Source organism: Nomascus leucogenys, chromosome 3 (assembly GCF_006542625.1).
Source record: "Nomascus leucogenys isolate Asia chromosome 3, Asia_NLE_v1, whole genome shotgun sequence".
In the NCBI taxonomy this organism is placed as follows: domain Eukaryota; kingdom Metazoa; phylum Chordata; class Mammalia; order Primates; family Hylobatidae; genus Nomascus; species Nomascus leucogenys.
The window spans coordinates 86,498,760-86,570,848 of NC_044383.1; the positions used below are offsets into that span (position 1 = coordinate 86,498,760).

The 72,089-nt window shown below is 36.6% G+C and overlaps 1 pseudogene; it reads right to left on the minus strand.

The window, feature by feature from the left end:
* Nucleotides 1–17,990: 17,990 nt before the first annotated feature.
* Nucleotides 17,991–18,877, minus strand: LOC100607547 (annotated as a pseudogene).
* Nucleotides 18,878–72,089: the final 53,212 nt, after the last annotated feature.

The following is a 72,089-nucleotide window of genomic DNA, read 5'->3' on the forward strand; positions in this document are numbered from 1 at the left end:
CATCATTTTAATTTATTTAGGTGGTGTTTTAGTTCACCTTAAAGGCCTATTCCTTAACTCAGCTTTGACAGGCATTCTTTCTCTAGTTAAAAAACCATTTGGGCTTAAGGTGGAAATAAGGCAAAGTCTGGCCAATTTTGAGACTTGGACTTTGGAAAGAGTTTGGGAAAAGAATAGAAAATAAATAATGATAGCAAGAGGGGGAATGTCTTAATAAATATAGTCATTAGGATTAAATTGGGAATTCTCTCTCATGTCACAGAAAGGAAACATTAGGATTTCACTGGCTTCATTTTACCCCGAGTATATTTTGCCTATTGAATTAAATTAACAAAGCAAGAATTCTGGCACTGATGCCTCAGTAACCTTCTCTCTGACAGCCATAAGTAATTTTTTTGTCTGCTTAGTCTTCAGAAATATCGTTGGTAGATCTGGAATAGCAGTGTACTGGAGTAAATGTGGTTCAGTGTTGAGTAAATTTCAATTAAAGTTAATAATACAATTCCATAAATTAAAAAAAGTCATCGGCTATCTTGTAAGAAATTTTAATTACATGTAAACTTGAATAGATATATTAATGACTATTAATGGCATTTAAGATATAAGACTAACCACTTCATACCCATTAGGATGGCTGTTAAGGAAAATAACTAGAAAATGGCAAATATTGGCAGGAATACAGAAAAAGTGAAACCCTTGTGAATTGCTAGTGGGAATGTAAACTGGTGCAGCTGCATGGAAAACAGTATGATGATTCCTCAGAAAAGTTAAACGGAATTATTACACAATTAAGCAATTCCATTTCTGGGTATATGCTCAAAGGAACTGAAAGCAAGGGCTCAAACAGATATCTGCATACCTATGTACATAGTATTATTACTCACAACAGCTAAATGGCAGAACCAACCCATGTGTCCATCAGTGGATGAATGGATAAATGTAATGTGATATACATATACAATGAAATGTTATTCAGCCTTAAAAAAGAAGGAAATTCTGACATATGCTACAACATGGATGAATCTTGAAGTCATAATGCTGAGTTAATAAACCAGTCACAAAAAGACAAATACTGTGTGATATCACTTTTATGAGATAGAGTAGTCAGATTCACAGACAGGATGGAATGGTGGTTGCCAGGCACTGGAGGAGAGGAGAATGAGAAGCTAGTGTTTAATTGGCACAGAGCTTCAGTTGGGGAAGATGAGAAGTTCTGGAGATGAATGGCAGTGATGACTATAGAACAATGCGAATTTACTTGGTGCCAGTGAACTGTACACTTAAAAATGGTTAAAATGGTATATTTTATGTAATGTGTATTTTACCACAATAAAAAAGACTAAGCATAGTTTACTGGGGAGAGTTACATATTTTAAGTAAATATTTGGAGTTGGCAATGCTAGGAAAAGAACCTAATAAATGCAGCAACAAACCCAAAGCACTTAAAAAATGCAGAAAAATCCAGTATTTCTCTTAAAGGTATCAACTATCTCACTAGATTTTTTTTAAAAGCCACCACAAATTAGATATTATACCCAAGAATTTCTTTGAACTTGAAAAAATGTTTAAAAATTATGTGTGATAAACTTTATTAAATAAGACATTAGAGGATTTTCTATCTTGGTCTTTATTATGGTTTTTACTTTTTCAAATACATATGATTTTTCTAAATTTTGTATTAAAAAATAAGATGTGATAAACCCAATTATGCTAAGTAGGCAGAACTTTGTGGTTTTGGAAAGAAAATGTTAAGTCTGAATAAAAAACTAGCATTTTTTTCCTCTCTTCTAATGACAGGAACTTCCATTTTCTCAATAATTGCTCTTCCAAGATGCTGCCTCATTTCAGAGCCATGTTTCACTCATGGGCTGGTCCTGTCCAGAAAACAGCCAATGCTCATTCCCGACACTTTCTTGTCACTGCTCTTTTCTGTGAGTGCATTTTGTGACATTCTCCTTAAAGATCTGAAGTTACAAATTGTTTCTTTGTTTCTGTTTTATGAAAGAGAAAAGTGGCCAGGCACAGTGGCTCACACCAGTAATACCAGCACTTTGGGAGGCTAAGGTGGGTGAGTCACTTGAGTCCAGAAGTTCAAGGCCAACCTGGGCAATACAGCAAAACCCCATCTCTACAAAAAATACAAAACTTAGCTGGGCTTGGTGGCACGTGCCTGTGTTCCTAGCTACTCGGTAGGCTGAGGTGGGAGGACCGCTTGAGCCCGAGAGGTCAAGGCTGCAGTAAGCCAAGATCGCACCACTGCACTCCAGCCTGGGTGACAGAGTGAGACCCTTTCTCAAAAAAAACAAAACAAAACGAAACAAAAAAAAACAAAACAAGGCCCAGTATCAGGGAAAATTGACCTGCCGTGATCAGCACTGAGACGTATCCTAATATAATTATTAGATTTTAAAAATGACATGAGCTTCTCCAGGCCAAAAAAAAAAATAGTAAGTAATTTATAAGGGCAAAATAGCAGACTGCATTTGACCTCTCAAAATCAAAGTAAGAAAACAAACAACGAAGCAGCCTTTTCAAAACACTCGAGAAAAATGAGTATGAACGAGATTATATATTCAGCCAAGCTCAAGTATCAAGCTTCAAGTATCAAGACTACAGAAAACATTTCCAAGAGCCTAAGGGCCAGGATAAACTGCAGCCAGCTAACCTATACAGTCATCATTGAGAATTGATTCTACATAAAGTATATTTTGAATATTCTAACTTATCTAATTTAAATAGTCAGCTTTTCCACAAAATAATCAATATAATCTGATAGTATCATTGTTATGTAGACTATAATTAAGAGAAAGTTTACCTACATCAATGTGTGATGCAGACTACATTACAGTTAGCAGTTCTCGCCTCCTGCTAATCCTTCCTACCACATGTAGGTTGAAAATTTGGGGTAGCATAGAAGGAGTATTGATTCATAGCACACTTCGAGCCTACCGTGTGCGATATCTTGTGATGGGCACTGGGGATACAAGTATGAATAGGCTAGAAATGGTGCTTTTGACACTATCTTGAAAATAGATTCAGAATATATTCACTTCTTACTCTTACTCTTCTATCACTCTTGATCCAAGCTAATCTCATCCGCCTCTACCCTTAGCTTCCTAGTTTGTCAGAGAGTCTTTTTAAAACTAAGTGAGAGCATGCTATTCCTTTGCCCAAAGCCCTCCAATGGTTTCTTAACTCATTCAACATGAAAAATGAAATTCTTACAATAATCTACAATGACCACACAGATGATATTTATGTAATGTTAAAATATAAAAATCAGTCCTGTGTATAATTTATGAATTCATATATGTATAGGACATTATAAAACATGAATACATATCAACTTTAGGATAGTTGTTATTTCTGAGGAGGAAGGAAATAAGTTTGGGAAGCTTTAATAGTACATATAAAGCTTTACTTCTTAAAGAAAAGTATTTGTGCAAGTGCAGCAAAATGTTTGCTTTTGCCAAATCTGCATAGTGGGTACTAAGGTATTCAATATAATAATTTTATGTTTTGTATATTTAAAATATTATATTTAAAACATTTAAGTAATACATGTATCTCAATATGGGTCTATTCTCAATAATTTTTCAAGAAATAAGATAAATGATTTAAATTGACACATTTAGACAATGTTTTACAGTTTTAGGGATTCCCTCTTCATGAATATCTTGATTTCTTCCTTGAGAATACCTATCACTTGAGGACTAAATCTCTATTGTCTCTTCTTTTTAGCATCATCTTCTTTCTCATTTTGCATTTTTAATTCCTTTTAATCCTTTATTTCACTCAGATCAGAAAATATTTCTCAGAATACTGTATTTATAACTTATTGTGTTGTCTTCAATCGACATGTTCTTTCTTCATGATTTTCTTTCATAAATGAAATCATAAAATCTTACAACCTCTTTTGATAATACTATTCTTTTAAAAAATGTTCTCTGGTTATGGTAGCAAATTATTTTGAAAAATATCTTTTACTCTAAATTTTCAGGATGATCTTCCCTTTCTTCTGCTGCTCCATATTTTCAGAATTCCATGTTATTTTCATTTACTCATGCTGAAATGGCATGACTTGTATCCTGACATTTACCAATAAGCAGGATAAGTGGTTTCTTCCCCATCTGGCTTCCTGGCTACTTGGACCTTGATAAAATCACCTTCTCAGATCTTCAACTGGAAGACAGGTTGGTATTTTATAGTTTCTCTTCAAATTCCATCTTCCAACAGGCATCACTTTAGAATAGCTCTGAATTTAGTGGTATTTTCTCCTGAGAGGGGCCTTGTACATATCAATATATATTGTTTCCAGAGTCTGTTTCTACCGTGTGTTGTTATGACTCAAAGAAGTAAAATGCTAGATCTCTAATGTGGCGTAAATCATTGTTAGCTCTCTTTACTTCATATTTCCTGTTGTGTTGGTTTCCAGGTTTGTCTCTGAAGAGAAGTAGAAAAAGAGGCATTAGGGAAGTGGGTTGCTTCGAAAAGTATCCTGTTCTGAAGAATAGCTGTTGAATTTCCCGTTGTGATATCCTCTGAGTCTCTGTGAAGGATTTTGGGAGTTATGAGGGTACAACATTTCCCTTTGTTTGTCTTTAACCTGGTAGATATGTTCCACTTATGGCAGCAAAATATGCATAAGCAGCCATGTGGGATTCTGAATCAGCTCCATTGATCATGCAGTTAGTAGAAAATCCTCTCATTTCCTGGCAATAAGATGGCTTTGAGTCATGATTTTCTGTTATGACTTGTAATCCATTTTTGTGTTTTTATGAATCTATTAGTGAGAAATTGGAAGAGACCAAATCTGAAATGGAAAGCTATGTCCTATACTTTTGAGTCATGAAATTGCCATGAATATTTTAGTTGACTGATCTGAATAGATGAAAAATCTGTGATTTGAAAGTACTCAATGACTTATTCGGTCACAGAGTCAGAAACAGGAAGAGTACAATATTCAACCCCAACTTATGGGATAATTTGTAAAGGAAATATCTAAAATAAACTTAATTATGAAAGAGAGCCGACAGTCATATAGGTCAGCCAGGACTTTGCTTTCCTCTTCCTAATGTCCTGTTAAACCCTTGTCAGATTCATTTTTATTAACACTTGTATCAGAGGGCAGAAAGAGGTGATATTTCAATCTGTCAACTTCACTGCTCATTAGCAACTCATGTAAAGGGCAGTAAGGGGGAGGATCAAAGGCTAAACTGAGGTTACAAGTTTTCTGTGGCTGTCACTTACCCTGCTATGTCATTAGCACAGATAATAGAGAGAGAGCTGTATTAAGGGATTAAGAGTTCAATGGAAGCGATGCATGGTGAAAAGCTGAAGAAGTGTTGAGACCCTAGATGTGGTAATTCTATCTGAGAGCCATCGGAGCTACAGGCATGCATAGGAGTTAATATGACACTGTGCAATGTTGCACACAGATGAGCATAATTAATGGTCTTTGTGTGGTTGAGGAAAAAAAGGATATACTTGTAAATTACATTTAAAACCCGCACCAAGTGGTAAGGTCCTGAAGAAGGACAGATAGATCATCTTTAAGGATGTGCTTAATTCACCTATGAGAACCAATGTGTGCAGATCTGTGCATGGAACATATCTGAAAAAAGTAAAAATATTTACAGTAGAACTAACACTACTTTCAGGTCAGCGGAATGCACTCTTGCTTAATTATCTTTTCTGCTTTTCACTAGTCAATATAAAATATAAATCCTAAAGCTACACTGCATGAAATTTAAATACATAGATCGATTTTTCCCTCAATACATTAGGCATCTTTCATCAGATAATTTTGATCTTGTCAAAAAAAATATCAATATGAGAATAAAATCATGGGGAGCTACAGTGATAAAATTAAATAATTTGAATAAAAGGACTAAGTAAACAATAATGTGCTATATAAATATGAAGAATTTTACTTTTACAATAAATTCTTTTTTAAGTATCACATATTGTTATTTCCTCTTCCTATTGTTCTGCATGTATTTACACATACAGCACAAACATTTTATTTTCTTCTTTTCTTTCTATATCAGAATTTAAAAATAAGTTTACATCTGCATTATTTGTAGGCCACTTTCAAGGTGAGATTCCAGTGAAAATCAATCAATCAGACAATCTTTAAAAATTTCAATGCATCTATTTTATTTTAGGACATCTATGTTATTTCAGGCAATGTTGGGAATAAATGCAATCTTGTCTTCCTCCCTAAAGGGTTCATAATACAGTTGAGGAATCATAAAAACCTACATAAAGATGTGAAAGAGACCATGCAGTATTAAATATAATGCAACAGGATTTCAAGTTAGAGCCAGAATAACTCTTAAAACTTGATAAAGGCTTTGATGGGTGGAAAGGACTTGAAATTTGGCTATGAAAATAGTTTTCCCTTGAATGGTCTGAAGCTTCACTTCATGAAATGATCAGCCATTATAAAGGCAGTTTATACCTAATTCCTTAGATATTTTTTGAGCTGAAAGTGGTCTCAGTGGGAGGCAGCAGACAGTGGTTAAGAGCTCAGCTTCTAAATTAAGCCTGGAAGACAAGTCATTTCTGCTTTCTTCATCCTGTAAAACCTCCCTACTGCAACTTTGTGCTACACCATCATATTTTCCTCGAGTTTTCCAATAGATTCCTCACTGACTGATATGGTTTGGCTGTGTCCCCACCAAAATCTCATCTTGAATTACAGCTCCCATAATCTCCATGTGTCTTGGGAGGGACCTGATGGAGATAACTGAATCATGGGGGCAGTTTCCCCCATCCTGGCATCATGACAGTAAGTGAGTTCTCATGAGATCTGATGATTTTATAAGGGGCTTCCCCACCCTTCACTCAGCACTTCTACTTGCTGCCGCCATGTGAAGAAGAACGTGTTTGCTTTCCCTTCGGCCACGATTATAAGTTTCCTGAGCCCCCCCACAAGCCATGTGGAACTGTTAATCAATTAAATCTCTTTTCTTTATAAATTACCCAGTCTCAGGTATGTCTTCATTAGCAGCATAACATGGAACCAACACAGTAAATTGGTACCAGGAGTGGGGTACTGCTATAAGGATACCCAAAAATGTGGAAGCAACTTTGGAACTGTGTAACAGGCAGAGGATGGAACAGTTTGGAGGGCTCAGAAGAAGATGGAAAACATATGGGAAACTTTGGAACTTCCTAGAGACTTGGAGGGCTCAGAAGACAGAAAGATGTGGGAAAGTTTGGAACTCCTTATATACTTGTTGGAAAGCCTTGACCAAAATTCTGATAGTGATATGGACAATAAAGTCCAGGCTGAGGTGGTCTCAGATGGAGATGAGGAACTTTTTGGGAACTGGACTAAATGTCACTCTTGCTATGCAAATAGACTGGTGGCATTTTGCCCCTGCTCTAGAGATCTGTGGAACTTTGAACTTGAGAAAGATTATTTATTGTATCAGGCTGAAGAAGTTTCTAAGCAGCAAAGCATTCAAGAGAAAGCAGAACATAAAAGTTTGAAAAATTTGCAGCCTGAGAATGCAATAGAAAAGAAAAACCCATTTTCTGAGGAGAAGTTCAAGCCTGCCACAGAAATTTGCATAAGTAACAAGAAGCTGAACGTTAATCACCAAAAGAGTAGGAAAAATGTCTCCAGGGCATGTCAGAGACCTTCACAGCAGCCTCTCTCAACATGGGCCCAAAGGCCTAGGAGGAAAATGGTTTCATGGGCCCCCCTGCTATGTGCAGCCTCATGACTTGGTGCCCTGCATCCCAGCTGCTCCAGCTGTGGTTAATAGGGGCCAAAGTACAGCTTAGGCCATTGCTTCAGAGGATGCAAGCTCCAAGCATAGGCAGTTTCCATGTGGTGTTGAGCCTGCAGATGCACAGAAGTCAAGAATTGAGGTTTGGGAACCTCTACCTAGATTTAAAAGAGTGTATGAAAAAGTACAGATGTCCAGGCAGAAATTTGCTGCAGAGGTGGGGCCTTCATGGAGGAGTTCTGCTAGGGCAGTAGAGAAGGGAAATATGAAGCATACACAAGTATCAATAGCCTAATTAATTAAGTGGAAGAAAGGATATCAGAGATTGAAGATCAAGTTAATGAAATAAACCATGAAGACAAGATCAGAGAAAAAAGAATGAAAAGGAATGAACAGAGCCTGAAAGAAATAAGGGACTATGTGAAAAGACCAAATCTACATTTGATTGGTGTACCTGAAAGTGACAGGGAGAATGGAACCAAGTTGGAAAACACACTTCAGGATATTATCCAGGAGAACTTCTCCAACCTAACAAGGAAGGCCAACATTCAAATTCAGGAGATACAGAGAACACCACAAAGATACTCCTTGAGAAGAGCAACCCAAAGACACATAATTGTCAGATTCACCAAAGTTGAAATTAAGGAAAAAATGTTAAGGGCAGCCAAAGAGAAAGGTCGGGTTTCCACAAAGGGAAGCCCATCAGACTAACAGCAGATCTCCCTGCAGAAACCCGACAAGCTAGAAGACAGTGGGCAGCCAGTATGCAACATTCTTAAAAAAAAAGAATTTTCAAGCCAGAATTTCATATCTGGTCAAACTAAGCTTTATAAGTGAAGTAGAAATAAAATCCTTTACAGACAAGCAAATGCTGACGGATTTTGTCACCACCAGGCCTGCCTTACATGAGCTTCTGAAGGAAGCACTTAACAGGGAAAGGAGAAACTGACAGCAGCCACTGCAAAAGCATACCAAAACGTAAAGGCCATCAACACTATGAGGAAACTGCATCGACTAATGGGAAAAATAACAAGCTAGTATCATAATGACAGGATCAAATTCACACATAACAATATTAACCTTAAATGTAAATGGGCTAAATTCCTCAATTAAATTCCTCAACTAAATTAAATTCCTCAAACTAAATTAAATTAAATTCCTCAATTAAAAGACACAGATTGGCAAATTGGATAAAGAGTCAACACCCATCGGTGTGCTGTATTCAGGAGACCCATCTCATGTGCACACATAGGCTCAAAATAAAAGGATGGAGGAAGATTTACCAAGCAAATGGAAAGCAAAAAAAAAAAAAAAAAAAAAAAAAAAAAAAAAAAAAAAAAGCAGGGGTTGCAATCCTAGTCTCTGATAAAACAGACTTTAAACCAACAAAAATGAAAGAAGACAAATAAGGGCATTATATAATGGTAGGGGGATCAATGGATCAATGCAACAAGAAGAGCAAACTATCCTAAATATATATGCACCAATACAGGAACATCCAGATTCATAAAGCAAGTTCTTAGAGACCGACAAAGAGACTTACATTCCCATACAGTAATAGTGGGAGACTTTAACACCCCACTGTCAATATTAGACAGATCAATGAGACAGAAAATTAACAAGGATATTCAGGACTTGAACTCAGCTCTGGACCAAGCAGACCTAATAGACATCTACAGAACTCTCACTACTCCAAATCAACAGAATGTACATTCTTCTCAGCATCACATCACACTTATTCTAAATTGACCACATAATTGGAAGTAAAATACTCCTCAGCAAATGCAAAAGAACAGAAATCATAACAGTCTCTCAGACCACAGTGCAATCAAATTAGAACTCAGGATTAAGAAACTCACTCAAAACCACACAATTATATGGAAACTGAACAACCTGCTCCTGAATGACTACTGGGTAAATAATGAAATTAAGGCAGAAATAAATAAGTTCACTGAAACCAATGAGAACAAAGACACAACATGTCAGAATCTCCGGGACACAGCTAAAGCAGTGTTTAGAGGGAAATTTATAGCACTAAAGGCCCACATGAGAAAGTGGGAAAGATCCAAAATCGACACCCTAACATCACAATTAAAAGAACTAGAGAAATGGCCAGGTGTGGTGGCTCATGCCTGTAATCCCAGCACTTTGGGAGGCCGAGGCAGGTGGATCACAAGGTCAAGAGATTGAGACCATCCTGGCCAACATGGTGAAACTCTATCTCTACTAAAAATACAAAAAATTAGCTGGGTGTGGTGGCAGTCACCTGTGGTCCCAGCTACTCAGGAGGCTGAGGTAGGAGAATCACTTGAACCTGGGAGGCAGAGGTTGCAGTGAGCTGGGACTGCACCACTACACTCCAGCCTGGCGACAGAGTGAGACTCTGTCTCAAAAAAAAGAACTAGAGAAGCAAGAGCAAACAAATTCAAAAGCTAGCAGAAGACAAGAAATAACTAAGATCAGAGCAGACCTGAAGGAGATAGAAACACAAAAAAACCCTTAAAAAATCAATGAATCCAGGAACTGGTTTTTTGAAAACAATAACAAAATAGATTGACTACTAGCCAGACTACTAAAGAAGAAAAGAGAGAAGAATCAACTAGATTCAATAAAAAATGATAAAGGGAATATCACCACTGATCCCACAGAAATACAAACTACCATCAGAGAATACTATAAACACCTCTATGCAACTAAACTAGAAAATCTAGAAGAAATAGATAAATTCCTGGACACATACACCCTCCCAAGACTAAACAAGGAAGAGTTGAATCCCTGAATAGACCAATAAAAAGTTCTAAAATTGAGGCAGTAATTAATAGCCTACCAACCAAAAAAGGCCCAGGACCAGACGGATTCACAGACGAATTCTATCAGAGGTACAAAGAGTAACTGGTGCCATTCCTTCTGAAACTATTCCAAACAATAGAAAAAGAGGGACTCCTCCATGACTCATTTTATGAGGCCAGCATCATCCTGATACCAAAACCTGGCAGAGACACAACAAAAAAGAAAATTTCAGGCCAATATCCCTGATGAACATTGATGTGAAAATCCTCAGTAAAATACTGGCAAACTGATACAGCAGCACATTAAAAAGCTTATCCACCACGATCAAGTTGGCTTTATCCCTGGGATGCAAGGCTGGTTCAACATATGCAAATCAACAAATGTAATCCATCACATAAACAGAACCAATGTCAAAAACCACATGATTATCTTAATAGATCCAGAAAAGGCCTTTGATAAAATTCAACACCCCTTCATGCTAAAAAACACTCAATAAACTAGGTATTGATGAAATATATCTCAAAATAATAAGAGCTATTTATGACAGACCCACAGCCAGTATCACAATGAATGGGCAAAAACTGGAAGCATTCCCTTTGAAAACTGGCACAAGACAAGGATGCCCTCTCTCACCACTCCTATTCAACATAGTGTTGGAAGTTCTGGCCAGGACAATCAGGCAAGAGAAATAAATAAAGGATGTTCAAACAGGAAGCGAGGAAGTCAAATTGTCTCTGTTTGCAGATGACATGATTGTATATTTAGAAAACCCCATTGTCTCAGCCCAAAACCTCCTTCAGCTGATAAGCAACTTCAGGAAAGTCTCAGGATACTAATCAATGTGCAAAAATCACAAGCATTCCTATACATGAATAATAGACAAACAGAGAGCCAAATCATGAGTGAACTCCCATTGACAATTGCTATAAAGAGAATAAAATACCTAGGAATACAACTTACAAAGGATGTGAAGGACCTCTTCAAGGAGAACTATAAACCACTGCTGAAGGAAATGAGAGGACACAAACAAATGGACATTCCATGCTCATGGATAGGAAGAATCAATATTGTGAAAATGGCCATACTGTCCAAAGTAATTTATAGATTCAAGGCTATCCCCATCAAGCTACCATTGACTTTCTTCACAGAATTAGAAAAAACTACTTTAAAGTTCATATGGAACCAAAAAAGAGCCCCCATTGCCAAGACAATCCTAAGCAAAAAGAACAAAGCTGGAGGCATCATGCTACCTGACTTCAAACTATACTACAAGGCTACAGTAACCAAAACAGCATCGTACTGGTACCAAAACAGAGATATAGACCAATAGAACAGAACAGAGGCCTCAGAAATAACATCACACACTTATAACCATCTGATCTTTGACAAACCGTATAAAAACAAGCAATGGGGAAAGGATTCCCTATTTAATAAATGGCATTGGGAAAACTGGCTAGCCATATGCAAAAAACTGAAACTGCATCCCTTTCTTATACCTTATACAAAAATTAACTCAAGATGGATTAAAGACTTAAAAGTAAGACCTAAAACCATAAAAATCCTAGAAGAAAACCTAGGCAGTACCATTCGGGACATAGGCATGGGCAAAGACTTCATGACCAAAACACCAAAAGCAATGGTAACAAAAGCCAAAATTGACAAATGGAATCTAATTAAACTAAAGAACTTCTGTATAGCAAAAGAAACTATCATCAGAGTGAACAGGCAACCTACAGAATGGAAGAAAAATTTTGCCGTCCATTTATCTGACAAAGGGCTAATATCCAGAATCTACAAGGAACTTAAACAAATTTACGAGAAGAAAACAAACAACCCCATCAAAAATTGGGCAAAGAATATGAACAGACACTTCTCAAGAGAAGACATTTATGAGGCCTACAAACATATGAAAAAATGCTCATCATCACTGATCTGTAGAGAAATGTAAATCAAAACCACAATGAGACACCATCTCACATCAGTTAGAATGGTGATTAATAAAAAGTCAGGAAACAACAGATGCTGGAGAGAATGTGGAGAAATAGGAATGCTTTCACACTGTTGGTGGGAGTGTAAATTAGTTCGACCATTGTGGAAGATAGTGTGGTGATTCCTCAAGGATCTAGAACCAGAAATACTATTTAACCTAGCAATCCCATTACTGGGCTATACCGAAAGGATTATAAATCATTCTACTATAAAGACACGTGCACATGAATGTTTGTTGCAGCACCATTCACAATAGCAAAGACTTGGAACCAACCCAAATGCCTGTCAATGGTAGACTGGATAAAGAAAATGTGGCACATATATACCATGGAATATTATGCAGCCATAATAAAGAATGAGTTCATGTCTTTTGCAGGGACAAGGATGAAGCTGGAAACCATCATTCTCAGCAAACTAACACTGTAACAGAAAACCACACAACGCATGTTCTCACTCAGAAGTGGGAGTTGAACAGTGAGAACATATCGGCACAGGAAGGGGAACATCACACACCAGGGCCTGTAGGGGGGTTGGGGGCAAGAGAAGGGATAGCATTAGGAGAAATATCTAATGTAGATGACGGGCTGATGGGTGCAGCAAACCACCATGGTACATGTATACCTATGTAACAAACCTGAACATGCTGCACACATATCCCAGAACTACGAGTATAATGAATGAATGAATAAATAAAAATAAAGCTTGAAAAAAATACAAATAAACTCGAGTTTGACAGACACTTTGTGAGCTTATGCTGTGGCAGGTTACACTTAACACCTCTAAGAAGACCCAGAGCTCAGACTTTGACAGGACCACACCCAGTTAGCCTCTGAGCTAACCTCTAAAGCATCGCCCTCTAGTACTGGCACTGCCCTCTAGCATACAGGAATCTTATGTGTCCGCGGAGAACTGCCCATATAAAGGTACACCTCAAACTTTAATTTCCACAGACTTTTCTTTCCACAGAAGCCTGCATCCATCCTAATAAAGCAACTGTAATATTTTGGAACTCATTCACAATGTTGTTAATGTATTTGGTCTATCAAGTATGTTCTCTGTGAAATTTGTTTACATAATTCACCCCCTCTTTAAGCATTGTGAACCAAAAGAAAAGAAATCTTTTTATATGGCAATAAATCATGTGATCTGTGAAATCATGCTTTAATTATCTCTTTATTTTAACCATACAAAACAGGAGGGGAAGTGTTTTTTATGCATTTAGTAACAAGAGAATAAAAGTTAGGTGGAACTAAATCAAAGATGAAAAGAATCAGAGATTATTTTCTTAGAGGGAAGATTTGAAGCCATAGGATAGACTGAGGAATGAAATGAAGTAAGTAAATTAATGACTTAAAAATTTCCTGGGGTGTGATGATGGCTCATCAATGATTCAACAATAGGATTTGTTCCTACATACGGGACAGGACATAAAATAAAACTTAATTATTCTTTGTCTGTAGAACAATGTCTTGTACACAGTAAGCTCAATAAATATATGTTGATTAAACATGAATGCGTGGAGGAGATAAGATTCTATCTAAAGACACGAAAAGTATGACTATAAACTAAAGCAGTGTGATTTCAAGTAATAAAGGTACATGTTAAAGCTAAGATAAAATTCAATGAAAACAAGTAACTTACGAGAACATTATGAAAAAGATATATAAAAATATAAATTCAAATTGAGACATTCTTCCAAAAATTTTATTATATTGTATTTGATTTCCTTAAAACATGAATGAATTAGATCTAAGTTAATTAAGTGCTTATGGTTTGTATGTTTGCATTTCCTTCATGTTTATGATTCTCTATTAGCATATTGCAGATTTCTGGAGGACAAGGATCATTATTTTTGTTTAATTTGTATTTATTTATTTGTTATAACATGATATTCATACATTAATATTTCACAAACTGATATACGTAGCACAAAATATGTGAATTTAATTGTGCATATTTTAATTTATTGCTGCTAATAAAAATGCTGATAATTGCCTACTATATAAAAGATAAAGACAGTTTTGTAGCCGCCACACTTCTTTCCTGATTTAATTCTATTTCAGTAGGTACCTTCCAAACCTATTTTGAGCTTTATGCATAATTAATTCAAAAAGATGATATTAAAGCTCTGTTCACAGGTGGCTTAGACCTTTGAGATATCAATCATTATCAGACTAAGATTGGAGAAAGAAGTGGTTCATGGAGAACTAAAACCAGGCTTGAAATAAAATTATTTAAAGTCTTTAAACCAGGGCAACTCTATGCTCATTTCACGTGAAATGTGTTAAGCATATAGATTTATACTGAGATTTTAGAATATGACAGTGACAACAGAGCTCTTGCACATTTTGATAGATCTCCGAAGAGCCTAGGTTTTAAAATAATATTTATTAGCTTTAGTAAATGCCTTTATGTATGATTTTGAAAATTGATTATCCAATATTATATTGTAAAGGACTTGTTTTTAAAAACATGTCAATCATTCACTTGGAATCTACATATAACATGACAAAGCTAAGAACTTTGTTGAATCATGTCCCTGCCCCAATTAGCCCCACACTCTCCTCTCAATTCTCTTCAGCATAATGAATGTCTGGGCTATGTTTAACCATCTCTCAAGAATCACCTCTTAGAGAGTCTCTGAGAAATTCCATTTGAATGTTTAGCTATTGCCATTGTCAAGTAATGCTTCAGTAAGATAACTTTCCATTGTGTATACAAACACATGCACAAATTCCCAAAACAAAATCTAAAGGGATGTGTTTTTGTTAAATGACCAGCTTGCATCATTCTTTAATAGCTGGAGATCTTAGTAAAGCTCAGGGGCTATCTGGGTTTGAGAGGGCCCATAAAATACCCAGTTGATCTTAGACTTTAGATTGTCACAGGAAGTTCATCTTTACTGGTCCCACTCTGCATGCATTCATTCCTTCTAATGTACATTTCCCCAATTTTTCTTTATAGCATAACCTTGAAAAATGTGGCCAGCTAAAAGACTGTATGGTTGACTCTTGAACAACACAGGTTTCAATTGCACTTACACATAAATGGAAAATAAAGAATTGGCAGAATGCAAAACCTGAGTACAGGGAGGGCTGACTTTCTGTGTTCATGGATTCTGCAGGGCAAATGTGGGTCTAGAGTATGTGTGGATATTGGTATTGGGGGTGGGGGAGTCTTGGAGCCAATCCCACGTATACCATATACCTAGGACAACTGTATTTCCCAAACTCTCTTTCAGGATTATGTGACCATATGATTAAATTCCAGGCAATGAGATGTAAGTAGAAGCATGTGAGACTTCTAGGAAAGATCTTTGAAAGCATAGGTACTGGCCTGGAATGTAGACATAAAAGCTGAAGCTCTAGCAACTATCTTGTTTTTGAAGGGACCTTGAATATGGAAACCATGCACAGGAGACGATGGAGCCTGGGCTCCTAATATTTATGCTTCACCATCTCCTGTGCATCTCCTGTGCTGCCAAACCAGGCCTGGACTTTCTATCTCTGGATTTCATTTAGATTAGAATAAAATGAACTTCTCTCTTATTTAAGCTACTGTTATTTTTTTCTTTCTGTTACATGCAGCTAAATATAATTTTAACTGATATGTCACATAAAAGCTATGAATGCTAATCCAAAAAGTGGACTAATCCAAAACTTTCTCCCCTAACAACTTGCCCCTATGCCTAAAATTCTCAACATTAAAATTAAGTTATTTTGGCATTAAGGCATTATTTCTGAATGCTTCTATTAAGATATATATGCTCCATAAGGGTGAACTAAGTAAGTTTGCTTAATAAGAGTCTAAGAGTAGAGCTTTGAGAGTGGTAGAGATGGTGCAGGCATAATAATGGTACCATGGGCAACTGGAGCTGTATCTAGGGCAAAAAAGGAAAAGGACTGGGCATTGCAGATATGTTCACTTACTTCACACTATTGCCAATAAGGAAACATGACCTCATGGAAAATATTTTCCTTAAAGTTAAGTTTTGCCTTAGAAATGATGTGATGCTAAATCATCTTCAAAATCTACTACATTAAAGAACTTTAAAAATAGCTCAATGTCTTAATATTTAACTAATTCAATAAATACATTTAAACTCTTAATATTTCTTGGTCTTTGAAAAATCTAAGTTCAGGCCGGGCGCAGTGGCTCATGCCTGTAATCCCAGCACTTTGGGAGGCCGAGGGGGGTGGATCACGAGGTCAGGAGATTGAGACTATCCTGGCTAACATGGTGAAACCCTCTCTCTACTGAAAATACAAAAAATTAGCCGGGCATGGTGGTGGGTGCCTGTAGTCCCAGCTACTGGGGAGACTGAGGCAGGAGAATGACATGAACCCGGGAGGCGGAGCTTGCAGTGAGCCAAGATCGCTCCACTGCACTCCAGCCTGGGCTACAGAGCGAGACTCCATCTCAAAAAAAAAAATCTAAATTCAAATTACTTTTATTCTACTCATGTCATTGATGTCTTATATGACCTGAAACATCATTATGTTCTTGTAACTAGGTTTCTCCAGTGTATTCCAAAACCGTGTTCTAAGGCTTGGTTGTGTCCATTTTTTTATTCAAAAGTTAAAAATGAGACTTTATTAGGGTGACACTACCTATGGAGGGATGGAGAGAAGAGGGTATACTCTGAAGCTAAACTGCCTGGATTTGAAACTTGACTCTATCACTTACTAGCTATGTGAGCCTAAGAAAGTTGTTTAACCTCACCATGCCTCATTTTTCTCATGTGTAGAAAGGAAATAATAATAATGCCTACCTCATAGGTTTGTAGTGAGAATTAACTAAGTCAATTTTTATAAGGCATGTAGAACTTGGCCTACATGTTTGCTAAATACATTAGATAAATTCAGTTAGTATATGAACAGAATGTAGGATTGAAACATGGGTTTTAGATTTTTTTTAAAAATAGAAACCATGCTACTTTTTTAAAATACTGAGTTTTATTTCATATGTATATTTTTGTCTCCCCACCATTTCCATGTCCGACCACCACTACTACTGTGTCCTATCATAACATTCCGTACATGCTTAAAACCAACTAAATGGTGGAGTTCCATCTTTAAAAACTAGACAGGCATTTTTTTAATTTTACTTTAAGTTCTGGGATACATGTGCCGAACATGCAGATTTGTTACACAGGTATACACGTGCCATGGTGGTTTGCTACACCTATCAACCCGTCATCTAGGTTTTAAGCTTCGCATGCATTAGGTATTTGTCCTAATGCTCTCCCTTCCTTTCCCCCTCACCTCCCGACAGACCCCGGTGTGTGATGTTCCCCTCCCTAAAACAGGCATTTTGGACAACACATTCTTGGCAATGGTACCTGAACAACATTTGTCAAACACGGTAGGAGAATTTCTCATCTGCATTATAAAAAGGACAGCCAGATATCAATGGTTACAGAAATGAAATAAGATGGAAAATTTTAAACAAATTGTTTAAACTATTTTCTTAAAGAGACTTCCTCCAGTGCCAGAGATCTTGAATAGCCTCCTGGTCAGTCATCCACAAGCAATTCTTCACATAATTGATGAACTTTGCTTCCACTTTGAGAAGAGAACCACCTTTTTCTATACTTGCATTTTTGCTTTGTTTTCTACAGAACTATGTCCTTTATGTGTTTTAGGAGTTTTTTCCTGTTTTTGGAAGGATTCTTGTCCTTTTGATCTTGATGTTGATTTTTGTCCTTTTGATCTTGGTGTTGACTCAAAAGGCTTTGAGTCTTTTCCATTCTAGTATGACTTTTGTGCATTTTTGGCTGGAGTATCTCCTATAGATTTCTTCACTGGAGCTTTTTCTTCAGTTTCCTCATCATCAAAATCACCACCGTCATCATCTTCATCATTCTCCTCATCATCTTATTCATTAGCAGCAAGTTTTACTTTTCTCTGTGGAACCTTGCTACCACCTCCAGGGGCAGATTGCCTTCCAAGTATATTTAAGAGTTTCATATCCTCCTCCTCTTCATCTTCTGACTCTGCATCTTCCTCCACAACTGCTCAGTGCTATCCACTAATATGCACTGATCCTGAACAACACTTCAATTATAAGACCACTGGTAGTGTGATTTCAAAGCCCCCAAGGGAAACTGTTGGCTGTACAGACATTTTCAAAGTTGCCAGTGTTACCTTAGTTGGACTGCCTTCATAATTCATTGTCTCTGCTTCAACGATGTGCAACTTATCCTTTGCGCCAGCCCCTAAACTGACCATTCTTAAAGATAACTGGTGCTCATTTTCATCATTATCCACCTTAAAGTGATAATCTTTGTTGGCCTTTAGTTCACAATTGAAAAGATAGTTCTGGGGCCTCATGTCTATGTCCCTCAAATCTTCCATGGGATGGTGGCATGCACTCAGGTGGGAGAGAAGGCAGACAGAGATAAATGACTACTGCTCCAGAGAATGGCCATGCAGGACGGAATCACACCAAGGGATTTAGATTCTAATATGTGTCCTGCTACCTCCTAGTTGTATGATCTTGATCTATTCAAATTGTCTGAGACTCAATTTCCTTACTTGTAAATGAGGATGATAAAACCAACCTTATGGGGTTATTATAACGAGTAAATAGGATGGCCAGGTAAAATACAGAATATGTGTTCAAATATGATTGTTCAGATAAAGAATGAATAATTTTTCAGTATGAGTATGTCCTTTGTAATATTTGGGATATACTAATACTAAAATATTTCACTGTAATCAAAATTTAACTGTCCATCTTGTCTTTATCCTCCCTAAATCTGGCAACCCTATTAGAAAATGAGTTAGTTGCCAGTCTCTTCATTTTTCATAAGAGGACATCAATCTTATATATATATAATATATATAGAATTCATGTTGAAATAACTCTTCTGTGATTTTCTGTATGCAAAGAAAGCATTTACTATAGTTGCCTATATTACTTCCCAAATTCCCCAATATTTTCTTTTTAAATAGAGGTGAGTACTATACCATCACCTGGATTAAGCTTAGCAATATCCTTTGTGGTTTTCATTGTCTTATTTTTCTATTACAAAATAATTGTGACCCTGTGAATTACGTAGTAACCAGGGAAACTCATTTGAATTGAGTTATCTTAATGGACAATTATGCCTCTAGCAATAACTTGGTGCTAAAAACAAAAATATTTTAAGCATGGCTATATTTGTATTTTGAAGGGGCAATTTGCCCTGTACCCTACAACTCGAGAAGGTAGAAGAAAAAATATGAGAAGACTTTGACAAGTGAATCTGAGCAGTCTTTACCTTCCAGCAACCTCAACTAATGACAGGCAATGAGCTATTCTTAAATTTAACTTCTTCTATTGCTGAATAAAGACAATTTGTTCTTCCTAAAACAACCATCTTTTTTTTCCTTCTAAGCTGCTATTCTGAAATGAAAATGTACAAGTGAGGATGAGAAAAGCATATGGTAAAAATATTTTTTCTTGATTTCTTTCTCAAAAGTTTTAGAAGTTAAAGAGTATGTGAGAAGAAAAAATATATAGGCTGAATTTTTAAGCATTAATAAATATGTTTTTCTTATAGAAATTTTTGAGGCATTTATCGATAAATAAAAACAGAAATATTAAGATTTAATCACGTGTATTTATCTGCCAACTTGAAATTGGACAAATGTACTAAAATAATATGTCAACATTTTGTCTTTTGCTTAATCATCTGAAAACATTGCTTAGTGATTAGTGGCTTAGGAAATCTCCTGGTGAAAACAGTAGAGCACTTTTAAAGAAATGTTCATCATCATTGCTTTTGGTGCACAGAGGATGGTACTTGGGGGATAATAAGCATGTCTCTGACTCTGGGGAGAAAGGTGATTCAGAAGCAGGACTGCCCTTCGACCCAGGCTAGAGGGGCCCTACCGTGGGTCCTGCTCTTGAGAGGATTGCATATTTTGCACACACTGAGACGCAAATGTGTCTTATTTTATTTTTTTATACTTTGTAGGTGAGTCTTTGGAAAGTTTGGCAACTGAACTTTTCGGAATTATGGCTGGTGCCCACACACTTTATCTAGAGGAAGTGGGGCTGAGGGTGGAGGGAAAGCGTTCTAGATTCTACTGGAACCCAGAGAAAGAGTAGCGCTTTGGTTTAAGTTGGTGCCTCCACACCACACAGTGTGGGTGTCTAGGCAGGGCAGGGTCCCAGGAAAACAGGGTGTCTTTCTCTCCTCTAGCTGGGTGCTGTGGTTTTGGGAGGTGCTGAGAACATCTTGGAAATCCTGAAGAAAAGTGAGGTTGGGGAAGGGGAACGTGTTTTTCCTGTCTCCTGGGGAGCTTGACAAGGTTGGGACAGGTCTACTCACTACCCAGGAGTCTGGCCCCAGCTTCCACTCTGCCCTGGCCTAGCTAGTCTCTGATTTATAGGAGGCAAACCTGGTGTGGGATAAGGGAGCTCTTTTAGCCTCTGGGTAGGGTAATTCCTGGAGAACATAGGTGGGAACAAGGTCTGGGCTGTGGTATAGTTTTAAATTATAACTTCCAACTATTTAGAAATATAGCATGTTGGCCTTTTTTTCCCAGGCTCTCCCAATGTTAGTGGTGGGTCTGTACAGAAGAATTGAACTCTGAATATGAAAAAATTTTAGGAGCACCTTAATGGAATGTTTTTGCTTGTTTTTGTATGTATGCCCTAGAGTAATAACTTGTTGTAAAAGCCTATGTTTAAAGAAGTAACCAATGGGTCTTATTGTCAGTCTTAATCTAAGTTTCAAAAAAAGTATGTGTCAGTTTATTTTAAAAATTATTTTACTTATTAATATTATTTTTGATTGACAAATCATAATTATATACATTTATGGTAAACAATGTAATGTTTCCATATATGTATACAATGTGGAATGACTAAATCAAGCTAACATATCTATCACCTCTCTTAGCTATCTTTTATTTATTTATTTTTTTTGAGACAAGGTCTGCCTCTGTCACTCAGGCTGGAGTGCAGTGGCGCTATCTTGGCTCACTACAACCTTCACCTCCTGGGCTTAAGTGATTCTCCCACCTCAGCCTCCCCAGTAGCTGGGATTACAGACGCATGACACCATGTCTGGCTAATTTTTGTATTTTTTGTAGAGACAGGGTTTTACCATGTTGCCCATGATGGTCTCCAACTCCTGATCTCAAGTGATCCACCTGCCTTGGCCTCCCAAAGTACTGAGATTACAGGTGTGAGCCACCATGCCCAGCTTTACCTATAATTTTTTATGTGAGACATTTTAAGTTTACTCTCTTATTTTGAAATATACATTATTATTAACCATAGTCATTCTGCTATGCAATAGGTCTCAAAATCTATTACTATTGTCTACTATTGTCTATCTAAATCTTCATACCCTTTGACCAGCAATTCTTCTTTCCCTCCCTCCTGAACTCTCTAGTAGCCTATGGTAAGCTTCTTTCTACTCTCCACTTTTGTAAGTTCAATTTTTTTCGTTTCCACATACAACAGATTAGCTGTTCCACATATAACAAGCGATCTGAGGCAGGTGGATCGCTCAAGCTCAGGAGCTGGAGACCATCCTGGGCAACATAGTGAAACCCTGTCTCGACAACAAATACAAAAATTAGCCAGGCATGGTGGCATGCACCTGTAATCCCAGCTACTGGGGAGGCTGAGCTGTTATATGTGGAAACTAAAAAATAAAAAAATGAACTTACAGAAGTAGGGAGTAGAATGTGGCATCGGTCTTTTTGTGCTTAGCTTATTCACTTAGCATAATGTTCATCAATTCCACATGTTGTCACCAATGACAGGATTTTCCCCCTTTCTAAGGCCGAATAGTATTCCATTGTGCATATACCCTACCACATTTTCTTTATCCATTCATCCATTAAAGGAACTCTTAGGCTGATTAGTCATAGCTTGACTATTGTGAATGATGCTACAGTGAACATGAAAGTGCAGATATCTCTTTGACATACTGATTTCAGTTCCTTTGGATATATATACCCAGAAGTGGGATTAGTGGATTATATGGGAGTCCTATTTTTAGTTTTTTTGAGAAACCTCCATATGATTTTCCATAACAATTACACCATTATATAACTGTACACAATTTCCACCAACAATGTAAAGAGTTCCCTTATCTCTGCATCTTTGTTATCTTTCATCTTTTTGATAAAAGTGTTTCTAGCAGATGTCAAGTGATATCTCATAGTAGTATTAATTTTCCTTTCCCTGATGATTAGTGATGCTGAGCATTTTTTGATATACCTGTTGGCCATTTATGTGTCTACTTTTGAGAAGTATCTATTCAGATCCTTTACCCCCCACCTTTTTTTGAGACAGGGTCTCACTCTGGAGTGCAGTGACAAACATAGCTCACTGCAGCCCTGACCTCTGATATGTTTGGCTCTGTGTCCTCACCCAAATCTCATCTCAAATTGTAATCCCCGCATGTCAAGAGAGGGACCTGATGGGAAGGTGATTGGATCATGGGGGCAGTTTCTCCCATGCTGTTCTTGAGATAGTGAGGGCGTTCTCACAAGAGCTGATGGTTGTTTTAAAAGTGTTTGGAAGTTCCTTCTTTGCAGCACTTCTCTCTCTCTCTCCTGCTGCCATGTAAGGCATGCCTTGCTTCCCCTTCACCTTTTGCCATGATTATAAGTTTCCTGAGGCCTCCCCAGCCATGTGGAACTGTGAGTCAACTAAACCCCCTTTCTTTATAAATTACCCAGTGTCAGTTAGTATCTTTATGGCAGTGTGAAAATGTACTAATACAACCACCCAGATTCAACTGATCCTCCCACCTCAGCCTACTGAGTAGCTGGGACTACAGGTGCACACCACCACACCACCATACCCAGCTAATTGTTGTATTTTTTGAAGAAACGGGGTTTTGCCATTTTGCTTACACTGGTCTTGAACTCCTAGACTCAAGTGCTGTACCTGCCTTGTCCTCCCAAATTGCTGAGATTATAGACATAAGCCACTGTGCCCAGCCCTTTGCCCGTTTTTAAATTGAGTTATTTGTTTTCCTGCTATTGAGTTGTTTGAGTTTCTTAAATATTTTAGATATTAACCCCTTATTGTATTATGGCTTGTAAATATTTTCTCCCATTCTATGGATTTATTTTGTTGTTTCCTTTGTTGTGCAAGCACTTTCTTAGTTTGATGTAGTCCGATTTGTCTATTTTTGCTTTTGTTGCCTATGCTTTCAGGGTCATGTCCAAAAAAATTGTTGCTCAGACCAATGTCCTTGGAGCATTCTCTCTGTTTTCTTCTAGTGGTTTTACAGTTTTAGGTCTTTAATATTTAAGTCATTAATCCATTTTGGGTTGATTTTTGTATACAGCTGATTTTGTAAATTGGATAAGTGTTGACTTTCATTCTTTTACATGTGGATATTTAGTTTTCCCAACACTATTTTTTCAAGAAACTGTTCTTTCCTCATTGTGTGTTCTTGAAATCTATGTCAAAAATAAATTGATTATAAATGTTTGGATCTATTTCTGGGCTCTCTGTTCTAATCCATTGGCCTATATGTCTGTTTTTATGCTGGTACCATGCTGTTTTAATAACTATAGCTTTGTAGTAAATTTTGAAATCAGAAATTGTCATGCTTCCATCTTTGCTCTTTTTGCTCAAGATTGTTTTGGATATTAAGGGTCTTTTGTGGTTGAATATAAACTTAGGGACTGTTTTTTCTATTTCTGTGAAAAATGATACTGAATTTTCATAGGGATTGCACTGAATTGATAGATTGCTTTGGGTAGTATGGACGTTTTTACAATGTTAATCCTTTCAATCCATAAATATGGGATATCTTTCGATTTATTTGTGTTTTCTTCAATTTCTTTCATTCGTGTTTTATAGTTTTCAGAATACAGGTCTTTTATCTCCTTAGTTAAATTTTCACCTAAGTATTTGATTTTTTTGTTGCTATTGTAAATGGAGTTGTTTTCTCAATTTCCTTTCCAGGTAGTTCATTATCAGAATATATAATGCTACTTATTTTTGTATGTTGATTTTGAATCCTGTAACTTTACTAAATTTTTAATAAGTTTTAATTTTTTTGGTAGAATGTGCCATAGTTTAATGGGAGCATTTTATTTTTTAGTGGAATATAAAGTATTTATGTGCCTTACAATTAATGGCATTTTGAGTTTAATGATATGTGATGGATCACCAGTCTCATGTTTTCTGAGCTAGTGCAATGCCATGGGTGGAAGCCATTAGGACCTTGTGGCTGCAAAGTTTCCATAACTGACATTAGGATGTGGACACTGCTGAGGCATCTTTTGGAGGAGAATAGCAAAATAGCCCTTCCTCAGTGTTGTGAGTCAAGAATAAAGTGAGAAAATGACTTGCCAACATACCAGCAGGGAGTGGTTAGTGGGTGGGCCATTCAAGCGTGCCTGGGAGAGTCTGAGCCTTGTGGAAGCCTTAATATATCAGGAAAAAGTCCCACGCTGAACAGTGTCCGCCCTGAAAGAGACTGCCAATTAATTATAAAGTTACCAAATAATAAAGGAGAGCATATATTGCCAAATATAAATATGTTATTAACAAAATAATTCAAATACTTCTCAATTCGTTTATAATCTATATCAATAAGTCCTGATACTTGGAAAAGGCAATAAGCAGTCCAACAGGTTTGCATAAAGAGACCTGGGGGCTGGGTTTGGTGGCCTTTGTCCTCTCCACTCTGAGAGAGGTTGAGTGAGGTGACAGACCATTTGTCTCTCATGCCAGACAAGGAGTGCAGTAGTACTTCTGAGCACAGGTTCATCTTGGGCATGAGAAAGTGGCTCCTTACCTGGAAAGCAATTTCCCTCCCTCCCTCCCTCCCTCCCTTCCTCCCTTCCTTCTTTCCTTCTTTTTTTTTTGAGACAGAGTCTCACTCTGTTGCCCAGGCTGGAGAGCAGTGGTGCCTCTCAGCTCACTGCAACTTCCGCCTCTCAGGTTCAAGCAATTCTTGTGCCTCAGCCTTCTGAGTAGTTGGGATTACAGGCTCACGCCACCACGCCTGGCTAATTTTTGTGTTTTTAGTAGAGACGGGGTTTTGCCATGTTGGCCAGGCTGAGATCAAACTCCTGACCTCAAGTGATCCACCTGCCTCAGCCTTCCAAAGCGGTGGGATTACAGGCGTGAGTCACCGTGTGCAGTCCCTGTGGCATCTTTTTAATTCCAAGTTTTCAGGTCTCAGTACATTATAGCAGTCTACATAAGTTGCAAAAATAAACTTCCTGATTCCAAAGCACACCATGTTTAATGAGTCATCCTGGACACTGAATTTCAAAAGGATTAGAAATTTATTTCTGGGTCTCTTTATGAGAAGAATGAGCAAGAGTCAATGCAACTATTTCAAGAGGAGATTCAGTCTTTAGAGATCTTTTGGTAATAAAATGATCACACACTAACTCTTAGGCAATGATATTGAGACTTATAATGCTGTGATTGAGGAAAGTAAACATGTTGCTAAATGGTTGAACCTTTCTAGACCTTAAAAAGCATAAAGTTCAAAACAGATTTACTTCAGTTTTATTTCCATTCCTATTTTTAGAAATAAGTGAAATATTTGAGTAAAGCCAGATTTGAGGGGTCTTTTTCCCTTCTCTGCCACAGAATTTGCTGGATAAATGGCCTCCTTAGTAGATTTATATTTGGGTTGCCAGATAAAATACAGGACATACAAATATTGCATAGGACATACTTATACTAAAAATTATTTGTTGATTATATGTAATTGAAGTTAAACTAGGTACTTTTTTTTGGTAAATAGGGCCATCTTAATTTATACATACTTTGCATGGCTGTTCTTATTTGCTACACATAAGTTTTTAAAGAGAAATAGCATTGCTGGATTAGTTGACTGTTACTGTCAATAACTCATAATACTAAAATTTAATAATCTTGTCAGTTTATTAATTTATAAGATGGATTCTTGGTGCGTTGGGCCCAAATATTTTGTAACTATAGCAGGTTAAAAGCAGACCATCCTTTTTTCTGAAGAATAAGAGTTGTTTATTTAATTATTGAAATGTTATCCTCAACAGTTACCAAATGCCTGGCAAGGTAAGGTTCAGCTGGCTTTTCTTTTTTTTTTGTAAGTCAGAAGACCTCTCCAAATTTTTTGTATTATACTTTTGTATTATAAAACTAGCTTTTCTTCCATTTTGGAAGTCAAATCCAGAATGATGGAGATCTGAAATTTTGAATCCTTTATGATTGCTATTTTTTATTGACCCCAAATCAGATGATTGCTCTACTGTTTGCATAGATGACCTTAGTAATTGAATATACTTTAACATCTTCTGAGAATTACCAGAGACAGTGCTTGAATAAACATCAGATTTTTTTAAAAATTGTATAAGCTGATTGCTGTTGGTTTTATTTGGCTCATTTCACATTCATTTTTACCTGATGAGTGCCTACGGAGCTGAATATGGATATTAAAATGTGATAGGGAACGTGTGAGTGAATGTGTGTGTGTGTGTGTGCGCGTGCACTGAGGAATGCTGTATATTAAGTGAGAAAGAAAGATAAAAAAAATCCTGCAGACATTCAATCCTGATTCTTAGAAACAAGAATTGATAGAACATATGGATCAGTCATGAGTAGCCCTAACCATTGTCAAAGTGGGTGCTTAAGTGACGTCTGGTAGAAGGCAGAACAAATGAAGAGACAGGTGGTTTATCTGACATTCTGTTCGCCAGAGATTTGCATTAACTGGCATGTGTGGACATATTCCACAGAGCAGCAATTGACATTTATAATGATGACCCTGAGACATAGTAAGTGCTGTGTGAATTATCAAAGAAAAATGAAAACCTGTTAGTGCAAATCAGGTGTTAAGTGCATTTTCTTGTGTATTTTTTTTAAATTAACATTGACTCTTTATGTAGAGCACATATATTTTTGCTTTAATCAGGATAATTATACTTTCTGACCAAATCAGATGACACAAAGGGGATTGTAGAAATTTAACACACACTTGCTCATTACCTGCTGTGTAATAAGCTGTGGGCAAACATTGATAGACACAATTTTACGTCCTCAAGAAATTCATAATTATGGGAGATAGAGAACCGTATGGTTTTTATAAAATGTAGCAGGACCCTAATGTACATACAAATACAATGGAAACCATAGTGTAGAAGTGACTGATAAAAGAGAAGTCGAAGATTTATTACTGAGGAGTTAACATTTGAATTGCACGTTGAAGAACGAGTAAGCTTTCTCTAGCTAAACAGAAATTTTACTGTCATTTCTCAGAATAGGGATTTTATGTACTTTGTCCTTTGTTTTCTCCATCATCTCCTCATTTTTGGGATTGATGGTGGATACATTAGATAGTGGAGGATGAAGTTTGATATGAGTTAAGAAATACTACTCTGAATACCCTAGGTCCTGCTTTCAATTGTTATTTGCGTGTCAGAGTGGGCACTGGAGTAATGTGAAAATCTATCACCTCAAGTTGAGGAGGAAGACCTAGAAATTAAATAAGGGATTCAGGAAAAATCATGATGGCCTATAGGATTATTTGCCTTGTTAAATAATCTGTTTTTATTGTTTTAAAGTAAAATTACTTTGGATTTCTCTTGGTATTTCCAAATTATCTATCTTATGGACAGAACATCTTACAGAACAGAGCCACCCTCAGCAATAATAAGGGTCACAATGGCTCAGGCTTTATTTCTCCTTAAGTAATCTTCTGTACAGCCTGCTTGTTAATAAATAGTTAATTATTTGGGCAACTGCTAATTCTGCTTGAGCCCAACAATGGATACAAGACATTGGCATTTTGCAGCTGCATTTTGCCCTGGGTGGGAGTGTCGATGTGGAGTGCAGGACAGGTAGGGTAGCCTCTTCAGTCAGTCACAAATCAGGACCATCCAGGCCCAATACTAGACTCAGAGTTTGTCATCACTGATTACATAAACCAAAGATCGATCAACTCCCCTTCATGTCTGGCTCTGAGTGCAAAGAAACTAACAATGGTCAATTTGTTTATTTTTATCAATTATTCTTTTCATGCAAATGGAAAGATGAAAAAGACACTACACTGGGTTCATGTGTCTGGATTCTGGTGCAACCTGTGCTATACACTGACTGTACAACCTGAGGCAACTATCTTAGCCTTTTGGGACTTCATTTTCTCCATAGTATATGGACTAAATGATCCCCACAATTTTTTTCCAGTTCTAGAATGCTAGGAATCTTTCTTGTTAATTTTTAATTTTTGTGGGTACATAGCAGGTGTATACATTTATGGAATAAACAAAATGTTTTCATACAGGTATGCAATGTATAATAATCACATCATGGAGAATGGGGCATCCATCCCTTCAAGCATTTATCCTTTATGCCACGAATAATCTAATTATACTTTTTTTGTCACTTTAAAATGTACTACTAAGTTATTATTGACTGTAGTCACCCTGTTGTGCTATCAAATAGTAGATCTTACTCATTCATTCTGTTTTTTGTACCCATTAAACATCCCTACCTCCTTCCAACTCCTCCATGTACACTTCCAGCCTCTGTTCATCATCCTTCTACTCTCTCTGTTCCATGAGTTCCATAAGTTTAATTATTTTGATTTTTAGAGCCCACAAATAAAGAAGAACATGCAATGTTTGTCTTTCTGTGTCTGGTTTATTCTGCTTAACATAATGACCTCCAGTTCCATTCATGCTGCTGCAAATCTCATTTTTTTATGTTTGAATAGTACTCTATTGTGTACATGTGCAACAATTTCTGTATCTATTCATCTGTTAATGAACAGTTAAGTTGTTTCCAAATATTGACTATTGTGAGCAGTGCTACACCAAACATGGGAGTGCAGCTATCTCTTTAATATACTGATTTAATTTCATTTGGGTACATACCCAGCAGTGGGATTGATGGGTCATATGGGAGCTCTATTTTTCCTTTTTTGAGAAAGCTCCATTTGGAGCTGTTTTTCATGGTGCTTGTACTAACTTACATTCCCACGAACAGTGCATGAGGGTTCCTTTTCTTCACATCCTCTCCAGCATTTGTTATTATCTCTTTTGGATGAAAGCCATTTGAACTGGGGTAAGATGATATCTCATTGTAGCTTTGACTTAACATCTCTGTAATGATCAATGACATTGAGCACCTTTTCATATGCCTGTTTGCCATTTGTATGTCTTCTTTTGAGAAATGTCTATTCAAATCTTTAGCTCATTTTTTAATCAGGTTATTAGATTTTTTCCAGTAGGGTTGTTTGAGCTCCTTATATATTCTGGCTATTAATCTCTTGTCAGAACGGTAGTTTGCAAATATTTTCTCCCATTCTGTGGGTTGTCTCTTCACCTTGTTGGTTTTGTCCTTTACTGTGCAGAAGCTTTTTAACTCGATGTGATCCCATGTGTCCATTTTTGCTTTGGTTGACTGTGCTTGTAGAGTATTCCTCAGGAAATTTTTGTCGAGACCGATGTCCTGGAGATTGACCTCAATGTTTTCTTGTAGTGTACTAGGATTCTTAAAAGCCACTTTTACAGGTATCTATGTACATAAACAAATATATTTATGCCTTTTCATTTAAAAATAGATTTTAAATTTATTTTACTAAAATACTGAGTTATCAGTGTGTAAGTCTAAAACATTATTCAATGGAATAATGTGCTTTTTCAAGCACTACATAATTCCAAACAAAATAAATTTGAGGGCATAAGGAGAGAGGCACCAAAATCTACCTCTATGCTCCCCTTTCATCCAAGACATAAAAGAAAACAGCAGCAATCATTTCTTCTGCTAACCCCAGTAAGTAACTAATGCAGAACGCTTTGATGTGTTTGACAGACAATTCCCAAATGTGGTTTTTAATCCATAGTCACAGAGCTACCTGGTTGATTCTCCAAAATTTCTCATGTGGAAATTTATTACGTATTCACATGCACTTACACTGAAAGCCTCCCTTGCTTGCTACTTAATCACATTTCCTAAATGACTGTTCTACAGCCATTAAGTTTACTAATGGAACGCCAAACAAAGGAATTTAACTTTCATAATAGCATCAAAGAAAAATTTTCAAAATTCCACGCATATACAAGATTGTTTGCCATAGCGAACAATCTTTAGATTGGAGACAATCTAAATGCTCATTAAGAGGTTAAAAATATTTGATACATAATTGGTATGTAAATATTACAATCCACTTATGGTAGATGTTATGGAGTGTCACATAGCTGTTAAGAAGATTGAGAACTTGTCTGTACTCACATGGAAAGAAAAATACTAAGTAGAAAATAAAGCTAGTTGCATAACAGATGTTTGTCAAAGAGTTAGCAGTGTTAACTTCTTGAAGCTATGCATGAGGGGCCTGGGAAGCAGTACAGAGGTTAATTTCACTTTTTACATTATTTCATATTGCTTAAATTTCTTACAATAACCATACATATTTCAAAAATTAAAGCAAAAATCCCTTCCAGCAACACTTGTAATTACCTCTTAAATATACAAAATTATTTAGACACATAACTATTAAGAATTCGTATAATACTTGTGAAATTGCATCCTCTTTTCAGGAACTGAATAGAAAACGGATAGAAATTTTTTTTTTCCAGAGCCAGACTAGCTTATGTTAAAAGGTTTCAACCCAAATGTGCTCTCTCTTTATCTCACCATTCTTTTTAAAAATCAAGGTCTCTAAAGCAGAATCTTCATGTTGCTTTCTCTTAGTAAATGTTATGATATTATATCACTATATTCTGGCTTCAAAAAATGAATTATTAAGCCCTTTATTTAATTTTTGCCTTGTTCCTCAAATAACTGAGGGCATCTTTAACATGAGTTAGTCATCCTTACCTATGGTCATGATATTTCCATTTGTCATGCCGTATCCCTTGCCAACTTCATCTTTCCCATTCTCTATTATCCTAAATGTATACTTTCAACCCCCACCTTTCCCACTTCCACCCTGGGAAATCTTTTAGTTAACCACAACCCAGGTTAGAGGACCTGTTTACTATTTTATGCACCCCCCACAATGTTATGATCAGAGTTATTTATGCAAAAATTCCTGTTAAAACTATAAAATGTGTAGGTTAGAATCAAACACTTGCACCTATTAAATACTCTATGAAGAGTGACCTCTTCCTGAAAGTCTTGTCTGTGCTTTCTATTGTTCACACTTCACTGAATATTAACTCTACCAGTGAAATCTCATGCAACAAAACTATTCTTTTTCTTAAAAAAAACTTCTGAATTGTGGATCTTGTGTATAGCAGAATATTTGCATAAAGTTGTTTTGATACTGTAAGTCAATGTTGTTTTTCTTTGAGTATATGTACTAATGTAGAAGGTGTGCAATGCCAGAAAGTACAAGGGGGATTGAACAGGTGTTTTGGAGGTATTAATGTTGCAATGAGTATTAGCTACATCTGGAATTTCATATTCCAAGAGTTGGATTTCACTAGTGTTATGAACTCATGATATTATGAGCCTGAAATTCAGCCCCTGCTTTTTAATAGCTGTGCAATATTCAACAACTTCCATAACTCTAATTCTTTGTTTTCTCACTTACAAAATGAAGAAAATAATAACCATTTCAGTCATTTGTTGGGACAATTAAGCAGGAGGAATTGTGAAAACATCCAGCACAATGCCTAACATACAAGCACTCAATATGTTCATTCCTTCCTTCTTTTTTCCCTTCCTCAAAAAGAATTGAAAGAAATAGGACTCTTAATCTCTATATGAGGCATAACGATGGAAAATTCAACACCACTGGGCCTTCAATGCAAGTTATAAATCACTTACAAAAGTGAAAACACATATTTGGGGTTATTATTCAAATGAACTGTAGATCATGATAAGATTACACCAGCTGTACTCTAGTGAAACTTAGGTGTCATGAGAAAAAAAAATGATCAATTAAATGATGATTTATGCCTTTGTGAAATACTTAAGGAGATTTTTATCAGAAGCAAACTGAGTTTTTCTGTTTATTTACAAGAAATCAAAGAGAATGAAATGGGATTTATATAGGAAAGATTTTGATGGAAATAACAAAATGAAATTAGTGGGAGAGTTATTTCATGTCTGGCCTTAGATGTTAAAGAGGGCAGAGAGCTCCAGATACTTCAGGGTATCAAAGTCTTCTGGTAAACTTTTAGATTTATGAGTCTTTGATTGCATTTTAATCAATACTTAATAGTTACTGGTGTTTGTGATCACAACATTTAAAGGTTAATTATTTGTTAGTATGTTCACATCCATCAATTCTTCTATTAATGTTCCTGGTTCATTAAGAAACTGTGAAATGTAGATGCTGAATGTTTATTATTTGAATTAGGCCTTTTTAAAGACATGGTCTTTCTCTATCACCCAGGCTGAAGTTCAGTAGCATGATCTCTGCTCACTGCAGCCTCGACCTCCCGCGCTCAAGTAATACTCCTACCTCAGCCTCCCAAGCAGCTGGGACTACCCACATGCACCACCACACCCAGCTAATTTTTGCATTTTTTTGTAGAGATCAGATTTCTCCCTATTGCCCAGGGCGATCTCGAACACCCAAGCTCAAGTAATCTGCTCACTTTGGCCTCCCCAAGTGCTGGGATTACAGACATGAGCCACTGTACCCTGCCTGAATTAGGCATTTTAACATAAGATTAATCAAAGGGAAAATTCTTATTAGCTCCTTCCACACCACAAGTGTTGAAATGATAAGCTCAACATCATACTACACAGTACAATGCACAAATGATGGAGTATAAAGTGGCTTATTCTGATAGAAAGCCACCCTTTGAAAAGTGGCCTTTGTGCTTAATTTTTAAATAGAAATGAAGGCCAGAGGCTTCCTTCTGTCTCACCAATTTTGATTACTCCAGGTAAGCATCTATTCAACAACTCAAGAATAGGAAACTATAAATGCTATTATTTTAAATCAAGATCAAATTGTGAGGAAATAAATACACTCTCAAGACTATTTTAGTTCTGGAATTTTATACTTAAAAATGTGTTTGCATGTTTTTAACCTTTCAGGTTGAAGTACATCCTTTATATACCTAATTGCTGAGTACCTTTTTCATGAAAGAATGTTGAATTTTCTCAAATGCTTTTTCTGCATCTAATGAGATGATTATATTATTTTTGTACTTCATTCTTTTAATGTGGTGTATCACATTTATTGATTTGTAAACATTGAACCATCTTTACCTTCAAGGGACAAATCCCCTGGATTATGGTGAATGACCTTTTTAAAGTGTTGTTGAATTCAGTTTGCTAGTATCCTGTTGAGTATTTTTGCATGTATGTTTCTCAAGGATATTGGCTTGTAGCTTTCTTTTCTTGTGATGTTTTTGTCTGGCTTTTGTATCAGAGTGACGCTGGCTTCATGAAAAAGAGTTTGGAGGTATTCCACCATCTTCTGTTTTTGTGGAAAAGATTGTGGAGGATTGGTAGTAGTTCTTTAAATGTTTGATAGAATTCAGCAGTTAATCCATCAGGTCCTGTGCTTTTCTTTAACAGGAAACTTGTTTATTTATTTATTTATTTTTTACTTATTCACTTGTTATTGCTCTGTTCAGATTTTCTATTTCTTAATTATTTAGTCTAGGCAGGTTGTATGTTTCCAGGTATTTATCCAGTTCTCCTAGGTCATGAAATTTGGGGGCATATAATTGTCCATAAAAATCTCTTCTAATTCTTTGTATTTCTGTAGTGTCAGTTATGTCTCCACTTACATTTCTGACTTTGAGTCTTTTTTTCTTTTGTTAGTCTAGCTAAAAGTTGTCAATTTTGTTTATCTTTTCACAAATGAACTCTCAATTTGATTGATCTTTTGTATGATTTTTCTGATCCTTATTGTCTCCTTCCTTTTGCTAACATTGGGTGGAGGCAGTTCTTTTTTCTGTTTCCTTGAGGCATAATGTTAAGTTGTTTATTTGAGACCTTTCTTCTTTTTTGACATAGACATTTATTGCTATTAACTTTCCTCTTAGAACCACTTTTGCTGCATCTTGTAAGTTTTGGGATGTTGTGTCTTCATTTCTGTTTGTCTCGACATATTTTTAAATTTCCCTTTTAATTTCTTCATTGACTCATTTGTTGTTCAAGAGCATATTACTTAATTTTCATGTATTTGCTAATCTTCTGAAAATCCTCCTGTTATTCATTTATAGTTTTATATTATTGTGGTTGAAAAAGATATTTGATATGATTTTAATATTCTTAAATTTGATAAGACTTGTATTGTAGCCTAACTTATAAATTCTCCTGGAGAAAGATTTGTGTGCTCTTAAGAAGAATGTGTATTATGTTGTTGGATGGAATGTTCCATGTGTGTCTGTTAGGTTCATTTAATCTAAATTGTTGTCCAAGTCCAGGGTTTCATCATTAGTTTTCTTTCTTAATGATCTATTCAGTATTGAAAGTGGTGTATTAAAGTCCCCTACTTTTATTGTATTGGAATCTATCTCTCCCTTCAGATCCTTTAATGTTTGTCTTACATATCAGGTGCTCCACTGTTGGGCACATGTATGTTTACAATTGTTATGTCCTTTTGATGTTGACGCCTTTATCATTATATAATGACCTTCTTTGTCTTTTTTTTTTTTTCCAGTTTTTGACTTAAAGTCTATTTTATCTGATATAAGTGTCACGACTTCTGCTCTTTTAATTTCCATTTGCATGGAATATCTTTTTTCATCCCTTCACTTTGTCTATGTGTGTCCTTAAAAGTGAAGTGAATCCCTTATAGGTAACATAATTGGATCTTTTTTTTTTTACATTTTATCCATTCATTCACATCATGTCTTTTGACGGGAGAATTTAATTCTTTTTATTTAAGGTAATTATTGATAGCAAAGAACTCACTACTGCCATTTAAAAAATTGTATTCTGCTTGTTTTTTAAATACCTTCTTTTTTTCTTCCTTTCTTTCTGTCTGCTTTTGTGGCTTGATGGTTTTCTGTAGTGGTATGGTTTGAATATTTTACATTTTTGTTTTGTGTATCTATGGAATTTTGCTTTATGGTTACCATGAGGCTTACATTGAACATTGTACACTTAGTTTATTTTAATCTGATAACAGCTGAAGTTTAATTATATACAACAGTGCTACACTTTTACACTCTTTTCAAATTTTACATTTTTGACAGTTGAATTTACATCATTTTATAATCTATATCTGTTGAAAATTTAATTCAGCTATAGTTTTCATTAACGTGTTTTCACCCTTGAACTGGAGATAAAATTACTTTACGTACCACAATTACACTTTAAGGGCATTCTGAATATTGCTCTGTATCACTTATACCATTGGGCTCTGTGCTTTTGTAAGTTTATTCTATTAATTAGCAGCCTTTCATTTCAGTTTAAGCCTTTTCCCATTTAGAAAAAAAGTGCAGCTCATTGCAAGCACTCATTTAATTTTACATAAACACATTCTTGGAGGCTGAAGCAAATCTGACTGATTTTCAATGTAAAAGTAAAATATAAAAACTGTTCTTGGAATTATTTCTAAACAGAACTAATATCAGAATCATCTAAATAATCAGAATCAACTATTTTGGAAAAATCAGATTTATCAAATGAATCTTCAGCCAACAACTGTTTGAGAGTGATGTTAACATCACTTTTAGGAATGCTACATTTTCTAGGATTTGACATTTTCAACTATCTAGAATTATTACATTTTGTAAATGGAAATATCACGACTAAAAACAGAATTCTATAAACAGAATGATGTTTTTTTTTCCCCAAAGTCAATAGGCTAGAGCAATGTGAAAATAATAATAAAAGTGAGATATTTTGTGGCAAAGTTATCTCAGGGTAAATGCTGTAGCCATAACCACCACTGGACAGTGTTCTTAGGGCAAATGGGAAAAGGGTTAAATAACCCTCTTACAATTCCTGTAAGGCAGGCCTTAGCTTTTGTTTGTCTGGAAATGTTTTTATTTCTCAAATATAAGTTGGCTGGGTAAAGTATTCTTGGTTCACAGGCATTTTTCCCACTTCAACACTTTGAATGTATTATCACACTCTCTCCTGGTTTCTACTGAGACATCCACTGATAGATGTATTGGGACTCCTTTGTATGTGATGTATTTCTTAATTCTTGCTACTTTCAGGATTTCTTTGTCTTTGATTTTTGGTAGTGTGATTATTATATATCTTGGTGAACTCTTTGGATTGAATTTCACAGGTGACTTCTTACCTTCATGTACTTGAATTTTTGTCTTCTTTCTTCAGATTAGGGATGCTTTTATTTATTATTTCTTTAAATATGCTTTCTGGCCCTCATTCTCTTTCTTTTCCTTCTGGAATGCCAATTTTGTGTGGATTAGGTCTTTTGATAGTATTCTATAATTCCCATAGGTTTTCTTCCTTTCTTCTTTGTGTTTCTTTTTTTTCCCTCCTCTCTTGGGTAATTTTACATGTTCTACCTTTGAATTCACTGATTCTTTATTCAGCTTGATTGAGCTGGCTGTTGAAGCTATTATACTTTTTAGGCTAATCATTGTATTCTTTAACTATAAAATTCCTGTTTAATTTTTATTTTTTTTTGTTTGTCAAACTTCTCATGTTGTTCATGTATTGTTATCCAAGTTGTATTTAATTTTTTATTTGAATATTCTTGAAGTTCATTGAACTTTTTAAAAGAAGATTATTCTGAATTTTATTTCTGTCATGTCATAGATCTCCCTTCCTTTGGGGTTTATTGTTGGAGCTTTGTTAATTTTTTTGTAGGTGTCATGATTTCCTGAGTCTTTGTAATCCTCGTGTCCTTGCCTTGGTGTTTACACATTTGCAGGGATAGCCACTTTTTCCAGATTTTATAGGAGACTTCCTTTGGCAAGGATAGACCTTCACTAGTTAGTCTAGCCTGTGATTCTAGATGGACTGGCAAGCAAAGCTTTCTTTCAGGTTCTCTAGATGGCTTGGATGATACATTTGCTCTGAATTTGAGCTAGGTTACAGAGTGTGTTCTCAGGCTATAAGGTACTGTCATTTGAGTTTAGAAGCTACACAGGGTTGCCGGAGGAGCCTTGAGGTTAAGTAAATAAGGATGGATGGACCAACTGCTATGCTCAGTAGAAATGTACAATTGAGGTTTTCCTCCCTCCCTGGACAGGGTCTAGGGTTGAGCTTTGAGGTTGCGGGGAATACTGATTAAGCTTTCAGATGTGGCCTATCTAGATACTACTTGTTTGAAAATTCACTGCAGGAATTTTCTCCCTCCCTGGGTAACGATTTTGGGTAGAGTATAATGCTGGCTATAGAGGCTGACCATCCAGGAGTTCAAGCAATGTAGCACTTCTCACCTTTTCTGGGGTCACCAACTTGGTTTTGTGGATGAGCTATGCTGTTAGTTGGTACCTTTTATTGAACACCACTGCTGTCAGTTACACTGTGCTTTCACCAAAATTGACACATTGCTCTCTGTGGCCTCTCTCTATTGTTTTGTTTTTTCCTTGACCCCAGGGAGTCTAGCTGTGCAGTTTTTCTGTATGTTCCCCATTCCCCATGAGGTGAAAGCAAAGTGAGCTTCCTGGTAGGCATCTCAGAATGCTAGGGAAGCTGGATATCCACTTACTTGGATCTCTTTTCCTATTGTAGAAACCGTAGGTCCTGGAGAATCCTCTCTGTGTGGCATTGTGCCAACTTGGAGGAGGAGGAATAGTAATGTAGTTAAAGTGAGATCATTTCTCCTATCCTTTCAATGAAAGTTTTTATTTAGTTTCGTGGAACACACAGGTAATTCAGGTTGATTTTTACATGCTGAGGTTTCACCAGGTGCATTGGTCCATGGATAATTGCTACTTGATCTTCTGTGAGAGGGAGTGAAGCCTGGGACCTCTTATACCACCATCTTGCTGATATCACTTCTGATATTATTTCTTGTTATTGTCAAGAAATTCTATGTGAAAGAATCTTTGGGTGAGAAGGGGTGGATTATTTGTATTGCTGTCACTTCATTTTCCTCTCTATCCATAAAGCATTGATCTTAAACTATACCTGTATAAGATTAGCAACCTGTACAGCTTGTATGAACAGCTTAATTCAATGATAAACAGCCATAAATGCTTCAGATATTTAGGATATCTGTAAAAACCTGAGTTGAGTTTATGTTTTTATGTCAAATTTACATTCACATAAGGGATATCTTTGACAAGTTAGTTCAATTACTTAGTTTATGATATTAATGAAGGAAAAGATCTTAAAATCCACCCTGAGACTGAATGGCTGGCTGTGCTCTAAACTACTGCCCCATACCTGGCCAACCAGTTCACAAATAATGACTTTGGCATAAATGGATCATCATCTGAAATACTTCATAGTGTAGAGACAAAGGACAGCATTTCAAGAAGACATCCCTAAGTTTAAATCCCAGCTCTGCTACCTACAAGCTATGTGATCTTAGTTAAGCTGAAACTCTCTGAGACTCAGTTTGCATACTTGTAAAACTGTGTAATTGTAATGCTATCTACCCCAGTTATTATTGTAGGGATTAAATTGTATGAGATAACATATACTGAGCATCTGGTAGATGCCTGGCACATAAAAGTCTCAATAAATGATAGCTATATTTTCACTACTACGTGTGGCTTCATTTTTAATCCAAGGATCAAAATATTATTGTTAACTTGGACTCAGCCAGAGTTTCTCCCTATTAAAAAGAATGAATATTTTTGATTGGTTGACTAGTTAACGTAATCATTTAGGCATTCCAAATGATGAATTCATATCCCCACATTACAAATATAATTACATTATGGAGCCTCTACATTTAATGTCAAATATATTCACTTTAGTGATTACCTAAAGTAGTCAGGAAAGTTACTATACTTATTTTTTTGAAACTATCCACTGTCTTTTTGATAGGAGAGCAAATAAAAATAATTAAATACATAATGACTGATGTTAAAAATGGAACAAAAATCTCTGTCTTTGATATAGTATTCTATAAAAAAATTGTGTGTGTGAAGAACAAAGAATAAAGTTATTAAAATTCAACACAAGTTATGCCAAGTGAAGTTTACATTTTGTATTTTTAGGGAAGTATTAGAACATTATCAGTGGACACAAGTCAAATGGCTAATATAAATTCTCTTAGAGAAGTAGTAAAATTTATCTTCAGAAAAGCTCATTTTGAGGGCTGATTTGCATTTGTAAATAACTCTTTTTGCTCAAGCATGATTTTCTCATTATTGAAACCACTAAGTTGTAACGAACTGGAAGGGCTGATATTTATGAAACTCCCATAGACATTGGTATGTGCTATCCTCTTAATGAGAGCAGAGCTTTTTTTTGGTGTGGAGGTAGCAGTTTGGCATCTAATTATTTAAAAATTAGCAAATCCTCATTAAACAGATGCTTTTCTATTTTTTTGTTGACTTGTGTGAGATGCCAAACAACTCTATTCTTTGCCTAGAAGATTAAAATTTTCAATCTGATTTTTATTGCAGGCTTAATTTTAATGTATAATCATCCATGTAAATAAATCCTAGAGACTAGTGGTGTTCAAAATAATTAAAAAGATGTAGAAGAAAATATATTCACACTTAGTACTAGGGTAATAAAGTAGTAAGCCTAAGGCACTTTGTGTGGCTCTACAACCTATGTTAATTTCACCTACAGTCCACTGTGGATGACTTTTAAAGACTTGGCAGTAATAGACAAACAGATATACATATACACGTATTTCAGGATGAATATAAAAGTGATAAAAATAGATGGAATTCTCATACTTTCAAGTGTATTTATACCTAAATCTATCTAAATCAGAGTAGTCATAGCCTTTGTACTGAGCTTTTTTGAGTGAAATTGCTGGTGTTAGAAATTTAAACAGATCCAGTAAATGGTATCCCTCTTCTCCACATGAATTTGGAACTATTTAAAAGGCGGACAGACTAGGAAATGTGAGATTAAATATCACCTTTATTACTGATAAAGTGGTTATTGAAATAGATTGCCTATATCTATAGGATACTGGGCTTTCCAAATGTGAATTCCAGAATTTGGCCTCCTTATCACGGCAGCACTAGACCACTAGAGAAAGAGAAGGAACTGGGCTTTGCATGCCTAGTTTTTCTCCTACAAATTCACTGATCTAATAAGGTATTCCATCCATCTATGTTTTGCTCATTGTTGTATGTCTGGTGCCTAGAACAGAGCTTGGCACCAAATAGATGTATAATAAACTAATAAATGGGAAATGATTTTAAAAGGCTAAAAGAGTAGGTACAAACCAGGTTGTGAAGGCTTAGTAGCTCTTACTGTGGTTTCAGATGGTTTTCTGTAGGCAATGGGGAGCTCACTAAAGGTATGTACATAGTGGAGAATGTGGACATGTTTGCCTTTTAGGAAGACTGCTTCAGCTGCTGTTTGGAAATTGGATCTAAGTCCAGCAAGAATGTTGGAAATTAGGCCAAATTAGGAGGTTATTTCAAATAGTACAATCACTGATGTAAAATTTTATTATAATTTATCCACAGGTTCCCTATTTTGTCAGTAAGGAAGTAAACAACCGCTAAAACAACCCTCTAACAACAGAAGACCCTCATGAGAACACTCGGCAGCAGAAGCTTCTTTAGCAGTAAAAGATATCTGGATATTCATATTTTGTTCCATGGTCTTTAACACTAAATAAATAAACTTAATATTTAAGTCTCCTTCTGCATTCCTAGAAGAGGATGTTATTCAGATATCCATCGCCCTGCAATACTGTCAGTGCAGCTCAACAAAGTCAGTTCTGTTAGCATCAGGAATGCTCCTGACTGAATAAGGACAAATCCCATCTTTATTACCAATCACACTTTAGATATGGAAAAGTGATACTATTCAGGAAAAGAAGGAGAGGAGAGGTTTGCTGCCATAAAAATCCCCACGCATGTTACTCTAGCTTTTACCATCCTAATTTTGCTTCATTTCCCCTAGCCTTAACTCAGTTACATTTCTTAAATTATTGTTCAGAATCATCTGTCCTTTCCACTGTCATGTAAGCTTCATGAAAATAGACTTCACCTTTTGTTCACAGCTGCCTCAGCACCTTGAGCAGTGCCTTATAGGAGGTTCTCAGTAAATATCGTTGAATGAAAAATGAGTGAAGCACAGAGGCAGAGCAGGGTGCAGGCTGATTTAAGCTGTGACCTGAGCCATTTCCCTTGAGTTCTCCTTTTTCTAATTTCCCTTTTCAATGGATATATATCCTCAGACATGGGGAAAATTGGCTACAGCAGTTTCTTACTGGCAACATTGAGGGGAAGATACAGGTGCTTCCAGAATTACTCCCATAGGAGCAAAAAAGTTTCCTGGAGGTGCCCTGTAGACCTTGACAGGAGCTCTTCCAGTGAAGTGATTTGGGTTAAACGAATGGAAAGAGTGAATGTTAATAAGAAAAAAATAGCTGGTAGAGAAAACTCTAATGATGAGTTTTGCTGAAAAACAAACCAGAAAAATTTAGCTGGGAGGAGGATTTGGAGTCAATAAGGGTGGTGCTATTTTTCTTCATTGTGAAAAAAACAGTGCATTTTCATACTACTGGAAAGAACATCAGGTAATTTTAGAAGGAAAAGCAGATAATTTCAGGAGCAAAGTCCTTGAACAGGCAAGAGAGGATACAATCCAATAAATAAATGGAAGTGGTAGTCATCCCTAACAATAGGAAGAAAGCAGAATTTATGGCTACATAAATGAATATGTACCAGATTTGCTGGTGGGAAGATGAGCTAGTCTTTTCTGATTGCTTCTACTTTCCCAGTGAAATAAAAACCAAGGTCATCAGCTGAAGTGGGGAATGGAGGAGAGGATATTGGAGACTAGAAGAAGGGAAGAAATTATAAAGTTGTTATCAGAAAGTGTGAATTTTCTAGAACTGCTGAGCAACACTGAAGTCCTGCTTTTGAAATTTTGGTCATAAATTTAAAGTATGACTAGTTGGCTAGGTGTGGTAAGCCATGGAGTAGGCAAAAAATTGGGTTAATTTGGACCTGTGTTTTGAGTTTAGTGTGTGTTGAAAGAAACTAAGGAAATGGTGCATGTTTGCAAAGAAGAGAGTATGGTGATGGACCATGGACTCTAAGCCAGGAAGAGGAGATGTGAGAATATGAAGGGGGTGATGGGCAGCATAAATTAGTGAGATCAATAGACTCCATGTGCCATCAAATTAAAGAATTGTAAGTATGTTCCAGCATAATAAGGCTGGATAGAGAGGAGAGAATTATGTAGCTGGGATCTATCATGCCCAGGCTTCTTTGTATGAGAAAGAGAACACTTGCTACTAATTGTAAATATTTCCATTTTCAATTCAATAACTTATTCTGTTAAATTTTTTAATTTAAACATTTAAACACTACTTACACAATTAACAAATTATTAATAAATCAAAATGTGTTAATTTTATAAATAAGTTTATCTTAAACATTTAGATGTGGATTTAAAACACAAATATCCTTAAATATTAGGGAAAAACATGATGTAACCTATTAAATTTCTTAAGTGCTTTTACTATCTTAAACATATACACCAATTATTTCAATGATAAACATTTATTATTTCATATGCTACTTCAAAGTTACAAAATTTTGGGTTTGTTTCATCTCTTTATTATATTGTACTTCTTTCTCTACCTCTTTAAGGTGTCATTAACCACACCAGGTCCAAAACAAAAAAGGATGTTTCAGACCAGCTGAGATTTTCATTTCTGAGCTACTGAATATTTGCTTCTTGGTTGGGCTAGAGAAGTGTCAAGCAGTCAAGCATTCCCAAAGCAGCAGCACAGTGGCTAACAGGGCCACAAATATTACTACTGTACCTGTTAGCTTGGCTTGCCACATACCTCCGTAGCTTCAGCTGGTAAAAAAAAAAAAAAAAAAAAAAAAAAAATACAATGAGCCCAGATGGAGTCAGAAAGCAAAAGCAAGTGGCATGGTGTTGGCTCCCTGCATCCCTTGTACCACAAGATGGCACCAAACCAGAGAGGCCAGATGACTAACTGTATGAGTGGTGAGCCACTCTGTTGTAGACCAACTCTAAACTACAACCATGCAGTTTTATAGACTTACACAGAAGCCTGCAGCTGTACCCTAAGGGAGCGTCAAGATGAAAGTTCTGTGCTCAACTGAAACTAGGGAGATGGATAACAAACAGCCATGTAGCAATCTCCTGCAAGATGGGGATAAGAAACCTTCTGGCGGCTCCTCACCAGACTTATTACCCCTTGCTCTATGAAAAATGGCAGGACATTCTGCCAAGACTGGTCAGACTGCAGTCTACATAACTTATGTGGAAAAATTCAAGGTCACCAAGGCATTATGGTAGAGCCATTTCCTACAAGGACCTGGTTGTTACCTCAAACTGAAGCCTGTGGTAGTCAATGTTCAGTTGCCACTTGCATGGGACACTGTAAACCAGATCTCTTCTTGACATCTGACGATATTTTTTCCCTCCCATCGAGTATTTTTTGCAGATGTTCTTCCTCCTTCACTGTTTACTTTGTTGGTCATTTTTACTATTTCATTATTAATAGCAGGGCAATCCCAAGGATAAGGAGGTAATTTGGTGCAATGAGAATGTCTTTCAGGACATTGGGCTAATCCATTATTTGACCTCTCGTTGTTTCCTCTTCTTCTAACTAGTTATTTTGAGTGACTTCTAGATCAAATCATTCCTTCCAGGTCTTTGCATAGTTTCTAGTGTTTATGATTTTCACAGTTACCTGTTTACAACATTTGTTTCTTACACAGACAGAGGCAAATGCATATTTACTGGTTGACCCATATGAAATTGCCATTTTTGTAACTCAAAATGGCCTAATGTTGGTAATTTCAAGTTTTAATAATATATTTCATAGAGAAGCATATAAGTATAGAAAAAGTAACATCCATAGAAAGGCCTGAAATTTATTAAAATTAAGTTAAAAAGGCAGTCATGCCCAATTCTTGCCACTTTTCTTTTTTATTGTAACTATTCTAAAAAATACACTTTATATTAACTTTTCCTTTTATGAAATTTATTATAAACTAGTTGCTTTTCATAGACTCAACTTGCTCCAAACACTTATATTTACTTTGGTATTCAAATTGTGGAAACAGCTTTCAAGTTCAACTTTAAGAAGCTCCTTTGTTATTTAAGCACTTTTTTTTTTGTTTTGTTTTGTTTTGAGACGGAGCCTTGCACTGTTGCCCGGGCTGGAGATTTGTGGTGTGATCTCAGCTCACTGCAACCTCCACCTCCCAGGTTCAAGCAGTTCTCCTTGCCTCAGCCTCCCAAGTAGCTGAGATTACAGGCACCTGCCACCACGCGCGGCTATTTTTTTCTTTTTGGTATTTTTAGTAGAGATGGGGTTTCACTATGTTGGCCAGGCTGGTCTCGAACTCCTGACTTCGTGATCCACCCACCTTGGCCTCCCAAAGTGCTGGGACCACAGGCGTGAGCCACCGCGCCCAGCCTATTTAAGCACTTTTTAAAAAAGTATTCTTGACTTTTCGAAACAACAAAGTATTACAGAACCATCTGGATATATTCCTCATGCAAAATACAGATTCAGCCACTGTCACACTCACGTGGTTCCTTCGGAGGGAGAATGGTATTGGAGACTAAAATCTGGGAACTAAAATGCATATCAGATTATTATAAGTGAAAACCATTAGTGGGAAAAATGCTTCTGTTGTGAAGATATTATTTAAACTTTTAAACCCCTTCTTCTATACATCAATTATCCACTTCTTTGGTGACAATGAGATACTTGACAATAAGATGTCTGACATCTTAATGACTGTCTGACAGTGCCCACTGATACAGCACATTACAGGATGTGACCATAAGAAGTGGTGGCTGAGGTGAGAAGGACAGCGAGATCCTTGAGAGTGAGGATTTTGAGGAACTGAGCGTCCAGGGATGAATAGATGATTTGTGCAACATCATCAAGAATGATGATGAAATTAGCAGTAGAGAAGATGGTAAACCAGGAGATAAAATCTTCAGTGAGTTAAGAGGAGTGACTGAAGTTCTGTAGATGACTGTAACAAGATGGAATAATGAGTTACATTCATATATAATGTACATCATAGGATTTGTGGTCTTTGAGGAAGGAGGAAAAAGAGTTGATCTAAGAGAATACTTTGTGCTTATATTCATTTCTTTTATTAATAGTGAAGCTTAAAATATGCATTTGAATTTAATTCTTTTATAAATTGTTGGTTTATTATATTGTTGTCCATCAATTTTTTTTTATTGATTTTTTTTTTTTTTTTGAGATGGAGTTTCACTCTTTTGCCCAGGCTGGAATGCAGTGGCACAATCTCAGCTCACTGCAACCTCTGCCTTCTGGGTTCAAGCGATTCTCCTGCCTCAGCCTCCTGAGTAGCTGAGACTTCAGGTGTGTGCCACCATGACCGGCTAATTTTTGTATTTTTAATAGAGACAGGGTTTCACCATGTTGGCCAGGCTGGTCTCAAACTTCTGACCTCAAGTGATCTGCCCACCTCAGCCTCCCAAAATGCTGGGATTACAGGTGTGAGCCACCACGCCCAGCCTATGTTTCTATTATTGATTCTTAAGAGCATTTTTATACATAAGGGATGTTCAACTTTATGTGCCGTGGTTTCCTGGATTGTATGTGTGCATGTATGTGGGTGTATGTATGTATATAAAGGAATTTGTTAGAGGAATTTGGCCCTCTGCAATTGTGGGAGCTAAGCATCTAAATCTGATGTTGGAGCTTGAAATCCACAGAGCAGGCAGTTGGGACAGGAGGATGACTATAAGGTAGGACAGAGCAAGAACAAGATGGAACCCACACGCAAAATCTGGAGTCACTGGGACTAACAAAAGCCTGGGTCTATTATTATTGCATTATATAGTGCCAAAACTTGGGTGAGGTAGATGTGGCTTCTAGGTTGCAAATTTAGGTAGGTCCATGCTTTCTGGTTTGTGCAAGCATGGGGCAATACTTACACAAATCTAAAAGTGAGTGCCCACTTTTTATGTCCTAGGTGCCTGGCTTTTCTCACTCTAGTCCTGGTCCTGTCTTAGGGTTTGATGGTATCCTGCAGAAGCTAGGCACCTTTGTTATGGCCCAAGAGTCACATACACCTGGCCCAGGAGTCCGAGAAGCTGAAGGAGAAGGTGCAACAGTTGTAGGTCCAGCTGCTGCCTCCCTCATACCAACAGAGTGAACCAGCAGATAAGAGATAAAGTGTGTGAGCTACAAACTGTCTGTTGCTTCACCTCCACCCCCAAATCTCATCCAAGCATCTCCCTGAAAATATATAAGAAAGGGAATTCCAGGAAGTTCAGCCTTGCCAAGCTGACACATCACAAAGCCACCAGAGGGCAAAAATTAATTCCACTGAAATTCACCTAGTCATTCACTTAAACATCCAATCATTTTTTTGGAACTTGACTAAGTGTTTTATCTAGAATAATATATTAGAACAGGGGTCCCCAGCCCTGTACTAGTCCATAGAACTGGGCCGCACAGCAGGAGGCGAGTGGCGGACCCAGTGAGCAAAGTTTCATCTGTATTTACAGCTGCTCTCCACCGCTCATGTTAGCCTGAGCTCCGCCTCCTGTCAGATCAGCAGCAGCACTGGATTCTCATAGAAGCACAAACCCTATCGTGAATTGCGCATGTGAGGGATCTAGGTTGCATGTTCCTTAAGAGAATCTAATGCCTGATGATCTGTCAGGGTCTCCCCAGATGAGACCATCTAGCTGCAGGAAAACAAGCTTAGGATTCCCACTGATTCTATATTATGGTGAGTTCTGTAATTATTTCATTATATATTACAATTTCAAACAATAGGAGCAAAAGCACAATAAATGTAATGCACTTGAATCATCCCAAAACCATCCCCCACTCCACCTACAGTCCGTGGAAAAATTGTCTTCTGTGAAACCAGTCCCTGGTGCCAAAAAGGCTGGGGATCGCTGTATTAGAAGGGGAACTAAAAATATTCTTCAAGTGTAATAAAATTTCTCTACTCACTAGCTATTAAGGTATATCAAAAAGCTATAGTTGATGTTACCACTATAGACAGAGACAGGACAATTATTCTAGAGACATTGCAAAAAGATGACCATGTGTATATAAAAATTTTGCCTAAAATAAGACGGATATTTTAACTAACTGAGCAAAATAATGGTTTTTTCAACAAAGGATATTGGGACAGTATTTTAGCCACCGGAAAAAAAAAATTAATCCCTATCTCCATTGTCATACAGAAATCAATCCCTTATGAATCACAAAATGTAAATGCAAAAAGCAACATAATAAAATTATTAGAATTGAGTATTTTTCTAAGCATGTTATAACATAAAAGCTATAAGTGCAAAATTGACTACATAAAACTTTGACTATATCAGCTACAAATTTTCACAATTAAAGAATACTATACACAAAACTGAAAGATAAGTAAAAAATTCAGGAAATTATTTTAATTAAATATGGCAGAAAAAATTGACCATCCTAATATGTATTTTTAAAATATGATCTTTAAAATCAATAATAGAAAAGAAGATGACTAAGGATATAATAAACTGACAATTCACAAAAGATTAAAAATTCACATTAATATTTTAAGCTTTACTATTAATCAAAGAAACATAAAGCAATTAAGTATCATTTTCGCTCAGGTGGACAACAATGAAAAAGTTGATGAAACTTGGTGTTTGCAACAGTAAACAGTGTTAGCAAAGTAAATGAAGTAGATCATGCATTGTTTTGGGAGTAAACTAAAAAAGCTCTTCTGGGGGGCATTTAAGTAATATGTCTCAAAAATACGAATGGTCTTTTTGTCTCAGAAACACCACACCTAATAATTTATCTTCAAGAGACAATTGCACCAATCTGTCAATATGTATACTGAAAAGTTGTTTATGGAAGTTTTATTTATAATAACAAAACATTACAAACATTATATATCCATCAACCTAAATATACATGCATGCAATATAATTCTATGCAGTCATTTAAACGTATTTTTGACATTAAACATTCATAATATATTGTGGAATGAAAATATATTGCATAATATTATCCTACATATGAAACTTGGAAACGCAATTTTATATGTGCTTATGTATGCACAGAGATGGAAGGATGCATACAAACAAGCTAAAAGTGGTTGAGTGGAAAGCTGCCAAGTGATTTTTATCTTTTGTCATTTTCCTTTTTGATCTTTTTATTAAACAGTAAATAATTGTAATCTTTACAATGAGCAAAGCAATACATTATTTTCATTTCAAGTAAAAATGCAGCAGTATTAAAATGTTTTTAACTTCTCTTGGCAGATTTTCAAAGCTATAGAAACAATTTGAGGACTGGTAACATCTCTATTGGGTCATTTATGCCACTTCCTGGGTTAGTATATATTCAATTCCTATGGCTTTCAAAGAAAATATGACCTGTCATAAACACCAAATGTACAAAGGCAGGATAGATTCTCCAATATCTGCCATGAAAGAGCATCAAAAATAGATTCTGATTTGCCTGTCACTATCATGAAAAGTAAAATGGAAAGATTACTTGGTGTTTAGCTTCAGACATCTGATATCAATTGGGCAGAATCCATCTTTCAGTTTAGAGTCGTTATCCCTCAGCCTGCTTTCAGGCCTAATCCCTTTTAAAAAAATCTTAACAGTTTCCAGAGTTTGGTCTTTTTCCAGTTTTCAGGACATAAGCCTTTGGGAAAACTTTAGATCTAATCTTCCCTTACTGCCTTTCCCTTTCCTAAAAGAACAGAGTATTTCTTCACATGTTGGATTTTTGTGGTTATCATTTATCACTTTAGGCTTTCAACCACAAGTTCACCCATTATTTTGTAGACTTCTTAGTCTTTGCTACAGTGTATAGGAGCATTCTTAAAATAGTTTTCTAGACTAGGACAACCTAAAAAGTAATATAAAAAGCTTTGGAATTATTAAAAATGATCCAATGATAAACTCCAGTGATGTAAATAAAAACAAAGTATTATATGCGAGAGCCATGGTTCTTTGAGCAATGAGTCATGTTATAAAATATTGCATTCGTGCTATATGAGAGGTGAGCTGTGTTTAGACCAAGGAAAAGTAATAGGCATACCCTGATGATTTTAACAAGCCTTTAGATTCTCCTTCACCACCATCACCTACTCACCTCTTGGCAGTTTTGTCTATAAGCTAAAAAGATTAAGTCTGGACCTACCCACTGGTAGTGGGTGCATAACGAGCTGAAAGATTACCCATTAAGAATTGCTCCTCAGGAGCCTCTCAAGGGCTGATTTCATTTAAGAGCTCTGACCTGGATAAAGAAATTGAGATTTCATCACATTTGCTCATGACACTAAATTAGCTGGGGCACATAACACCTTCTAGAATTTCCTTGATATATTTGAGAATGGTTTATAGACCATGTTGCAAAACAGTTCATTTAGGGACTAACTTAGACCGCTCTGGGATGGAGAAAATCCACACATATGCAGCCAAGTTCTGAGAGTCTTATCAATCACCGTGAGCACAAGGCAAGAATGCAGCCTTTATGAAAAATACAAGATAAAATTTCAACATATCCAGAAAATCATTCATCCTTGATTCTTGGCACCGGTTTCTATATTCTCTTTTCAGTGCAGGAATGAGAGTGAATCTGGGCAGAGGATTCAAGTTGATTTAAAAATGAGAGAAATAGATCCTTTGAGAAGAAGCTAATAAGCTTGCTTTACTTGCGTTAAAGACTGAGAAGATAATACCTTTGGGAGACACTCACTGTATCAAGAGAATTTGGCTAGAAAAAAATCAAGCTAAACAAACACTGGAATGGGCCAAAAAGAATTATTGTAGTATTTTTGTCCTTTGAGATCAATTAAATGAAGAGAAGTGGTCATTTGTTTGGAAGTAACAAGGTGAATTGCAATCCTTTTGAAGTTCATTGCCTGCTCGGAGATTCTAGCAAATAACTTAGTTACTGTGTGTAAGATTGAAAAATGCAATGAATTTTGAAAATGTAATACATATTAAATTATTTCAATAGATAGCATTCTTTTGTCAAAATATTGGGTTCAATTAATATCTCTCAATCACCAGTGATATTCAAGACACTATATTTTTGATTTTTTGATACAAAAATTTGTTACATTCATGGTAACTTCCTTAAAGAAACTTAAAATTTAGAAAAGAACATAGAATATATATATGCTAATGTTTCAAGGCAATGTGTGGTAAGTACCTTATCGCAAGGTAACACCAAATAGTACTACAGTTTAATAAGACCAACTTCTTAAATTATAATCATGATACTAATAGCAAATGCTTGCATAACACTTATCATGTTTCAGTTATTGTTCTAAGACCTTTCCATAGAATAGCTCATGTAATCTTCATAACAACCCCATAAAGTAGTTATTGTACCCATTTTATAAATGAGGAATCTGAGGCATGGAAAGTGAAGTAACCATTCTTATACAGCTGGTAATTGCACGAATGATAATTAAAACTCAGAGAGCAGTTGGTCAATCTAGAATACTGGCAGAAATTTTGACCAGCAGTTGGAATAAGATTAAAGAAAGAAAACAAGGCTCTGACAGAGCTCATCAAGAAAAGAGGGTGATGTTAAGAACAGCGTGTATTGGCCGGGCGCGGTGGCTCACGCCTGTAATCCCAGCACTTTGGGAGGCCGAGGCGGGTGGATCACGAGGTCAGGAGATCGAGACCACGGTGAAACCCCGTCTCTACTAAAAATACAAAAAATTAGCCGGCCGCTGTGGCGGGCGCCTGTAGTCCCAGCTACTCCGGAGGCTGAGGCAGGAGAATGGCATGAACCCGGGAGGCGGAGCTTGCAGTGAGCCGAGATCGCGCCACTGCACTCCAGCCTGGGCGACAGAGCAAGACTCCATCTCAAAAAAAAAAAAAAAAAGAAGAAGAAGAAGAGTGTGTATTAGGAAATGAGTGGTTCTAGTTGTCTAGGAATGGTGTTCTTATTAGGTGAGACTAAAAAGAGACACTGGGCTAGATGGTGGTGGGTCTTGGATGTGAGAGCAAAGGGTTTAGACTTAAGTAATCACTGAAAGAGCAAAGAAGATTTTTAAAAAGAGGCGCTTTAGTAAAAATGGATTTAAGGAAAACAAATTTGTGATAGAATGAGAGAAGTGGAAAAATCAGAAAGTTAAAAGTTACTGATAATCTATAATTAAAATTATGGAAATTTACTAATTCCAGAAGCACTTGTGTATTTTTTATGATTTTGTAATCAAGAATTAACAGTATGGAATAATATGCGTAATAACATTCTATTGACAGAACAATATTCCAGGATTGAAAAAAATTGGATCTCTTCTGGCATTTTAAACCTAACTAATTTATAGTAGATGCTTGGAGAGTTGTATTGTGAAGGACTGTGAGGCCACCTCCAGTGACAGGAAAGAGTGGGGAGTGCCCACGTAAATGTCAGTGGTGTTTCATTTGCACTCTTTTCCTTAATGCCTAAAGTTGTGATGGGTATGGAAGATTTATGTATCATTTTACTCAAAGTTGTGCTCATGTTAAAGTTAGTCCAAAGAAAACATAGTACATAGAAAGATGACTGACTATACTGAAAATATTACCAAAAAATGTACCCAGAGAACTGGATTTGAATTGAACCTTGTTGTTTACTATTTGAATGTCTAGAGTAGGGCACTTAGCCTCCTGAACTGCAAGAGTTGTTTTATGAATTATCTCAAGTAGGAGCTACATAAAGCTCTTTGTAAACTGTAAAACACCAGTGAAGTAAAAGCTTTAGATAGTAATTTACCATATTAATTTATATATTGTCAAAATTTAAATTTGTGTATTTTTGAGAATTTTGCTTGTTGATAGCATGCTAGGCTTAAGCATACTAGGTTTTTCAGCTTTAAGCTTCTTTTTATTATGGAAGAAAAATCTATCTTTTTCTGACAGGTAAACTCTACATTCCCATAATTAAAAACTACATCCTTCATAAACCCAATGCCTTGTCATAGATCAGGTGGCAATCTCTAGCTAAAAAGTGGACATAGGCAATACACTATTATTTGTCCAATAGAAAGTCTCTTTTTTAGGTTCAAAGGAGCTTTTGTTAATTAAATATTTGAGACTACCTGTGCAATACCAATACCATTGGTAGATCTTTTAGCTTTTTTAAAAAGATCAATTTATAAAAAATCAATTTGGTGGGAAGAAAATACTAAGTTGATCTGCCAATTGAATAATATTTAGACTAGTAACCCCTGTTAGGCAAGTCCCAGGTTTATCAAATTATCTTAGTCCCAATATGAACAAAGTTGTAATTGCTTCACTTAGTACCTTAGCACTTGTGTAGTTATGAAAAATATCATTTAATAGCAGCAGTCAGGAGAGCAGAGGGAATTAGCTGTTCCCATGATGCCATATTTGGCTTACCTGGTGAAATACAAAGACATACTCCAAGTTCTAGCAGCAAATGAAATATTTAACTTCCAAGCATGACTCATAGCTTCCACATCTTTAATGACTATTTGAAACATCAGTAGTAAGACTCTATTTTTAGGAGCTAACAAATGTTAAATAATTGTGGTTTGCATTATTTTCTAGAGGAAAAGGCTTGAAAATATACCCTCTAATTCTAGTATATTTTACCTGTGTCTGCACATAAAAGGTTTAATAGAATTTAGCCAGAGAGCAGAAGCAGAATAACAAGACCAGGAAGTTTCCATCTGTAAGCATTTTGTTGCTAAGATTCCAATAGTTGAATGGAGTCTCTGGTTCATTATTGGATTTACGGAGCTTTAGTGTGGTAGACATACAGCCTAAAAAGTATAGAAATTGTAAATTATTATTAAAACCTAGATATGCACCTGACTCGGCCTCCCAAAGTGCTGGGATTATGGGTGTGAGCCACCGCAGCCAGCAAAACCCCGTCTCTACTACAAATACAAAAATTAACCAGGCATAGTGGCACGCGCCTGTAGTCCCAGCTACTCAGGAGGCTGAGTCAGGAGAATCACTTGAACCTGGGAGGCAGAGGTTGCAGTGAGCCAAGATCAAGCCACTGCACTCCAGCCTGGGTGACAGAGCAAGACTCTGTCTCAAAAAAACAAAAAACATAACAACAGCAACAACAAAACCTAGATATGCGAAGTCTCCTAGTCACATAATGATAGTATTCACTTATAACCATATTTCCTTTTCATAAATAGCAATCTAATCTTCATGTTGAATGACCGAATGTTTCATTACATGTAAATTTTATTATATTATATGATCCCTTATTGTTGGTTGCTCAGGTCCAACTTTGAGAGATGGTATCGGTCCTGTACCCACAGTTTTACATCCATCCAGTTCTGGGCCCAGTTGTGCTCTGACCAGTAGAGTATGTATGATTGTTTACACAGCAACTCCAACTCTACATGTGACCATTCTTTTAAAAATATTTTTGTAAACTTTTAAGTTCAGGGGTACATGTGCAGTTTGCTACACAGGTAAACTTGAGTCATGGGGGTTTGTTGCACAGATTATTTCATCACTCAGATATTAAGCCTAATACTCAGTAGTTATTTTTCCTGATCCTCTCCCTTCTCCCACTCTCTACCCTCCAACAGGCCCGAGTATGTGTTGTTTCCCTCTATGTGTGCATGTGTTCTCATCATTCAGTTCCTGCTTATAAGTGAGAACACGCGGTATTTGGTTTTCTGTTCCTGCATTCGTTTGCTAAGGATAATTGCCTCCAGCTCCATCCATGTTCCTGCAAAAGACGTAGTCTCATTCTTTTGTTTTGGCCTCATAGTATTCCATGGTGTATATGTACCACATTTTCTATATTATTCCAGTCTACCATTGATGGGCATGTAGGTTGATTCCATATCTTTGCAATTGTGAGTAGTGCTGCAATGAATATACACATGCATGTGTCTTTATGACAGAATGATGTACATTCCTTTGGGTATATAACCAGTAATGATATTGCTGGGTCAAATGGTAGTTCTGTTTTTAGGTCTTTGAGGAATCGTCACCCTGTTTTCCACAATAGTTAAACTAATTTACACTCCTATCAACAGTGTATAAGTGTTCCTTTTTCTCCAAAACCTCACTAGCATCTGTTTTTTTTTTTTTAATAAAAGCCATTCTGATTGGCGTAAGATGGTATCTCATTGTGGTTTTAATTTGTATTTCTCTGACGCTGAGTGATACTGAGCTTTTTTACATATGCTTGTTGGCTGCATGCATGTTTGTCTTTTTTTGAAAAGTGTCTGTTCATGTCCTTTGCCCACCTTTTACTGGCGGTTTTTTTTTTCTTGCAAATTTGTTTAATTGCCTGGATGCTGGATATTAGACCTTTGTCAGATGTATAGTTTGCAAAGATTTTCTCCCAATCTGTAGGTTATCTGTTTATTCTGTTGATAGTTTCTTTTGCTTTGCAGAAGCTCTTTAGTCTAATTAGATTCCATTTGTCAATTTTTGCTTTGATTGTAATTAGTTTTAGCATCTTTGTCACGAAATCTTTGCCCATACCTATGACAAGAATGGTATTGCCTAGGTTGTCTTCTGGGATTTTTATAGTTTTGGGCTTCACATTTAAGTCTTTAATCTAATTTACATTAATTTTTGTATATGGTATAATAAAGGAGTCCAGTTTCAACCTTCTGCATATTTCTAGCCAGTTATCCCAGCACTATTTACTGAATATGAAGTCCTTTTCCCATTGCTTGTTTTTATCAACTTTTTCAAAGATCAGATGGCCGTGCAGAAACTTTTTAGTTTAATTAAGTCTCATTTATTTATTTTTGTTTTTGTTGCATTTGTTTTTGGAGTCTTAGTCACAAATTCTTTGCATAGGCCACTGTCCAGAAGAATTTTCCCTATATTATGCTCTAGAACTTTAACGTTTTCAGGTCTTAGATTTAAGTCTTCAGTCCATCTTGAGTTAATTTTTGTATATGGTGAGAGACTAGGATCTAGTTTCACTCTTTAGCATGTGACTTTCCAATTTTCTCAGCACCATTTATTGAATAGAGTATTTTTTCCACAGTATATGTTTTTGTCTGCTTTGTTGAAGATCAGTTGGCTGTAGGTATTTGGCTTTATTTCTAGGTTCTCCGGTATGTTCCATTGGTCCATTATACCAGTGCCATGCTGTTTTGGTTACCATCACCTTGTAGTATAATTTGAAGTCAGGTAATGTGATGCCTCTAGATTGGTTCTTTTTATTTAGGATTACTTTGGTTATTCAGGATCTTTTTTGGTTCCATGTGAATTTTAGGATTGTTTTTTCTAATTCTATGAAAAATGACATTGGTATTTTGATAGGAATTGAATTGAATCTAGATTGCTTTGGGCAATATGGTTATTTTCACAATATTGCTTCTTCCAATCCATGAGCATGGGATGTTTTTCCATTTGTTTGTGTCATCTACAATTTCCTGAATCAGAGTTTTGTAGTTCTCCTTATAGAGATTTTTTCACCTCCTTGGTTAAGCATACTCCTGAGTATTTTATTTCTTTTACAGCTTTTGTTAATGGGACTGACTTCTTGATTTGAGTCTCTGTTTCATTGTTATTGGTGTATAGAAGTGCTACAGATTTGTGTACACTGATTTCATAACATGAGACTTTACTATTAATAAATTCATTTAGCAAATCTAGGAGTCTTTTGGAGCAGTCTTTAGAGTTTTCTAGGTATAAGATTATAACATTGGCAAACAGAGATTGTTTGACTTTCACTCGTCCAATCTGGATGCCCTTTTTTTTTATTTCTCTTGTGTGTCTGACTGCTCTGGCTAGGCCTGCCAATACTATGTTGAATAGAAGTAGTGAAAGTGTGTTGCTACTCTTTTTTATTAATGATTTTAAGGGTATTAACCCTACTTTCAGAATGTAAGCTTCATAAGGGAAGGGACCTATCTGTTTCTTCTCCCTATACTCAGTACCTAAAACAATGTCCACACACAGTAGGCATTCTATTAATACTTATTTTTTAGAAATATTTTATTATTTGGGCGGGCACGGTGGCTCATGCCTGTAATCCCAACACATTGGGAGGCCGAGGCGGGTGCATCACGAGGTCAGGAGATCGAGACCATCCTGGCTAACACAGTGAAACCCCGTCTCTACTACAAATGCAAAAAATTAGGCAGGCATGGTGGCGGGCACCTGTCGTCCCAGCTACTTGGGAGGCTGAAGCAGGAGAATGGCGTGAACCCGGGAGGCAGAGCTTGCAGTGAGCCGAGATCATGCCACTGTGCTCCAGGCTGGGTGACAGAGCAAAACTCTGTCTCAAAAAAATAATAAAATAAAAAAGAAATATTTTATGATTTACTATTATGGTTAATTTTATTATTATCTATAATAATAACCACATCAACTACAGTGAAGGATTTCACTCCTGCCTCATACTTGCTGGCAAAATAATTAAGCCATTGAGACCAAGACTGGGAGCAGATTTGCCACTAGGTCATGTGAACGGTAGTAGAGTAAAGGAGGGGATGGGGGAACTTTTCAGCTTGCAGCAAAGTAAACTCAGAGCCCCAGGTCTGTGCTCCAAGCAAATGGGCTCTGTGGTGGTTTCAGAGGGCAGATCTGGGGCCAGTGCCAGAAGGTAGAGGGAGGCAGCTGTCACCTACAAGTGTAACTTGCAGAGCTGAATGACTGCAGTGGACTGCCTCAAGAGACGGTTAGTTAATTAGAAAACGTACCTAATAGTAGCAGTCAGCTATTTATGAGCCCTTACTGTATGCTTGAAGCTGAGTTACACATACAGAATCTAATTTAATTATCATAACAACTCTATTAGACATACTATCACCTCCCGTCTACAGATGAAGAAACTGAGGCTCAAAATTTGGGCAATAGTATTTTGCCCAAAGGTCTCCTAGCACATAAGTGGTGATGTGGGATTTGAACCAAGTTTGTCTGTGTTCACAGCCAGAGCTCTGATCCACTATATTAAACAACTTCTACTGCCTTTCAGAAGCATCTCATATGTCCAAGGCACTGTGCTTCAGATGCTACCTCACTGAGTCCACTGACAACATATTAAGGTAGATGTTATTGTCCATATCTTACAGATTTCGGAACTGAAGTTTGGAGGGATAAGTGGCTTGCTGCAAGTTCCACAACACAGAGAGGCCAGATTTCAACTCCAGTCAGTCTGACTCCACCCATGCCAATCCAGAAGAGGCTAGAGGCTCATTGAGCAGGCATTCTAGAAGGGATTCCTGCAGCGAGTGGAGGCTCCTTCATTCTTTCACTCAAAAACCTTACAGGGCTGGGCGTGGTGACTCACACCTGTAATCCCAGCACTTTGGGAAGCTGAGATAGGAGGATTGCTTGAGCCCAGGAGCCTGAGACCAGCCCGGGCAACATAGTGAGACCCCGTCTTGTCTTTACAAATAAAAAATTTAGCCAGTCTTGGTAGTGTGCTTCTGTAGTCCAAGCTACTTGGGAGGCTGAGGCAGGAGGATCACTTTTGCTTAGGAGGTCTAGGCTGCAGTGAGCCATGATCATGCTGCTGCACTCCAGTTGGGCAACAGAATGGACCCTGTCACGGCCCTTGTGCAGTATGTCTGCCAGTTGAGCTCTGGATCTCGTAGGACATTCAGGGCCATGTTGCAGGTTCCAATGGCCATATCCTGCTTTCTTAAGTGGAAAACTTTGGCCGGGTGATACAGGATGGGAGGTTGGTTCTTGGCGATCTCAAAGGCCTTGCCAAAGCAGTCCAGAGGGTCCGTCCCCGAGTGCAGTATGGATGCCCATGGTGGTGATGGATAAGGGGTACTTCTTCTCCAGCAGCATTCTGTTGTAACACCAGGCCAGGGCTTGGTAGTGGGGGGTCCTCAGACTTGAGCACTTGCTGGAGCAGGGCCAGCATGCAGTTGAAGGTGGGCAGCCTCTTCTGCTTCTCTCTGCCCAGCTCCAGGAAGATGCCATCTAGCCTGATGAAGAGCATTGCCATAGTGAAGTACCAGCCCCTTTTCTCTTCCATTTGGATCTGCTTCCCCCTTTGGCACCATCCCTCCACCCTCCTGAGAAAGCCCCTTTGGGCATATTGAGCCCAGCTCAGCTGAAGCTCAAGACCCCCCTGAACTGTTTTGCCATTATTATTCTTGCCAACCTTGCTGTGCATTCAGAACGACTTGGGGTTCAATTAATATTTATTATTAAACATGTTACAAATAGTTTTTTTCCAACTGTTACATTACATTTTAACATTGGTAATTGGTACGTATTGAATTTATAGAAATTCTAAGTCAATATGTTCTTAACACCTTTAAGTAAATATCTGTTTCTGAAAAACAGAAAAATCTCATTTCTGTTCTTAAGATTATTTGAGATTTTCATTACAGTTTCAGTAGCATAACTAATGCTTCAGAGCCCTGGCTGGTGGAGGAGGGGTGAGTGAAGCAAGACATAGGCTTTAATTACAGGCTGCCACTTACAAGCTGGTCAAATTATTTCACCTCTTTGAGCCTGAGATTTCTTATCTGAATATTAGAGTATTAATTATTCCTGCTCAGATAATCACTGTGAGAATTAATAAATGAGAATCTTTGTAAAGTACTTAGTACAATATGCAGAATATGCAGTCTAGTAATAATGTTACCTTGGTTCTGATAATAATGATGACAATAACTTCTCTACATTTCAATCTTCATCTGTAAAATGAAAATAATGATGCCTACCTCATGTGAACATTGCCTGGAACATACTAAACACTCAAGTGACAGTTATAAAAAATAAAAATTAAAAATTACACAAAACAAGAGTAATTTTAGAATTCTCTCTCTCTCTCTCTCTCTCACACACACACACACACACACACACACACACAGATTCTGATATGCTTACATCCTTAGGAAGAGAATCGAGCCTTCTGACCCCTACCTCCTCTCCATTGAAGATGACTGTTTTAACATTTTTAAAAATAAAATCTACTAATCTTTCCCTTTGAAGGAACTGGCCTTTGAAGTCAAGCTAAAGAAGTCTATACTCATACTAAAATTTGTAAAAAAAAAAACTCATCAATCCTTTATTGTAGTTTTCTAACTTTTTTTTTCAGTTAATTTCTAATTAAGATGGAATACATTATAGTAAAAATTATGAGGTTTCCAATTGATTAGCAAAGTGTCCCAAGTGTCTTTTTGTTGCTAATAGTACCTCAAACTTTGTTAAATGATTTCCAAAGAACATTATATCATCATACATTTTCCACATTTAGTAAGTATATTTTAGGTATTTATTTTTGTGTTGTTATGAATAAGACTTTTAACTATTATATTTTGACTAATTAATATTGATATTTAAAATATTTTTGTGTATTTAAAAAGTCTGTTGTTTTACCCATAACTTTTTAATAAATTATTTTTAATATTTCTTCAATTAATGGAAGCTTTCAAGTATGTAATTACATTACTTGCAAATTATAATCATATTTGCAACTTTTTGTCTAAAATAACTTTGACTTGAGCTTCCATTACTGTGTTAAATAATAATGGAGATAAATATTCCTGATACTCTCCTCAGTGTCTTCTCGTCAAGCGTGACATTGGCTGCTGGTTGGAAATAGATTTCCAGCTCTTCTGCACAATAAAGAAATATGTTATATTTCTATTTTATTGAGAATTTTAATCAGATATAAATTTTAAATGTCATTTTTTTTTAACTCTATCAAGATCTGGCTTTCTTTTACCACCCACTTATGTAATAAGATGTATTTTCATCTTGCTAATTGTATTAGTCCATTATCATACTACTAATAAAGGCATACTGGAGACTGGGTAATTGATACAGGAAAGAGGTTTAATTGACTCACAGTTTTGTGTGGCTGAGGAGGCCTCAGGACACTTACAATCATGGCAGAAGGCACCCCTTCACAGGGTGGCAGGAGAGAGAATGAGAGCCAAGTGAAGGGGGAAGCCCCTTATAAAACCATCAGATCTTATGAGAACTCACTCACTATCATGAGAACAACATAGAGGAAATCACCCCCATGATTCAGTTATCTCCACGTGGTCCCGCCCTTGACATGTAGGGATTATTACAATTCAAGGTGAGATTTGGGTGGGGACACAGAGCCAAACCATATCACTAACCAATGCTAATATTAAACAATACTCAACGGTACTGAAATACATCTCTTGTGGTGATTGGGTTTTTGTTGTTATATTGCAGAATTGTATTTTAAGATTTTTGGGTCTACAGTCAAAACTATATATTTTGTTTTATTATACACCAAACTCAAAAGTTTTTTCTTTATCTCTATATTCTTTATCTTCATTCTCTCTTTGTCAGGTTTTGGAATTAAGGTTATAATTGCTTTTAAAAAATTGGAAGCTTCCTTTTCCTTTCTGTTCTGGAAGTGCGTACAAATAGCATGAGACTAATTGTTCTTTGTGGGTTTTAATGAATTTGGACAAAAATCTCTCTGAGCCTAATGCTATGTTTTCAAGATTTTTCTTTAAAAATTGTCATTTTGTTATATTATTAATTTGTACAAGTTATAGTCTTTTTAAAGTAGAGAATTATTGTAATTTATATTTTTCTTAAAAATTATTCTTTCAGAATTTCAAATGCAGTTAGAAAATAAAATATTAGTAGTGTGTATAGTTGTAACTGGCTTTATTACACAAGGTTATACAAGAAAAGGGAAGAACACAAGCAAGAATTAGCACATTTGCAAGAGAAGGGATAGGGAATAAAGTCAGTCCAGAAACTGGACTTAGAGGGATTGGAAATGCCAATGACTTATAGGTCCTAAATGGGAAGATGCAAAATTTTTAAAGCTTTTAAGTAAGAAAAGCTTATGAATACTTAGCCTTGAAGAAAATACCATATTAAGATGGTGGCCTTTCGTCCTAAGTCTGGTGCCCTCAAGGAAGATGCTTTAAATTGAGAGAAAAAAAAAAGTATGAGGGTAAGGAGGAAAGAAACAGAGAACCTGAGCTCGAGAATTATATCTAGAAACTTGAATTTCATTAGCTTTCTATTGCTACGTTAGAAATTAACACAAATTTAGTAGCTTTGAACAAGGTTTGTCCCAGTTCCATAGACCAGAAGTGGAGCCAGATTATCTGCTCAGCTCTCACATGACTACAATTAAGATATTGGTCTCATCTGAGGCTCAAGTTTCATTTCCCAAATCACTGGTTGTTGTCAGAATTCAGCTCCTTGAGGTTGGAAGACTGAGGTCCTCACTTCCTTACTGGCTGTCAGCTGAGGGTTGCTTTTAGCAACTAGGGGCTGTTCTCAGGTCCTTGCAGGTGGTTCCCTCCATCTGCAAAACCAGCAGTGGGGAATCCTCCCTATGTGGAATTTCTCTGACTCTAGAAAGGGCCCTTGAGGGACTCACCTGATTATGTCAGGCCCACCCTGAAAAATCTCCCCCTTTCTTCTTTTTAGAGACAGGGTCTTGCTCTGTCACCCAGGCTAGAGTGCAGTGGTGTGATCTTCGCTCACTGCAGCCCTGAACTCCTGGGCTCAAGTGATCCTCTCGCCTTGGCCTCCCAAAGTGCTGGGATTACAGGCATGAGCTACTACACCCAACATAATCTTCCTTTTGATTAACTCAAAAGTCAATTGATTAGTAACCTAATCATGGAAATAATGCCTCATGATATTCACAGGTCTGCTTAAACTCAAGGAGGTGGCACTATATAAAGCATGCACGCCATGGGGCAGGAATCTTGAGGGCCATCTTAGAATTCTGCCTATCCCTGGAGCTGACAGGAATAAATAAGTTAGAAACCTGCCAAGGTATGGAGAGAATTTTGTCTACGAAACAACAAAAGTAAAACAAAAATTTAAAAATATGTTTTGAGACTCCTAATTTGCACAAGCAATAAATACTGGATGTCACGAGCCCAGGACCCAGAACCACATAGAAGATTATAGAGCCTCAGTCAACCTAGGTCTCCAAATGTTTGCATGGAGCAGGTGCCCAAACTTCCCACAACCCCTCCCAGGTCACTCTCCAGACTTAATGCACATGAGAGCTGAGTGTGTTGAGCCATGAGATGTTTGACTTAGCGTTCCCAGGTGCTAGTATCACCATAAGCAAAACAATACTCTGAGGACAGTGAAGCAACTAAGTAGAAGGAGCTTCGGGTCCCCGGATGACCCAGTGAAGTCAAGTTACATACCTTTACTGGACTGTCTTTCCTGTAGTGTTTAAGCCTTTGAATTCTTAGAACTCTCTTTTTTTTACAGTAGTTTTGTCTAATTTTTAGAACTCTCTTTTGTAGTAGTCTTGTCTGTACCCCAACTAATAAATACATTTTCTTCTAAATAACTTTTATAGTTTTGTATTTGTACCACTCATTCAGAAATCTTAGGTACTACCTTTAACTTCTCATCTATATCTGCCTTGAATTGTTATCTACATCTTTTATTGTTAATTACTTTTCCAAATGTTTATACCTTTTCCCTCTAAAATGTTAAGTCCCGTAAAGAACAGAAACCATCTCATATATTTTTATATTACATGATCCTTAATACTGTTCCCTAGAAACAGATGAGTTCAGTATATGTAATTTTTGGCTACTCTAAAGCTCTTGTATTCTTTTCTAGTTGCTTATAATTCAAGTTTCTGTCTCCAAATATATAATATTTTCATCTCTTGAAGCAATGACATGAACAAAATATGTTATTAGTCTAAGTTTTAAAAACTGCATTTTTAGTTTTTTTTTTGGTCTATTTATGTTTTGATAATGGTATTCCTGCCTTTAATAGTGAATGTATCCAGAGGTTATCCAGCCACAATGGCAATGTTTTATGAGAAAAGACAGTCTTAGATAAATCTCTAACAGAACCTACCCAATTATTTTGAAAATACTCCTTCCCAATCACTTAACAGGACTGTATTCCACAAGAGAGAATGTGACCTAACAGTACTAGGAAGGATAAATTGATCTATCAGGATAAAGGGCACATTTTTTATCCTCTCAAATGGGATGAAAACAAATTTACATTTACTCTATGAAGACTTCAGTTACATGAACTCAAATATTCAGTTGACGTTTTTAAAAATTAATTTTATTTCACCATTGGGTGTTACTTTCTGACTTCATGAAGGCGTTCTCCTTGATATCACATATGTAGACAGCTCCAAAGGACAGAAGACATGAGTTTGGAAACCAACTGAGATGTCTCCAGGTGGCTCAGGGTCCCCAACAAGGTGGAACCAAATGCACCACTCACTCAGGCTGCTGACAGCCCCCATCCATGAACTCTTTCAGGCTCCTTAATTTCAGGCTGGTTACAAAGACCAATAAAATGCTGCATTTTTATATATAAAATTTACTTTGGGCAAAGATCCTAAATTTATGAGGTATAATTTACTGAGATTATCGGATATAAATTACCTATGTAACAATGATTTAAGTGGAAAAGACAATAACTCATATTTTTAACTTCTCCCATAACTTATTCTTTTATTATTATGCAATGCCAGTATATATTTTGCTTTAGTTTTCTGAGAAAAAGCAAACATTATTTAGCTGTAAAATTTGGTGGACATGCTGAAACATAAATTGAGGTTTCATGTGGATGAATGAAAGGATTTTTGAATAATTATAACTATTTTAATCAGTTGCTGCTTTCCAGCAAGTACTGATCATATTTCAGTTGGGTGGAGTGGGAGGTCTTATCTGTTTTTTCTATTAGGTTATATAAGTTAATTCACTAAGTCAGTGTATTAACTGCATAAGGTTTCTTTCCTCTAATAAGTACTAAAAGGCTTCAGTATTTAGTATTTTCTGGAATATGGATTTATTACACTCTTTTGGTTTTCTTTTTTTGTTTTACCACGTATATATTTGCACTGTTTTAGACTTTGATCTGAATGTTATTTCAAACTATAGTGCCACCTAGTGTTTATGCAATTTATCTGGGCCACCCTTTCTAAGAAATAAAGTGATAACAAGGATAAGTATTTTAAAATATGAAAGCAATATTATTTCTCAAATTTTTCATATCAATGGGCTCTAAGCAAACTAAACTTATGTCTTAAATAAAACCAACCTTCTAACTTTAACTAAAAAAAGCCAACCAGCTATTTTTAGTAAGCTTCCCCTAGGTCATGCTTAGTATTCTACAGACTTAACTGAAATGTTTGGAATTCAGAGTGTCACACATTGTCAAGTTCAAAGTAGCTTGTTAGCACACACAGTACTTAAAATCATAGACTGCTGGAAATGGAGTGTCTTAGCTGAATGGAGATAAGGGACAATGGTGAATAATGAGCATCATTATAAGTATGCCACACACTTGTTTCCTTTTCACCAGCCTCCTTATTTGTTCACATGATTTCAAATTCTGCAACCACATGTAACTATTCCAAAAGTCAGAGGAGAGATTTTAAATAAATAAAACACTTACCTGAAGATAAGATATTATCTAAGAAAATAATTGATCCTGGCTGGGCACCGTGGCTCACGCTTGTAATCCCAGCACTTTGGGAGGCTGAAGCAGGCAGATCACTTGAGGTTGGGAGTTCGAGACCAGCCGGACTAACATGGAGAAACCCCGTCTCTACTAAAAATAGAAAATTAGCTAGGTGTGGTGGCGCATGCCTGTAATTCCAGCTACTCAGGAGGCTGAGACAGGAGAATCGCTTGAAGCCGGGATGCCGAGGTTGTGGTGAGCCAAGATTGCACCATTGCACTCCAGTCCGGGCAAAAAGTGCAAAACTCCATTTCAAAAATAATAATAAATAAAATAATAATAATAATTGATCCTAAAGTTAAGTCCTTACAGACATCAATCCTTTAGAAAGAGATACCAGAATGTTTGCTCCTTCTTTTTTAGAAGAAAATGTATCACTTAGTTAGAATTGATGATGAACCTTCAGCTTAACTTTAGATGTCATCTAAACTAGCAAGATTATTTCAGAAACTTCAGATTGTCGTTTTGGTAACTTCTCACCTTCTCTTTGGTTGATGGTTCTTGATACTGTTTCAGTTGGAACACTTTTGTCTCGAATGGTAAAAAACCCATACAATCAGTTGCCTGTGTAATAAAAAACTTACAGGGCTGGTTTGATCATAACTTTGGCTATGTTTCTTCAAGTTCTCTTAGCTCTGCGCTCCTTCCTGTAGGTTTTGCCCTCCAGCTGGCTTTTCATAGCCTGATAATACAGTCAATCCATCACCCCTGCTGTTACCTCCTACTGAGGAAGGGAAAGCTTCTCCTTCCTTCCCCTTGAACAAAGCTCTAGGCAGGGCTTCACTCTAATCGGACAAATCAGATCATGTGTTTCATTCTGGGATCAGGTCAGGAGAATGGGATTATGCTAAATGGTTTAATACCATTAGCAGTTTTCCTTGGGGTACAACTGGTATGAATTGCAACAAAAACTCAGGCCTGAGAGACTCAAGGTTCTGTTAAGAAGTGGCAGAGGTATATTTCATTCTTTTCTAGAAATGTGACAATCCTACTTAACTGTAGTCAGATCATTAGTTCAATCATGGCTTATTCACTTTAGTAATTCCAAAACACAGGGCTTCATACCAAGTAGGTGTTTAATAAATGCATTTTTAAAGATAAATTAATGAGAAGTTACATGATGAATTAATAATGGCTTATTTGCTATAACTTAATCTTCTTGGTTTAGAAATGTCTTCCTAAAGCAATGGATTGAGAAAGTGGTCATATTTAAATGGAAGCAAAAATTATTTTGGTTATTTTTGCTATTGATTGTGATAATAGCTACCATATGTTGTTATTACCCTATACAACTAAACCAAAAGTTGGAAACCTGATTCATGGAAGAAACTTTACCCTAAATATGGGGATTAAAGTATAAGGAAGTGGAAGACAGCATAAAATGTTCATGTTATTACTTTTCAAAATTTGTTTCAGATGTCATCACAAGAAGTAAAAACAATAAATCTGGATATATTCATTGAAAATATGTGACTAAAAACATGTTGATATGATGATAAGATGTTTTAGCTGAGTCAATGTTAACAAATAAAGTTGGAAACCTGAGACTTTTTAGTTTGCTAATGTAAGGTATTACTTTGCTGGCAAGCCACAGTGAATAAAACCAACCACATCTTTTAGTACGGTCCAAAGATATGGTCACATAGAAGTAGCTTTATGTTAAGCCTAGCCCACAGTATCATACAGACCATGTCTTCAGAGATGAGATGTCCTCTGCATCAGTTGTTGGCAATACTTTTTCCACTGAGTCATCTGTTATAATTGACCGCTGTAAATATGAAGGAGGAATACACTATGTAAAGCCCGGAGTTTAGTTTATTCAAGGAAGAGCTAGCCATCTAGCAGCTAGAACCCCAAAAGTAGTTTCCAGTTTTGTTCCTCAGACACCCAGAATTTGGCATAGCTTCACAGACTGACATGATGAAGAGATTAATAGTGGATATGTTTCCACTTTTTTACCTCTTTTGTCTGGTTTATAAATTCGAATTTTATATGTTAAGATTCTGCACCTAGTTTTTTTTTTTTTTTTCAACTTTGTGGCTAAAAAGTTTTGATGGTCACTGCCATGCACTACAGTTGAGTACCCATGCCTGGAGAGCAGAGCAGCAAAAACTATGGTAAGGCGGTGAATGTCTCAGTACCACACAAATGCTGAGGTCTATATGTTAACAAAACACTTAATGGAAAGAGTATTCTCAGTTCATCATCTGGATGGATTATTTACCACTCCAATATTACCTGTATATGACTCTAAATTCTCAAGTGAACATATGGAATATTACATGATTTCTAAAACAAAAAGCCATCTGATGTTATATATCATTACAGATCTGCCAACGATTTCTGTGGGGGTCAATAGAACTTGAAAGAGTTGAGCACATTGGGTCAGTGACTCTCTGTGGCATTGTGACAGAGGAGATTTAAGTTCTCCTTTAAAAAATCTCTCCTAGTGACTTGTGACTGTTTTCAGAAATTCTTCTGTTAAAAATTCACTTTTCTGGATTAAAACATTGTCTTCTGTTAAAATGCAAATAATTCCACTCAGAAAATATAATGTTTTACAAAATACAATTCAAGTTTCAAAAATGAAATTAAGAAATATCTGCAATTAAATTCATTTTAGTGTATGAGTTTCTGCTTTTCTTCAATAGCAAAAAATTGAATCTTGCCAAATTGAAATAACTCTGTCACTTCTGATTTTAAATTTAATGTTTTTTGGGGGGACTCACTACTCAGCCATTCAAGATTCTTTCCCACCTTCTTCTTTCTCTGTAGAGAAATCTGGGTTTATGGAGGTTTATGTGAAGGAATTGTGGTGCATTTTCAAGGGTGCATGTCTGGCTTATGGTACACCTGCTCTCTTAGGCCTTCACTTGAGGTTTAACTTGTCCCACTAGATCTTGAATATTGACTTCACCTCATTCCATGTGCCACTGATGCTTGCAGTCCTGCTGTGACCTCCAGTTGCCTATTCCATGCATTCTGTGTCCTTCTCAAGCCAATCACAGGCTCTTTAGTCTGTCAATCCTCTCAGACACTTCTCTGCCCTCTTGGGGACCGGGAACTTCTGACTGGCTTCCCCACAGCAAACTGAGGTGAATAGGAATCCGGGTGGCTGCCCTCAGGCCGATGGCCTAGATGAGAGCTATAAAAAGTGTACTATGTAAACCCAGTCTTAGTATATAAATTATTTAAATTATTAGTTACTGGCTCGTTTGGATTGCTATAACATAATACCATAGTTTAGGCAGAAAGAAATAGCTAACACTTATTTCTTGTAGTTCTGGGACTGGAAAGCCCAACATTGAGGTGCTGGCAGATGTGGTGTCTGGTGAGGGCACATTTCCTGATTCATATGTGGTGCTTTTTACTGTGTCCTCACATTGTGGAAGAGGCAAGGCAGTTTTTTGGGGCCTCTTTTACAAAGGCACTAATCCCATTCCTGAGGGCTCTGTCCTCATGACCCAATCACCTCCCCAAAGACTCCACCTCTTAATATCACCACCTTGAAGGTGAGGATTTCAACATAAAATTCTGGGGGGACATAAACACGCAGAGCATCACATTTGTTCTGTATGAAATTAAGTACATAAATTGACAGTAGGAGTTTAGTAATTAAAACTTGAATTTAAAAATTAAAGAGCTTGTTTTAAAAACCTTTGGGAGTTTCATTTCATGTATATGGTCATTTATTTTTATTATTTTTATAAAAAAAAAAACTTCTCCTTTACCACAGTAAGCTTATGAAGCCCTGGTCTGGACTATTGCTTTTTCCTGCTCAGGCACCATGTTGGACCTGACATGGGGCTTCTCTGTGAAACATGTGTTGCCCCCAGCTTCATCCTCGGAAGTTGCATCTGCCCACCCTCAGCCAGGTAGTGAATGCCACTGACTCACTGAGAGAGAAACCACAGGCAAACCAAGAAAGTATGTAAAAAGAAACCTCAGTTAATGTCTCAAATTATTATCCACCTCATCATCTGGGATTTCCCTGGACAAAAATTACTGTAGAGAGGAAAAGAGCTACATAAACTTGAGAAGTCATTTTACCTCTAGGGAGCTTTATTTTCTCAATAACAGAAAGAGAATAAGCCCCATTTCGTGGAATGTTGGAAGGGAAAACATAAGGAAACTTAACACAGGGCCTGGCACAGAAATGTTAATTGCCTATCAGGTAAGTAGAGTTTCTAAAACATTTTGCATTTCAACAGTTTTCTATCCATGAATAAAACATAAACATTTATTCATATAATCTTAATATTATAGAGAATGTTGAAAGTGGATAAATTAATTATATAGGGTTATAGTTGTAAGAATTGTATTTATATATACAGTAGTCCCTGTTACCCATAGGGATATGTTCCAAGGTACCCAGCAGATGCTGGAAACCACAGACAATAATAAAACCTATATATACTATGATTTTTCCTATACATACATATTTATGATAAAGTTTCATTTATAAATTAGGCTCAGTAAGAGATTAACAATAACTAATAATGAAATAGAATAATTATAACAATATACTGCAGCAACAGTTATGTGGCTATGATCTCTCTCTCTTTCCCTCTCTTTTTCAAAATCTTAATTTTTTTTTTTACTGTGGTTGATCACTGGTAACTGAAACAGCAGAAAGTGAAACCTTGGATAAGGAGTGACTAGAATTGTAAGAATTAAATAAGAGAAGAAATGTACATTGGTTAAGCCTTGTGCATAGTAGGTGTTTAATTAATGAGTGTCCCCATACACACACTCATTTACCCACTCACGTACACACGTATGTATATATTCATACATACCTACCATACTCACATACAAGATTCCAAAGCTGTTTTCTTTTAGTTGGTAAACCACAAAAGCACTTGGACCTGCACATCTGTCGTGGATGACATTTTGCTGATATATTTAGTGAATGGGTTTATTAAGTAGAAACAAGGGGAAGAAAAGACTGCTGTTTCCTAATGATTCTGTTCTTCAGCTTTCAAACAGTCACTCTAAATTTGCATTTTTTTTCCTGTCTTGCCACAGTGTGATTTTTGCAAAGTAATTATGGTAGTGAAAGTTGGTTTAGACCTCAGAAGTTAAATATTTCACTTAAATACTGCTGTGTTTTAATTAAATATAACCCTGGAGAACAGGGTTTAGTTGCACAGATGAAATGGGCTAAGCCTTGGGGCACTGTGACTCCAGTAGAGGAAATTGAACAGCAGAGTCAATTGGGCACAAGCTATGAGAAGAGTGAAGCAATTTATCAGGCCGACTGGAAGTTAATTATTTAGGCAAAATGTAATACGTCATAGTATGACAAACACATCAAGCTACACGGGGCAAATACATAAATGTGATGACTATTGATTACCACCAAATGAAGGCTTTGGCTGTTTAATCAGTTATGTATTAGTTTTTAGCACTTTAAAATCAGTTAAAGTCTAGTGCAATTTTTTTAAAAAAAGGGTTAGAAACAGAGAGACCAAATAATTTCAATGTAAGCAATTAAGTTTGGGTCATATAGTCCCAGAAAGTATGGTTCCAGAGTAATGACTGAGTTGGGCTGAGTTTTACGGGAAAGATTCCTCAATGGTATGAATAAGACCTGTAAACAAAGTAACAAAGACAGTCATTGTCTTCCCTTTATATATCTCTCATGCCTCAAAATTTACAGGCAGTGCTAGACAACACATACTTTCACATTAATACTGGGAATAAAGTGCTGCCAGAAAATGGAAATGGTGCAGATGAGAAAGCTCCACATTATTAGGGACCTGTTTTAAAATGTACCCAGTGTTTGTTTTGATGAGGTATGGTAAGACACACAGACATGGAAACGGCTGCTATAAAGAAAGACTGTTTCATATTCACAGGTCCTGGGTGATGACGTTGACTTTCTAGGAGTCCTGGCACACCACGCGCGAGGCCACATGGGGAAGCAACCAGGGTTAGTCAGGGGACAGAGAAAGAGTGAGGGGAAAGTGTGGGCAAGAGCCTTTATTGTGGTTTCCGTAGGAAGAAATAGGACAGGCAGGAGAAGCAGGCTTGGGATTGACTAGCAGAATAATTTCAGTGGGCTTGTGGAGAGTGGAGAGACTGTTCCAAGTTGTCTGATACTTGGTCCTGAGGGGATCGGGGCAGGAAGCAGTGGCTTGATGTAAGACAGTTCAGTTCAGTAAAGGAGGTAGTTGGGGGGTATGGGCTCTGGATGGGTTGGTTTGCACATGAAAGACATACTTGCAGATCAGGTTTTTACTATCTTTAGCAATTGGCTAGTTCTGGGGGGGAAGGCTCCCCATAGGGGAAGTGAGGCTCCAGATGCCAGGTCATTAAGAATAGAAAAAATTAGAAAATATAATTAAGATGGGACCTTCCAATCTCTGTGTTCTGGAGATATGCAAAATATTAAAATATTGAAAACACCAGGGCTAACATCCCTCAATATGTCACCTCAACTGTGATAAGGGCTGTCTTTACCTTTACACTCTGTTAACCATTCAAAGATGCTATCTGAGCTTTGCCAATGCTGGCAATGCATTCTTCTAAACTACAGATTATTTTGCAGCTCTGCTGCTAATCATGTTTTCTTCAATAGCAAGAAGGCTTAAAAAGTTAAATAATGAGAAAATGACTCTTTAGACACCAGTGATCCTGCTGAAGTTCTCTTGAAAACTCTTCACTTATGGAGCAATGCCTAGGAAGGCTGTCCACCGAGGGTGTCAGTGATGGTATTAAGAGATCAAGCATTGTTGAGGAAAGATGAACATCCCATTGTGGCACAAACGGAATACATTCTAGAAATTAGGGTCTTCATACTCCAAAGAACTGAAGAATATCTTTAGACTGAACTAGATGGAAATGATTTTCAGATCACTGTTTTATACTTCATACACAGAATAAATGATGAGCTGAACTGTAGCTAAATATACAATTTCAGAGGTGTATTTTACTTTCATTTACTTAATGCAATCACTAAAATGCCTATGGTTACATTTGTGCCAAATTTTCAGTTATAAAATTTGATTTTCAGCAGATTAAATTTAGTAATAAAATGTTCTCTATGGTAAAGAATAAAAGGAAAGTCCTCGGGCAATAGTGTTTTTTCAATCACTGGTTTTTGAAATGCATTTGGTTGTAATAAACACAACCGCATATGGTAAAATATGACAACTATTTTTTCATTGTTAGCATTTTCATCTGTAAATAAGGTTGAAATTTAGCCAACAATTATTTTTCTCAAGAGGT